The sequence below is a fragment of the Canis lupus genome, unplaced genomic scaffold, assembly GCF_011100685.1.
Source record: "Canis lupus familiaris isolate Mischka breed German Shepherd unplaced genomic scaffold, alternate assembly UU_Cfam_GSD_1.0 chrUn_S1662H1856, whole genome shotgun sequence".
Classification (NCBI taxonomy): Eukaryota; Metazoa; Chordata; class Mammalia; order Carnivora; family Canidae; genus Canis; species Canis lupus.
This window is the reverse complement of record NW_023330508.1, coordinates 1-68,632: the sequence shown is the minus strand read 5'-3', so window position 1 is coordinate 68,632 and position 68,632 is coordinate 1. Positions and strand designations below refer to the sequence as shown.

General features: G+C 50.6%; 4 protein-coding genes and 2 long non-coding RNA genes across 11 annotated transcripts; 3 read left to right on the top strand and 3 right to left on the bottom strand.

Moving 5' to 3' along the window:
* Nucleotides 1-10,105: 10,105 nt before the first annotated feature.
* On the top strand, nt 10,106-23,023 carry LOC119878488 (transcobalamin-1-like). 2 transcript variants are annotated; one of them, XM_038589123.1, is made up of 9 exons: nt 10,106-10,260; nt 12,818-12,997; nt 13,974-14,114; nt 15,203-15,355; nt 16,848-17,038; nt 19,309-19,498; nt 20,510-20,693; nt 22,296-22,414; nt 22,797-23,023. In XM_038589123.1, exons 1-9 carry the CDS (start codon nt 10,182-10,184, stop codon nt 22,856-22,858), a joined length of 1,299 nt encoding a protein of 432 aa, XP_038445051.1. In that variant the 5' UTR covers nt 10,106-10,181; the 3' UTR covers nt 22,859-23,023. The 2 variants fall into 2 exon arrangements, with proteins under 2 accessions (XP_038445051.1, XP_038445050.1); XM_038589122.1 differs by having other exon boundaries at nt 15,200-15,355.
* On the bottom strand, nt 11,994-17,150 carry LOC119878491. Its single transcript, XR_005386951.1, has 5 exons — nt 16,819-17,150; nt 13,581-13,629; nt 13,245-13,304; nt 12,661-12,808; nt 11,994-12,362 (listed from the first exon to the last, which is right to left on the bottom strand). It is a non-coding gene; the product is annotated as an uncharacterized LOC119878491 (long non-coding RNA).
* Nucleotides 23,024-28,081: 5,058 nt separating the features above from the next.
* On the bottom strand, nt 28,082-49,497 carry LOC119878490. Of its 2 annotated transcripts, XR_005386949.1 has the most exons (4): nt 48,013-49,497; nt 33,612-34,300; nt 30,644-30,766; nt 28,082-28,652 (listed from the first exon to the last, which is right to left on the bottom strand). It is a non-coding gene; the product is annotated as an uncharacterized LOC119878490 (long non-coding RNA). The 2 variants fall into 2 exon arrangements; XR_005386950.1 differs by lacking the exons at nt 33,612-34,300; nt 48,013-49,497 and adding an exon at nt 31,498-32,112.
* On the top strand, nt 28,304-44,771 carry LOC119878489 (cobalamin binding intrinsic factor). The gene is made up of 9 exons (XM_038589124.1): nt 28,304-28,926; nt 30,168-30,344; nt 31,027-31,140; nt 31,564-31,704; nt 34,416-34,597; nt 38,650-38,827; nt 40,197-40,398; nt 42,530-42,648; nt 44,548-44,771. Exons 1-9 carry the CDS (start codon nt 28,848-28,850, stop codon nt 44,607-44,609), a joined length of 1,254 nt encoding a protein of 417 aa, XP_038445052.1. The 5' UTR covers nt 28,304-28,847; the 3' UTR covers nt 44,610-44,771.
* A 3,033-nt stretch (nt 49,498-52,530) lies between the features above and the next one.
* Nucleotides 52,531-56,501, top strand: MRPL16 (mitochondrial ribosomal protein L16). Its single transcript, XM_038589118.1, is given in 5 exon segments — nt 52,531-52,610; nt 52,949-53,014; nt 54,526-54,674; nt 55,433-55,654; nt 55,656-56,501. Coding segments are annotated over 5 exon segments (756 nt in total). The 5' UTR covers nt 52,531-52,555; the 3' UTR covers nt 55,920-56,501.
* A 2,717-nt stretch (nt 56,502-59,218) lies between these two features.
* LOC119878487 (syntaxin-3-like) lies at nt 59,219-66,385 on the bottom strand. 4 transcript variants are annotated; one of them, XR_005386948.1, is made up of 8 exons: nt 66,298-66,385; nt 65,963-66,071; nt 65,567-65,640; nt 65,306-65,440; nt 64,460-64,570; nt 63,118-63,231; nt 62,258-62,943; nt 59,219-61,052 (listed from the first exon to the last, which is right to left on the bottom strand). XR_005386948.1 is itself a non-coding variant. In XM_038589120.1 (7 exons), the coding sequence occupies exons 1-6, from the start codon at nt 66,361-66,363 to the stop codon at nt 63,148-63,150; spliced, it is 579 nt and encodes a 192-aa protein (XP_038445048.1). In that variant the 5' UTR covers nt 66,364-66,385; the 3' UTR covers nt 59,219-61,159; nt 63,118-63,147. The 4 variants fall into 4 exon arrangements, 3 of the variants coding, with proteins under 3 accessions (XP_038445048.1, XP_038445047.1, XP_038445049.1); XM_038589120.1 differs by lacking the exon at nt 62,258-62,943 and having other exon boundaries at nt 59,219-61,159; XM_038589119.1 differs by lacking the exon at nt 62,258-62,943.
* Nucleotides 66,386-68,632: the final 2,247 nt, after the last annotated feature.

The window sequence follows — 68,632 nt, the reverse complement described above, 5'->3', positions numbered from 1 at the left end:
TTTCACCCTTGCCTGTCAGCTTTAGCTCCTTCTAGACGTCATAGTACAACAGGAGAAAAGAGACGAGATAAATTTGTTCGCCACCATGGCATTTTGAGTCCTCCCAGATCTGCCAAGAGAGACTTCTCTTCAGGGAACAGCCTCATTCCAGGTTTCTCCATTGTTGCCTCTCACTGGGGGCATAAGATGTGTGGGACCAAGGGGACAAGCCCCCAAGAACCCAAGCCCCCAGAATTATCTGCCCAAATGGCACCGAGCTCCCATCCAAGCCCTTCCGGAGTCTACACTCCCACGTGTATTTACCACTGGGCCCCGTGCGTGGTGGCCCGGTTGGGTACTGGGAATACGGATAGAGCTTGGACATGTCATCCGTAGCACCCACATGCATGCACTCCATGAGTGGGGGGCCCCTTATGATGCAGGTCAGAGTGGGGCTGGAAACAGAGGAGAAACAGGGCCACGGGCCTCAGGAAGGAGCATGGAGGAGTGTTGGCTGGCGGCCCATACCCTCGCTGGAGCTCTGAGGGCTGAGGGTGCTAATCAAATCCATCCTTCTATCTCGAATGAAAGCCGGCTTATCAAAAGAGGAGGGCAGGGCCTATCCTAATTAAGCTTCTTCAGTTGATTTATAACTTCTGCAGATATGGCCGATATGCCTCCACCTGTCCTCTTGCTCCAGTCCCAAACACACGAGGGAGAATCAGACCCGCAGCCCTTGGGGCTCAGCTCAGAGGGGCTCGTGCTGCACATCCTCTGATCCCCCTGGGAGCTCTCAGGACCTTGTCTTGTTCTGCAGCTAAGCCTTGAAGGAACTGGGTCTTACGAGCCATCGTGGTTCTTGGCTCACCCCTCAAGGTTCACCTTCACTAAGTCAAGCAAATAGCCAGACTTGTATAACTGTTGCTTGTCAGCTCAGAGAGCGGTGGAACAAAAGAAGTCGAGATCATCTCCAGGGGGTCTGCCTGGATAGAGCAAGAAAGGCTAAACAGACAACTCTAGCACAGTTCACCTCTGCGTGACCTTGACTCCAATCCCAGATGCTTAAATCCCAAATTCACTCTCAATCCTGATGGAAGCCACACCAACCGTTTACTTTTATTTTCCAGTTTTCTCCTGTGTAAACGTCTAATATTTATTCGGAGATTATCTATTAACACGTGTTACTAATTTATCATTTGCCTTAAGGATCTTGGGTGGCTCCTTTCAGCAAATATTTGACGACCTCGGGATACAGCAGGAAATACAACAGTGAACAAGAAAGGCTTATCTTTACCTTTGAGAAACTCACAGGCTGGCAGGGACAAGCACATCGAACAGGCACACGTAAGGAATTCCGCAAGTCATTGATTGCAATTCTCACAGGTGTTTCAGAAGAAAGTATGGGAGCCCAAAGGGGCGCTAAGAGGGGACAGATCGAGCGTCCCTGAGGCCATGGGACTTAAGCCGAGGGACATGAAGCAGCACCAGCCAAAGGCAAGCCTTCGAGAGGAAAACCCTGGGCCTCGAGGAGGGAAGGAACCCGGCACAGTGGAGGAACAGCAATGATCACAAGATAAGGAGGCAGCGGGGCACACACAGGCCGGGCCAGGAGGCGCAGGCTCCTCAGAGCGCAATGGAAGTCTTCACGGGTTTTGACCAGGAAGCAAATAATCAGAAGCATCTTTCCGAAGCTCACTGTAGGCATGAAACTGAGTACTCAGAGCCCAAAGGGTCACAGACACGCCTTCGATTCTATGAAGATTTCAATAATTTTCTAAAAACATTACGAGTGGGACAGCTGGGTGGCTCAGTGGTTGGGCGTCTGTCTGCCTTCGGCTCAGGGCTCATCCCCGGGCCCTGGGATTAAGTTCTGCATCGGGTCCCCCGTAGGGAGCCTGCTTCTCCCTCGGCCTGGGTCCCTGCCTCTCTCTCTCTCTCTGGGTCTCTCATGAATATAAATAAATAAATAAATAAATAAATAAATAAATAAATAAATAAATAAAATCTTTAAAAAATAAAAAACATTACCAGGATCACAGCAAAATATCTCTTCTGCAAGGAAAATACAAATACATTTTCATTGATTAAAAGTCCTAGGCCCGTCTTAGGGTAGTCAAACTCCGTTTCTTGAGAATTCCTTTCCTTTGAATACTGATTAGGTATTCATCAAGTTTGAGAAATGCTGCTGTAGGAGTTGCATGGAGAATGGCTTGGAGGACGTCCAAGCAGCTAAGAAAAAAATTTGGAAGTTATGGTGGGGGTGGGGGTGCAGAGCTCTTGGGAACCTAGACCAGTAGTAGCAGTGGGGGCTGGGGAGGGGACAGACTGATTCCAGAAGGTAGAAGGCTTGACCCCGGTCATTGATTAGATCAATGATGGAGGGAGACGGAGGTGCCACACTTGACCAGCGGACTCCAGGAGGATATAACTGGATTGATGATTGTTAGTGAGGTAATAAGAGTTAACAATTACGTCCTACCTACTATGGACTACGTACTGTTCTAAGCAATCTCATGGTGGCTCCTCAAACTCTCATGACTCCGGATAACGATTATTAACATCTACATTTTACTGATAAACTGAGATTTGGAGAAGTTAAGCGACTAACTTAAGGTCACACAGCTATTAAATAGCAAAGAATCACCAACGAAAAAGCACGTTAGGAATAGAAGAAAAAATTTTGAATTCCGGATATGCTAGTTTTGAGATTCCAATGAGACTTCCAAGTAGAAACATAGAGAAAGCCTTTTGCCATAATTTGGGACTTAGAAGGGAATCCAAGATAGAAATGAAAACATGGGAAATGTTAGTATAGTTGTAGGCTCCAGACTGGATGTGAAAGTGCCTGGAGTGTGTGGCATGAAAACAACAATTGATTGATTGATTGATTGATTTTAACAATGATTTAATACAGAGTCCTGAAGACATAGAACATTCAAAGTTTTATTAAAAAAACAATATTGGTAGTTAGTGCAAAGGAGCAGTCAAAAAAGCTGGGGACACAAGCAGGAGGTGGAGTTTGATGCTACTTTCACAGAAGGAAAAATGCGTCTCAAATTAGACCTGCTGTCGGTGCTCTTAAGAGTTCAGAGAGAAAAGACAACCCACAGAATAGAGGAGATATTCGCAAATCACATATCTGCTAAGTAAGGGATTTGTCCCCAGAATATAAAAGAACTCTTACAACTCAATAATAAAAGAGAAATGGCCCAGTTTAAAAACAGGCAAAAGAACTTTCTGGAGTGACGAAAATGTGCCGTAACTGATGATGGTTGCACGTGTCTGCGAATGCTCTGACCTGCGGACACGCAGAAGCCACTGAAACAAAGACCACGGAAACCGCCTTATGTGGCTGACTATATGGGATGTGAATTGTATCTCACAAAAGCTGTTTCTTCAAAAGTGAAGGTGAAAACTGGAAGCGCTCCATGGACCCAGCTGAAGGCTGAGCTCAGCACAACGGTGCAGGCAAAGAGCCAGAGGAGTTTGGAAGAGTCTTCCAGCCGTTTGACTCTTCCCTGCGCTTCCTCTGCTCGGCTCTGAAGCTGCTGCCCCAGACTCCTCTGCTAACTGGCTTCTTTTATGAGTAATTGAAGGGAGGTTGGGTGGTGGGGTTTTTTGTTTTGGTTTTTTTTTAAGATTTTATTTATTTATTTATTTATTTATTTATTTATTTATTTGAGACACATAGAGAGAGAAGCAGACACAGGCGGAGGGAGAAGCAGGCTCCCCGTGGGGATCCCGACGTGGGACTCGATCCCGGGACCCCAGGGTCACGCCCTGAGCCAAAGGCAGATGCTCAACCACTGAGCCACTCAGGTGCCCCTGGATAGTAGGGTTTTATAGCTGATTCCATGGCCTGTCATCTACCTTCCAGGAATGCCCAGGGATTTGACCCTCGGTTAACTCTCCTAACATCAACTCAGGGAATGGTTATGAACTTAACTAGGGCAGATGTGAAATGAACGACAACTTAGATGACTCTGTATTGTTTTGTCGCTGCCGTCCCAGGGGATGGAAGCTAGTCACGTGTACTTGAGGGGGGCTGCGTAACCAGGTAGGTATAAAAGGTGAAGCGACCCCAGCACTGGTGGTTTCCTTAAGCTAAGGTTGTCCCTATGCGCCCAGCCCCAACCCTCTTGGCCATGCCCATCTCAAGTGCGGGATGACTAGAGAAGCTGTGCCTGGGAGTCACAACATCTCCTCTGTGTTGATTCTGTGCGTGCTGAGGAGTTTCGTGCCATGGAGTCTTCTGTATGGCTAAGTAAACCCGATCCTGGGTGAAGCCTGTTGTGCTTCATGACTTTGATTGTCAACGTGCGTGCAACCTCACTGCCGCTGGAAGAGCAGAGGGGACATGGCAGAGGCATTGCCAGGAGACTGGAGGACAGGAAAAGAGAAAGAGGAGGGTCTAGGCTGTTTCTTCCCCTGAATCTCTTCTGAGACACCTCCAGTGGGCCTACATCCTGCCACACAGCCCTATTTTCCGTCACCTCCATCGGCCTCTCCAGGGCTGGGATGGTGTCCCTCTGCAATTGCTAAACTCTGATAGGAGTAAACTCCTATCTTCTATTTCTTCTCTCAGTTCCCACAAACCTCAGAAACTGAACCCTCATATTATTAAATCACTCGATTGAACTGCCTGGCTTGTTTTCCACTTTCCTAACTGGACCCTGACCAACGCAGTTCAAAGCAGGAGTGGTCTTACAAAATAGAGCCTTACGTTAGGATGTTGGCTTATTTACGCTGGTAGGAATGCAGTATCGTGTCACTGTCAGTAGAAAATGACTTATTAATTACATGTGGTTAGAAAAAAATAACACGGACACCTGGGTGGCTCAGTGGTTTAGAGCCGCCTTCAGCCCGGGGTGTGATCCTGAAGTCTCAGGATCGAGTCCCGCATCGGGCTCCCTGCATGGAGCCTGCTTCTCCCTCTGCCTGTGTCTCTGTCTCTGTCTCCGTCTCTCACTCTCTCTCTCTGTCTCTCATGAATAAATAATAAAATCTTAAAAAAAAACATGTGGTGTTACAAGTGTAACATATGAATATATATTAATCACATCATTAACATATTAATAGCATATGGTAGCATTGCACTGGCTTCTCTGTCATCTATTATTTCTTAGCATGTTGGGCCAGTTGAGGGCAAGATTTTTGGAGATCAGTCGGCTTCTGTGGTTGGCTGTGATTGCAGGAATAATTAAGGGGACCATGTGGTGAGATGCTGCTTCTGACATCACAGGTCAGCTTACAGGAATAAAATTGCAAATTCAAGATCTTAATCTGTTCAACTTACAGTCAGAAAGACAGACAGCTTCTACTCAAGCCTGACCAGATGCAATTATTTCTTACACCCACAGGCCAGGGGACTTGGAGAATTGAAGCTACAATCTGACTGTGCAGCTTTACAGAATGGAAGTTTATTTTTTTTATTTTTTATTTTTTTTGAAGTCAGAATGGAAGTTTAGTGTGTAGCCCACCAAAGCCTCCACAGCAAAGATTTGGTCATTGACTAGGAAGGACTCTGAGACCTAAGGTGAGTGCTTTGAAAATACTTTGAAGAATCTGGGATTCTTGAATCACCCAATCACTTTGAAACTTCCTTTTGCTTTTCCTATCCTGACTGAAAAGATTGGCTTTCCTTTGCTTGGAGACCCTATGATGATCTCATTTGATGCAGTTTTCTTGCAAGGACAGGCCTGTTCTCCTTTAAGCCTGTGCCTATGATCACGCGTTGTCTCGGGAACATCACTGTTACCCAAGAAGACAGCGGCAAACTTAGACCCAAGAGAAGATAGTTTAAACACAAAACTAAAATAAATAAATAAATAAATAAATAAATAAATAAATAAATAAATATTTAAAAAATTAAAAAAAAAAAAAAAGAACACAAAACTAATTACGAAATCTCCCTAATTAACATTTGCAGAAACCTAAGAAGCATGTCTGGATTTGGATTCTTGGTGTGTTAGACCAGAGAAGACACAGTATAATGTTGGATGATGCCAAACTTATCAATATAGATGCAACCACCAGAGACTATGAAATGTGTGACCTTGAGCAACAGCAAGTGGCTCCACCATTTTTCTTGGTTGATAGTATAGAAGCTGGACTCAGTCGTGACCTACATGAGTAAGAATGTGATGCTCAAAATACACCATCAGAGGCTTAAGGACCTGGCAATACTGAAGAGGACTTTATGAAGGGGCAACCCATCCACCTTGACTCTTTCCTCCCCAGGGGAGAGTCCAGAGAATATTCTCTTCATGATGGCATTAAGGAATGAATTAACAAGAGGAAATGGGAATAATAGTGAGAGAGCTGGCCAAAGATCCCAACTGGTATAATGTCATCCTAAATTAGCCAGATTAGATGACAGCACTTCATCATCCAAGACAAGGTTGGAGCAATTGCCCTATTAGGCAACGCAACCAGAATAACAATAGGAATACTTTAACCTGCGGAGATCTCTGACATCAATTAATGAATCATGGAGTACCTAGGAATGAAATAGGGGATTAGCTTGCTAAAGTATTGCTTAAACTATATAACTGGAAAAAAAAATTCTAAATATCGCATGTCAGTTATCTACTGCTGCAAAACTCCCCACTCTGAAACCTGGTGGCTTAACACAGGCTTTTCTTTTTGTTTTTTTTTTTCTTTCTTTTTTTTTTTCTCACAAATCGATGGGTCAACAATTTGGGCCAGGTCTAGCTAGGTACTCTATTAATCTTGGCCAGGGTTATTCGTGTTATTTTATTCATCTGGTGGTTCAACCAATGCTAGACAATCTAAAATCTCCTCACACAGCCTCAGGCAGTGGCAGGCTGACAACTGGAATGCGGGAGTTCTCTGTGTGGAATTTCCAGCAGGCCAGCTCCTGCGCAGACACATGCACGAGGGTCTCAGGATCCAAACCACAGAATTTGATGCAAAAGCAATTTTCAAACTTCCTCTTACATCGTATTTGCTAACTTCCTATTGACCCAAGTAAATCACATGAGCAAGGGCAAGATCAGGTCGAAAATTAAAGATATGCCCTGTATGGCGATTTAATTTTAAGAGCATTAGCATGTAGGTTTCATTTAAAGCTTTGAGATTTGATGAGATTACTGAAGGAGAAAGAAGGGTTTTAGACATTGAACCTTAGAATATTACAACTTTTAGAAAATGTAAGTGCCTTAGGAGGAACCAGCAAGAGAACAGCAAAAACAGGCAGTCAGGACTGATCATAAGGATCAGAAAAGGATCAGTAGAAAGAGAAAACACTCCATAAAGGATAGAGTTCTAGCCAAGAAAAGTAAGTACGGAGAAAAGAGTAATCAGTCTCAGATGAGATAAATGAGAACTTTAAATCTTCATTGAAAGCAGCAGTGTGGACACGACTTGTGATCCTGAGATCAGTTTTAGTGGAGTGCTCCAATTTCAGGCTTACAACTCCTACTTCCATTTTTATGTATTTTAAGCCTCTGCCCCATCAAGCCTAATCTCTCAGGAGACATAAATAAAACATGACTATGATGCTGTACATTAGATCCCCAGAATTTGTTCACCCTACAGCTGAGAGCTCATACCCTTTGACCAACATCTCCCCAGATCCCCCAGCCCGTGGCCCCAATTCCTCCACCATCCTACCATCTCCTTCTATGAGTTTGACTTTTTCAAGATGCCATATATAAGTGATATAATACGCTCTTTCTTTGTCTGATTTATTTCATTTAGCATAATATCCTCGGGTTCCATCCATGTTGTTGCAAATAACAGGATTTCTTTCTTTCTCATGGGCGACTAATATTGCACTGAATATACATACCACATTTTCTTTATCTGTTCCTCATCGGACACTTAGATTGATTCCATATCTTGGCTCTCGTGAATAATGCTGCAAAGAACGTAAGAGCGTAACTATCCCTGTGAATATATGTGTAGGATTCCTGGATCATATGGTAGTTCCAGTTTTAATTTTTGAGGAACCTCCATACTGTTTTCCATAATAACTATATCAATTTACATTCCCACCAACATTGCACAAGGGTTTCTCCACACCCAAGCCAACACTTGTTATCGCTTTAATACCAGCCATTCCAACAGGTGGGAGGTGATATCTCACTGCGGTTTTGATACGCATTTGCCTGATGATTAGTGGTGTTGAGCACCTTTCCATGTACCCATTGGCCTTGGTGTGTCTTCTATGGAAAAATGTCTATTCAGGTCCTTTGCCCATTTTCCAATGGATTTCCAAATGGATTTCCAAATCCAATGGATTTCCAAATGGATTTCCAATGGATTTCCAATGGATTTCCAAAGGATTATGGAGGGGATTGCTATCGAGTTGTAGAAGTTCCTTATATATTTTTGATATGAAAACCTTATTAGATACATGGGACCTAATATTTTTTTCTGTTCTATAGGTCTCCTCTTTATTCTGTTTATTGTTTCTTTGTTCTGCAAAAGCTTTCCAGTTTGAAGTAGTCCCACTTGCTAATTTTTGGTTTGTTGTTTGTGCTTTCATGTCAAATCAAAAAAAAAAAAAATTGCCAAGACCAATGTCAAGGAGTTTCTTTGCCTTGTTTTTTCCTATATGTCTGTTAAGTCTATTTATTAGTTTTCTTTAGTGGCGTCATGTTTGTCTGCTTTGTGCTCTGTCTGGACTTAACACTTGTGTCTATGTGTTTGGAGGAGCAAACACCTCTCCATCCTTACAGCCGGTTTTCAGCAGGTGAAGACCTTCTCCTGTCAGACTCCTGGGCTGCTGGGATTGCCTCTGGGATCACAGTCACTCAAGGTTGGAACTGGGTCACCTGGCTGCTGCTGGATCCTCAGCTGGGTCTGTAAACCGCAAGCCTATTATCAGGTGCATGATGGTCCTGGCTCCTGCTGGATCACTGGACAGGTCTTTGTATGAGCAGGACTGTCCCTGAACCATCTCTGAGTGGGGACGGAGGCAAGTCACAGGGTCACTTCAGGATCCATAGTTGGACCAAGCTCAGCCAGCCCGCCTCCTAGACACCGATGGGTGTGTCTGTCTCCCGCTAGATCCCTGGATGGGCAAGACTGCTTCCAGACCACGGCTGACGTTGGAGCCAGGCCACGTCTGCTTCAGAGTCCATAGCTCTAACCAAGATCAGCAGGCCTTTCATCCAAGGCTCAGGTGTGCATGATTCCTTCTGGGTCCCTTGGCTGATGGTGCTATTCTTAGGACCAGTGCCAAACAGGAATATAGCCAAGTCCACAAGGAGATGAAGCTGTTTTCTGGTCTGTATCCAGGACCATGGTCAGGAAGCCTGGCTCTTCAGGATGCAACAGGGAAAAAGGCAAGGAAGAAAACATAGAGTTGGCAAATTCTGTGCTTTAGCTTTTGTGAATACAAGTCTTTTTCTTTGGTGTGCCTTTTCCATACAGCTCTCGGCTGAGGTTTTGCAACCTCCTACCTGGAACGCAAAGCTCCTGCATAGAAACTGTTGTCAATGGATGGCTGCTAAGATGATTGGTGCTGGTGGGAGGGGATATGAGCAGGGGACCTCCTACTCTACCATTTTGCCAACCCATAGCGAACATCTCAAGGCCAGACTGTTAGTATTCTCTACAACACTTCTCACATAGAGCTTGTGACATCTTTCCTGGTGCAGCAAAAACCTGCATCCAGTGTACATGTCTGTGGTTTTCCTCCTGGGTAATGAAACTCTTAGGGCACCTATCTTAGAAAAAAAATCATGTAGAGCATCAAAAAACCACTATGCCCAAGACCCTCATGTGCCAGTCTCCTTCATCTTGCCTGGTTCAATTTCAGTCTCACAACTTCTACTTCCATGTCTATATGTTTTAAGCCTTTGCCCCATCAAATTTAATGTCTCAAGAGGCATAAATAAAAATACAGCCAAAGTGGAATAGAAAAGAGGGAAATATAATTTATTCTCATTGTGCTGAAGACAAGTAATGAATGTGAATCCTAAAGTTTGGGATACGAAACAAAGAAAATTATTTCCTCATCCTACTTGACCATATCTTTCAAGTCTTCTTCTTGGTTTATCACAATTCTTGGATAAATACATTTGACCACACCCCCTGACATTGCTCAATATTTGTTTAAGTGAAATAAGGTGAAGCAAGCTAAAGGAGGAGCTCTCATTACCTTCCGTCATCACCCAATAAATAGCCAGAACACTCAAATTCCCTCACCACTCCAGAACACTCTTGGAGAGATGATACCATCCCACCAGCTGCCCCTAGTGGGGCTCCTATTGTTTTCTCTTATTCCAAGGCAACAATGCGAGATCTGTGGTAAGTATGCATTGAGCTAAAATCGCTCCTAGTGTGATAGTCTTCTAAAGTCTACTGGCAGGGGATTTGTGTAGAGGGGCCTGAGAAAAGATCCTATTCCAGTTATATATGTGGTTGGACTCCATGAGTCATGTAAAATGTGGTAGGGCATGGTGAGGAGAGCCCCAAAAATATGTGAAGAGGGGTCATAGATTCAATGCTAACTTGCCTAATGGTTCTTTCTATATTCAGATTTTCTCCACCGTAGCAACCCTACCAAGCAACTGTCTATTCTTCTTCATTTTCAATGATAGAATATTCATGATCCCAGAAGTTCTTCAAAATCATAGAAAGTTATTTTTTGAATTTGGGATGCAATCTTTCCTTCCAAATAATGAAGCCTTCTTTCCTGTCATCATTGAGTTTAGATGTTCCAAGCTATACATCTCCTTCCTTCCAAGTTTTCCCCACAGGACATGGGTACAAGCCCATCATCTCTCCTCTGGGCATAGGATCCCAAGATTCTGTGATTCTATTAAAAATTAAGAGAAAGAAAAACTGGTTCAGGTGTAGTATGACTCCTTACTAGCTGAATGATTCAATGTTTAGGAATTTTTTTGGCTTCATCCATACATTGAGCATAATTGGGGAAAGGTGTTGAAGCAGGTGATCTCATGAAGTCTGGTATAGCTCTCAGGTGCATGATTCCTCTTTTGTATGTCTTCACCCTGGAACTGAGCTTAAACCCAGTCCAAGGATGACTACATGCTGCCATCTGTGGCCATCTTCCTGGTGCTCTGTAGCCTACAAGAAGAGGCGAACGGCCCAGCAGAAAGACCTGTGTTCACACAAGCTAAAGCACAAACTCTTCTGACTCTAATTTTCCTTCCTGGTCTGTCATTTCCTCTGTTGTATCTTAAGAACAGGGGGTCTCTGTGGAGTTTTCGAACTTGAATTCATTGTACAAAATAATTAACTTTTGTCTTTAGTGGTCAAGGAAACTGACGAGTTGCAGCCCAGGAACCAAAAAGTCTATTTCAGTGCCAGAAAATCTGCTGAACTGGATGCTTCCACAAAATCTCTGACATGACCCAACAATTGTCCGATTGTTCTGGTACCAAACCAGGACTTTCTACCACCACTGGTTCAGATCTCCCTGATTCTCTTTTAAAGAGAAGAAAGGTAGACTGGTGCCTGGCTGGTAGAGCATGTGACTCCTGATCTCAGAGTCATGATTCTGAACCCCATGCTGTGTGGAGAGAACACACACTTCCTTGATTCCCTAAGTAGAGTGATAGAGACTCCAGTTGAGCTAAAACTGATAATATGTGTTTATTTTACAGTATATTAAGTGACTTCTTGTCTAATATACATATAATTTTATTTTGTATAGTATATATGTATACACATATACATATATACATATATACTATATACATATATATTATATAATAGATGTTAATACACACAATTTTAAACTAAGGGAAGGTCAGGAAAATGACATAAATCACTCAGAGTCCTAAGTATGAAGAATTCCACCAAGGTCCAGCTGACATAGGGCTTATGCTCTTCTCAGTATCCCACTAACCCAAGAGATAATCTGGAGATGGGTAGGATTTTTCTCGGAAGTGTGAACAAAGTACATTTTTAAACTTTTATTTATTTATTTATTTTAGAGAGAGAGAGAGAGTGAGAGTGAGAGTGTGACCATGAGCAGGGGAAGGGGCAGACTCCACACTGACCGTAGAGCCCAACGTTGGGTTTGATCCCACAACCCTGAAGTCATAACCTGAGCTGAAATCAAGAGTCAACCATTTAACCAACTGAACCAACCAGGTGCTCCTGAACAAAGTATATTTAAGAATGTTTTAACTGGTAATGAACTCTCCTTATTTGCCTCCAGTTCTTGGGGTCTCTGGACCCTCTTTTCACTTCCACAGTAGAATGTGACTCTCCTCATCCTTTCCCTTGAGATGTGGGCTACGATTAGAGGGTTTTCTGAAAGGTCCATGCTGCTAAATAACGATCTTGATGCCAGGCCGGTTGGGCAAGCAGACAATTCAGCTCTGGGGTCAGTCACCACCGTAACTTAATGCTGCTGCCTTCTTTCTGTCGATATTAACCTGATGGAGTCAGAAGATGGAGAAGGGAAAGAACTGAATCTGGCAAGTAGAAAGGACTACAGACTGGGAGTCAGAAGACGTGTAGCCTAGTCACCGTTAAGCCTTCAGTTACGGAGGTCTTAAGGACACCCACCAGGCCTCACCCTCCAAGTCAGGGAAGGATACTAAATCTCCCGGGAGGACTGGTACTCTGCCCGTACACAAAGGTCAGGCTGGAACAGCTGTTAGAACATGGAGACGCTTCCACGCTAGTTAGGGAAGGAGTAATAACCGTGACATAGCAGAGATCCAGACCCACCTGTGGATTGTTCCAGCAACATAGCCCGTGGCCGCAGGATCGCTCCGTGGGCACCGTATCTGTTACTAAATGTATTAACGCCACCTCTGTTCCTAGCGTTCCTGTTCCTTAACGTGTTCTCAGTGTGCATTTCTTATTTCCTCCTCTCCTGCCGCAGAGATAAGCAGAGAAAACTACACCGCTCTAAATCCTCTGATAAACACAATGATCAATTCAAAATATAGCAAAGGAATCCAGGCCACCAATGTCCTACTGTCCCTCAGACTTGGTGGGATCCTGAACCAAAACCAAGAGCAAAAGCTGATGAGACAAATCGTTCTCACCGTGGAAAATAAAGGTGAGTGCCTACGTTCCCTCGAAGGTGTGGGGCAAGACTGACCTATGACCTCCCGCCAGCTGTATTAGGCAGAACCGCAGAAGCCCTGCTGCACCTACCCTAGCTGTAGGACCTGAGGGGACAGCGGTGCCCCAAGCACCAATCCCCTGCCCAGTACTCCGTAGCTGGGCCCTACTTCTTTGGGTCCTGTAAAGCATTTTCCTTCAAAAGGTCACAAGGAAAAGCAAAAGAAACCATAGACTCTTACCCATGGACAGTGTTATGTGAGCTGAGTTCACAACCAGACAGGGTAGGGCTCGTCAGGAAGCTGGCGGTAGCAAGAGAAGTGCGGAAAGACAGAGGAGGACTGGGTTGTCTCTGTTCCTGTTTGTGCTTAGGGAGGAGGGAGACGGAGACAGAGCCCCCTGCGCTCGGGACAGAGACCCCCACCACCCTGGGATCATGACCGGAGCCAAAATCAAGAGTCGGACACTTAACCAACTGAGCCAGGGGTTGAGGGCGGCTCCACCCTGAGTCCTTTGTGCCAATCCTGAGCCTTAGCTTCCTCACTGGGATAAGGGGGAGATGAAGCCCCCCTACCTACCTCACAGGATTATTGTCAGAGTTACAAGAGGTCTGAGAATGTTGATACCCTGTAAGGAAGAACATCCAAGTATTACTATCTTGGCAAGACAGCACCTATAAGAGAGTAAATCCCAAGGCATTATTATCTACTTTTTTTCTTTTAAAATTTTTATAAGGATCCCATGATTCCAAAAACCTCCTATGATTTCATGGGGAAGACTGTGAACTAGCTTGCATTTATACCACACTGCTAGAAGTCTCTGCTTTGGGAATAAGGAAGAGAACAATAAAATATTGGTAGAGAGTAGAAAAAAAGAAAGAACTGATAGGTAATGTCAGTCACAAGACAGACAGGAGGCCGAGAAAAATCACAAGCAGGTACCTCGTTAAACTTGAACATTTTTTTTTTCAGAGTCCTCTTTAACCTCGGGACAGCTTGCCTTGTCTATCCTGGCTTTGGGAGCATGTAAAAGGCCTGATGAAATGTTTAAAAATTACTCAGACCTGGTCAAACAACTAGAAAATAAATTCCAAGAAGAAATAAAAAATATGGGTGAGAATCAAATGTTCAGAGACCCTGGACGACCTAGTGTTTTCCTCCACTGGTTCAGAACTGAACAAAGTTTCCCCTCGGCCTTTCCTTCTCCTCTTCCTTCTATGCACCCCACGCATCTTTGCGGATCACTTGCCCTTCTTCCCTCTTTCAACATGCATCTTGAGTTTTCAAACACATTCAAATGAGCACCGACTCTACATCCACCTTGCTTATGACGATGCACACGCACACACACAAGCTTATAGGAGACCGTTGTCTCGTTCTGCAGAAGCGTGGCTTTTAGACAAATAGTGAAATGCACCAGAAATAGCTGAGAACACAGACACTATGTCGTCAGTATGAAAGCACTCGATCCACACTCACAGGAGAGCTACCGAGGCCAGGAGCACTTCCCCGCCAGGAAAAACACGCTGACTGTGGTGGCTGCTCGCGACGTGCGTTGTTTTAATCCGAACGCCCACCCAGTATTTACCCTATTGATCATTAAGCCTCTACGAGCTCATCTCCTTTTGAGCTGGCCTCTACTTCTGCTTCTACTTCTAGGTTGGACACGTTACCCTCGAAAGTGCAAGACGCTTAGCGGCAGGAAATCTGGGTTCTAGTCCTAGCTCTGTAACCACCTGAGTCTCAGGATGGTATTTTAATCTCTTTAGAGCCCAGTTTCCTCAGTTATAAAGTAAAAAGAGTTAAGTTGAATTTGAAGATCCTTAGCAGCCTTTACATTTCTCAGGTTTGCTGATTCTACAAATGACCTTCCTCCCTCTCTCACTCACCTCTCCTTAAGTGTAAAGAAATTCTAATACAGAACATAAAGGCTCCTAATTCTGGGAAACGAACTAGGGGTGGTGGAACGGGAGGAGGGCGGGGGTGGGGGTGAATGGGTGACGGGCACTGAGGGGGGCACTTGACGGGATGAGCACTGGGTGTTATTCTGTATGTTGGTAAATTGAACACGAATAAAAAATAAATTTATTATAAAAAAAAGAAAAAAAGAAATTCTAATAAAGCAAGTAGGAATAGACTGAAATTTTATTATTCAAATATTGTTTCCATGAGTAAGGTATGTCTTTCCTCCCTGACAGAAGAACATGATGATAATCCACTGACTAACTACTACCAGCTCAGCCTGGACGTTTTGGCCTTGTGTCTGTTCAGTGGGAATTACTCAATCTCTATAGTTGCTACAAAATTCAATCCTGAAAATAAAAACTACTATTTTCATGGACAGTTCTCAGTAGGTGAGTCATTACACCCAATTCCCTCAGTGGAGAGGACATGGTCACCGGTAAGTCTTTTCCTTCAAGTTTTTCTACCAGTAAATACTTGGACGCTTTTTTACCCTCTTAACGCTAGTGATCAGGGAGGAGAATTCTCTTCTTGAAAGGAATGGATGTGGGGGGTGGGGGGAGGAGGCTTTAAGCATCTTTCTAGATGTGTAATACAGTAGAAAGATCCAGTTCCTAAGCTACCTCTTCTTTGAATTATATAACCAAGAGATGTTAACTTTTTTAAAAGATATATTTTTTACTTATTTATTTTTGAGAGAGAGAGAGTGTGTGTGCATGAGTTGGGGAAGGGGCAAAGGGAAAGGGAGAAGCAGACTCCCCACTGATGACAGAGCCAGACATGGGGCTCAATCCCAGGACCCTGAGATCATGACCTGAGCCAACCATCAAACATTATCTGCCTGAGCCCCCCAGGTGCCCTATGGATGTTAACTCTTGGCCTTAATTTTCCCATCTGTAAAATAAGGATAGATGGTGAGAATCTTCGTATAAGACATTTTAGCAAGTGTAAGTATTAGAAAAAGGAAAACAGCGGAATTCACTAATCTTAACTTTGCCTCTTTCTCTAATTTACTGGGACCATTTATATGTGTGGGCTTACTTGGACAACACAACCTCTTCAGGGACAAGGCCCAATATATTGATCAATAACGTCTGTATCCCCAATAGAGAAGGACTGGAAATTTTCTCCTGGGTCAGCTCACACATCCAAAAAGAGGCTCCCTCTAGAGAGCTAGTTCTGTTGCTCAGCCTCTCTGGACCCAGATACACAAGCTCATCTTTCTCCAAGAAGCCCAAAGAAAATGGCCACTCGACGTCTCTGGATAATAGGGAGAATGTGAGATTTCTTTCTATGGGAGAGGGAAGGTACCACAGCTAAAGAATGCAGGGGGAACTAATTAACAAACCAGAAAAAAGGCCTTATCCTCCCTTCTTCCAATCTCTTGCCTCATCCTCCCTCTTAAGAAGCTTTATTGGAAAACAGTTCTCTTAAGTGCTGTTGATCAGCCTAAGGGAAACATTGGAACGTTGCAAAGACATATTTTGATTTATCCTCCTGAGTTCTCTCGACTCTTTTGCCAATATGGCTGAGAGATGAAAACAATGGGAAGCCAAGATGTTGAAGGGAAAGACTATTCACGTGTATGCCCCTGCAAATCCATATGTGTCTCTATGACCAGAAGGTGAGTTATTGAGTACGAGGCCCAGGGTTACACAACATAAGGAAGGGATCTTGAAATATTTGAGTGGTTAATGCCGGAAGAACTGCTCTACTTCAAGTCCTTTTCTCCCATTATCAACTAGCATGGCCAGTCTTCTCAGTTTGCCCAGATCTGCCTCTTTTTCGGCAATGATAATCCTACACACCAGGAGATCCCTCGGTCCAAGGCAAACCGGAATGGTTGGTCACTCACCTTATCACTGATGTTTTATTTCCTGGCAGATACTGGTGCGATGGCTGTCCTGGCTCTGACCTGTGTGAAGAGGGATAAAACAAATAGTCAGAACATAATGTATAGACAGGATTTAGAGATCATTGGTGGTCATATAGAGTCACTGATAAGGAAGATTCTGTCTCAGAAAAAGGAAGATGGCCTCATTGGAAACATATATAGTACAGGAGAAGCCATGCAGGTAAGTCAGAGACAGAGAAGGGAGTCACGAAGGAAAGAAATACTGAATCCTCTCTTCTTGTCCCCCTAAGACATTACTCATTCTGCTTCCTATACTAACTGATTTCATGTGATTCCTCTCCCCTGATGGAAATGTATTCTCCTCACCCCTGAACCTTATCTTTCCATGTCCAGTGCTTCCGTGAAGCTCTTCTAGACTACAGCTTTTTAAAGAAATTCTAGAGTCTGCTACAACCTACTATATTGTTTCATTAAATGCACTTAACACTTTGCTGTCCACCAGTGTTGGGTGCTTGCCTCCTACTTCCTAAATTAGATTATTGCTGTCCCAGTGACGAGAGGCAGTGCCAGCAGTAGCATCTAGTATTTATTGCCGTGCCCATTGATGCACACAACCCAATGAGGAAAAAATTACTGCCTCCATTTCCCAGAATAAGAGCATGAGTCATGGAGTGTCGGTAACTTGCCTGACGTTACGAAGCCAAAAAGTGATTCAGACCTAAGCGGCTGGTTTCAGTACTCATACTCAGCACCTCCTCTGTCCTGCGTATGCCCCTTGAAGTGTGGGGCTTTATTCCTGCGTTCACTCACCGGTTTGCTCAACTCTAAGGGATAGGTACAAGAGGGGAAGGGAGATTTACAGAAAAAATATTTTGCTGAGTAGAAGTAGGGGCCCGGAGGTCAGGTCACCCCAGGAGGAGAGGGCTTCCCAAGGGAGAGAGGACAGCAGGAAAAAGGCCAGAGGCACAAAAGAACATCATGTATTTTAGGGAGATCAAGGTGTTCAATGTGGCCATTGCGGGGTCCCTGGGAAAAACTACAAGAAGGAGCTGGGGTGTCACAGGGGTCCAATCACAAAGGTGGTTTTCATTGTTGGTGCTGTTGAGGCTGCTGTCTGCCTTGCTGAGTTTGAACTTCACAAAACAGGGCTTGCCCGTTCTGACTGTACATTTGAATCCACTGGAGAAGGTTTTGGAAAACACTAATGTTCCAGCACCACACCAGCCAGCAAACATAGAAACTTAGAGGTAGAGCAAGAGCCTTGCTCTGGTTTTAAGACCCTACAAGAGATGTTAATTCACAGCCAGCTTGAGAGCTGCTTGCCTACAAAACAGTTTTTAAGATTTTGTTTATTTGTTTATTCATGAGAGACACACAGAGAGAGGCAGAGACACAGGCAGAGGGAGGAGAAGCAGGCTCTTTAATCCGGGATCAGGCCCTGAGACAAAGGCAGCTGCTCAACTGCTGAGCCACCCAGGCTGCCCTACAAAATAGTTAAGAGGAAATGAAATAGGATCCTTTTCTTTAAATATCCCACAAATGCTTGTTTGACTTCTTGGTTAACCTAAAGGGTCTTCAGGAGAAAATGAAAAGGGGAATTGTCCTTCCCTGAGAAACTACAGAGCGATGTCTACGGGTCCAGCCCATTTTAGGCCTTGTGTTACTCACTCTGACACCCTCCTAACTTTTCCTGCCCCATCATGCTGCCCCCCTCAATCCAGTTTACAACCGCTGCTTGGACAGTTTCTATTCAAGAGCCCATTGGACTCCCCATTGTTAAGCAAATAACGTCGCACACTTCACCCTGCAGCTGTAGGGTGCACCAACGCAGCCCCAACCTCGTCCTCCAGCCTGTTCTTCCACAGTCGCCCCAAGGCTCCCTGTACACCAGTCTTCCCAGGCCAGGAGGACTCCCTTAGGGATTTTGCTGAAACGGAGAGAATGTCATCATCACAGGCAGGCCATGCCCTGGCCTCACCTCCTATAGCACCCTTGACCCTGCCGTTCCCTCTGGGTACACACAGCAGTGCTCTCCTGTCCCCTACTGAAAGGCTGTCCTACCTCACATGCCGCCTTCTCCACCGAGCCTTCTTCAATGTCACGAAGTGTTATGGGCTCGTCTTATGGCCCTAGATGCGTCTCTTAAGCCATCCACCTTTAGGATTGTCTTTAGGATTGGACTTGAAAAGCATTTATCAGGCGTCTCCTATGCAACAGGTGTTGTTCCAGTGTCAAGGCTACAAGAGTGAACATGGTAGAGAAAGTCTGTTCTCCTTTTGCCATTATCAGTTGTGTTGTTGAGCAACTCCCCATCCCCTCCCCCAAAACTAGTTTATAAATTTCTTGGTGGCAGGAAAGGTATCCTAGCTATATCCAAGGTGCTGCCCCGTGGTCAACGGCCAGTAAATACTGACCGAACTAGTTAGATGTAGGCTCTCCCCTTGTTTGGTGTTTCTCTCACGCCTTCCCATTCTCTCTCTCTCACATTAGGCTCTCTTTGTCTCATCACACTATTACAAGAAAAGTCAATGGGATTGTCAAAAAACACGGAATAAAGTGCTTGAGGAAATCCCTAAAGGAGTATTCCGTATGCCAACTGCTGCAGCTCAGATCTTACCTGCCCTGCTGGGAAAGACCTACTTGGATGTTAACAAAGACTCTCCTTGTGTCTACAAATCAGGTTGAGCCCTAAAGAGCACGATCCCCGAAGCATGTGAGACTAAGGTGTCCTTAGGGACCACAAGTGACCAGATAAACCGCTAAAGCATAACCGTTCCCAGATAGAACTCAGTCCTCCATGTCTCAGCAGCGATCGTAATCACCTGAGGATTTGTTCTGAAGAGGGGAGTAGGTGTTTTTCTCGGGTCAGACCTTACTAAATGAGGCAGACTTAATTCGGTGATGTCTGTCTCCAAAGGGATGCTTTGTGATGGCCGGTTAGAGAGATGTTTGAGCATCATTCCCATTCTGAACAAAGTGAGGTGTCTCTGACTCTCCATTAAGCACAGTGAGTGAGCCCTCAGGGAGCTCAGAGGAAGATGGGAGGAATATGGCAGCAGGAGAAGAAAATGAGAGCGTGAGTCATTTATTCAAACAACTGATTTTTCAACAAACGATGAAAGAAGACTTGACTTTCATCTCTGTTCATTCTGGTTCGGCTATTTATAGGCTTAGGGACCTCACACAAAATGTTTCATCATATAAACGATATAAAAAAATGCAAGTGATAATAGTATCCAACGTGGGTTTTTGTAAGGACGGCGTAAGATAAGCCATGTAAAATCATTAGGGCAGCCCCTGGCACTTAATAGCTTTTCAATAAATGTTAAGAAATAGAAAGGCAACCAAAAAAACAGGACGGCATGATCGTATGCTGCACCAAAGCAAAAACAAAACAACAACAAAACCCCCCAAACTCAGGAGCCTCTGTGAGAAACAGGACACAGGGCAACTGCACTGCTTGAACGGCTGGACGTGGAGCCAAACGCGTGCATTCATGAGCTGGTGCGTTTCTGGTTCAGTCGCACAAGAGCTCGGCCCCTTGGTTGATGATTCTTGCTCCTTGTAGCAAATCCTCCTCCTCTGCGTGAAGGAAAGGGGGCCGGGGGAGGGGTTGGATGGGCTGTAAACTCAAGCATCAGTTTTTCTTATTCTGAATAGTAATTCTTCTCTGCCTCTCTGCCTCTGCCAGGTGCCTTCAACCTCTCCACCCAGGAGCCTACCTCAGGGCCACCTGCTGTGTCACACCCACAGATCCAAGTCAATTACTCCGTGGTAATCAATACAACATACAACATCGTGGTCTCTGTGGCAAACGGCTCTGTCTTCCTAGATGTGATGGAGAAAGCTCAGAAAGAAAATGCAACTCTATTTAGGTATGTCGGCAGGTAACCTACGCTGAAGGTGCTTGGCGATTCTGAAAGACTCGGTAAGAATACGGAAGCACCTGAATGCAAAGTGCATTTGAAACACTCCTTTATGGCAGGGATTTCAAAAAAAAAAAAAAAAAAAGAGAGAGAGAGAGAGAGAGAGAGAGAGAGAGAGAGAGACTTTTCATCTTCTAGCACACAGTAGGTATTAAATTAATGTTCACTTAATGGGTGAATAAGTCCCAGGGATCTCTCTTCCGTTGGTTAAATTCTTTCGACAAATAGAAACTCTTAGGTCAGTTATTTGGTGTTTAGAACACGGGGTCATTGGTTTTGAATCATTGACCTCTTTGAAAATCAGATGCCCGTGCGTTGGATGCTGAGCCCAGACAGGTGAACGCTCACACGAAACTTGTCCTTTCGGTCAGAGGTTTCACAAATGCCCTGAAGTCTCCCTGCGCCTCCCCTTTTAGATTCATGGAACCCTAGATTAAGGTTGCCCGGCCCAAAGAGGTCAAATATCAAAATTTAGGTATTGACTTTGCCTCTGAAAGGTATGGTTCATTTGAAGCCATTACTTCGTCTAGTAACGTATGATACCACAGAGAAAATTATATATGTGGTATGTGATGTAGATATTATAAAGATTGCTTTCAAGGGCTTCCAGGAAGGCAGAGAAATGTGACCGAGGAATGTGAAACAGACATTGGCCATGTCACTTTTTAATCAAGACAACATGAAATTTTAAAATTTAAAATTTTTTAATTTTTAAAATTTTAAATTTTAAATTTTTTAATTTTTAATTTAATTTTTAAATTTAATTTTTTTAATTTTTTAAAGTTTCATATTTTTAATTTTTAATTTTTTTAATTTTAAATTTTTTTAATTTTTATTTTTTAAAAGGTTTATTTATTTATTTATTTATTTATTTATTTATTATTTATTCAGAGAGAGCGAAAGAGAGGCAGAGACACAGGCAGAGAGAGAAGCAGGCTCTATGCAGGGAGCCCGACATGGGACTCGATCCCAGGTCTCCAGGATCAAACCCTGGGCTGCAGGCGGCACTAAACCTCTGCGCCACCGGGGCTGCCCAATTTTTTTAATTTTTAATTTTAAATTGTTCTTTCCTGTTGTTCTTTCCTAAGAGAAAACATACTAAGTTATGATGCCTCTAGGACACGAGGCTAACATTTTCTTCTGCTGCTGTAGTATCTTCAACAGGTACTATCTTGGGGTAGAAGATTAGTAGTTACTGACTACAGAGTGTTTCCTATGAAGGGAAGTGGGTGCAGAAGTAGGCATCATTCCTCTAATTTAGAATAGATTGTGGAGTGTCTACATCAGAATCATGCAGATTCCTAGTCCCTGCTCAGACCCACAGAATCAAAGTACCTGAGGATTGGGCTGAGAAATCTGTTTGTTTGTTTTTTTTTTTTTAATGACTTCAAATGATTCTTAGGTACACTGAAGCTTGAGAAGTGCCCACATAAGGTTGTCTTTGAAAATAATAAGTTCCTAAAAAAAATCATATATATATATATATATATATATATATATATATATATACACATATATATGAGTTCCGATAACCTATTTATTTCCCCCCAGTTTTACTGCAGAGGAAAGCTCTTGGGGCCCCTACATCACCACTGTTCAGGGCATAAAGGCCAACAGTAATGAAAGAACCTACTGGGCGCTCCTGAGCAATGGCAAACCACTGAGCCAAGGTAAGGGGGTGCCAAAAAGCCCCACAGACTAACAATGCCCCAAACATGCAGAGGTGAGGGTGTGAGCTTTGGTGGGGAACGTGCCAAGGCGTTGAGAAAGTGAGACCCATTATTTGGTGATTTCGTGGCTAAATAATTTGACCCATTGGGCGCCTGGGTGGCTCCGTTGGTTAAGCGTCAGACTCTTGGTTTCAGCTCAGGTCATGATCTCAGGGTTGTGCGATCAAGCCCCGTGTAAGACTCCAGGCTCAGCAGGGAATGTGCCTGAGAGTCTCTCCCTCTCCATCTGCCCCTCACCCTGTTCATGCTCTGTTTCTCTCTAAAATAAATCTTAAAATAAAAAAAAAAATCATTCGACCCACTTCTCATTCTTCCTTTTCAGGAGCCGGTAGTTACGTTGTCCATGCGGGCGAGAATTTGGAGGTTCGCTGGAGCAAGTATTAAAATTCAAATCTCCCTCAGCTGCATGGAATCCTTTTGCAGTGGACTTGCAGGTGGACACTGGCTCCATGACTTCCTTTTCACTCATCTCAATTTCAAGAGTGGGGTCACTAGCCTCCCCTTCTCTCCGAGTGTGTTCAATAAAAGATCAACGACAATACAAAAAGAGCATGTTCTAATCGCTTCATTTTAAAGGGGATCAATGATGGAGGGAAGACCCCTGTGGGAAGAGGGAAGGGGAAAGGGATCAGACCACGTGTCTAAGCTGGGTTCTACTCAAGGTCCCACTGCTGACTGTGTGGGCGACCTCGGGCGGCGGGTGGGGATGCAGATAAGGTTCTAGATCTAGGGTTGAGGCAGCAGCCAATGAGATCAAGCAGGAAACCTGTAGGGAGACAGCTGTCCGAGGCCCAGGAGTGAGGGACAAACTGAGTGGGCATACGGACCCCAGAGAGGCAGTGGGCAGAGAGGAAAATGCTGCTCTGGAGACACAGGAACAGGGAGGCTTCGACATTAAAGGCCGGTCCATAAAGTCTCAGGAATAATATCGTCCCCTCCTCCAGCTATCTCCCTTGGAGCCCATTTGTTCTCCTCCAGCATGTATTTTCCTTTCACTTCCCCATAAAAATCACTCATATTCATATAATCATGTGCATAAAATGCACATGCAGAAAAAAAAATCAGCTTCAATGTTCGTTTCAGTAGAACTCATGTTTAAAAAAATATATTAAATCAGGGGCACCTGGGGGTGCCTCGGTGGCTCAGCCAGTTACCAGCTGACTCTTGGTTTTGGCTCAGGTCATTGATCTTCGGGTCCTGGGATCAATAGGGTTGGGCTCCTTGCTCAGAGGAGAGTCTGAAGATTCTCTCCATCACTCCCCGTCCCTCCCCCAGCTCACACTCTCTTTCCCTTTCTCTCTCAAATAAATACATAAATCTAAAAATGAAAAGTAAAAGTAAATTAGATGTGCCTGGGTGGCTCAGTTAAATGTTAAATATGAGATTGAGCCTCATGGAGGGCTCCCCACCGAGCACAGGGTCTGGATCTTTCCCCTTCTCCCTCTCCAGTCCCCTCCTTGCTCCTTACAACCTTTGCACACTCTCTCTCTCTAAAATCAATCAATCAATCAATCAATCAAATCCTTAAATAAAGCAACCTCTAAAAGGAAGATGCCTTCAGGCAGAATTAGTTAAATTATTTTATCAATGTCTGCCTCGTTGCTCCCGTGTTTCCTTGGTGGTCGTCTTAGCTTCCGCCCCTCCACAGACAACCCTGGTCCTGATCCTCAACCCTCAGGGTCGACTCCTCCCTATTCTTTATGAATCGGGTGTGACAGATGCCCTCACAGCTGGACAGCAATGGATCCTATCCCCTCGGGTGCGTCGTCTCTCATCCTGAAAGCTAAGTTAGAGGTGGGGGGATCTCCGGGGTGCGGTGCACATTGCGCAGCAGCCGGCAGACCTGGACAGACTCTACAAGTTACTCAAGGTCCCACTTGGGGGGAAACTGGGGGACAACGGCTTACGGTAATAAACATGCAAAATGTCATAACCGCCACTCCTGACTCTCACACAGTGCGACCCTAGAGCTCATCATCCAACAACCACTGCGCTGTGAAGAGTGAAAGCGAACTGTTGAAAATTACACTCAAAAAGATCAAATACTGGCAATATCCTGGAAAACAAACAAACAAACAAACAAAAAAAAAAAAAAACAGTGCATATGGTTGGTTTTGTCCATCAGGAAAAATAGGGAAGCTCAAGCAAAAAAATGACAGAAAGGATTGAGCCCATTTTTGCAATGGACCAATGAGGTTGAATCTCAGAATAACCAAGTTGGAATAGTTCCCTTTGAGATTCCTGACTCCCTCGATGATTCCAGCTATTATTCTCTCAATAATAAGCAGTCGGCACCAGTGAAGCGCACAATTTGCGCTCGACCTGTTCTCCCAGACGTGGCGTAAGGCTGTTCTAACGGGCACACCGCCGTGGAACCAAAGGACGCGCAATCACAGCGTTGAGGAAGTCCTTTCCTCTGCCGTTCTCGTTCAGTCCCTCTCATTGGATCAGACGTAACAACTCCCCTTACGCCGTGTTTCTAACACGTCCCCGTAGCCCCTGGAGCCTCCGTCCTTAATAGACAGAGCCACGTTTCTCCCAACAGTGGCCCCACGGTAGAAAACAGTGACACTGCTCCCTGGTAGGGATGCATTTAATCTCAGAGACAGACCCGAGGGAAATGGAGCGACATTCCCTTAGGGTGCCACCGACACTGCCCAGGGGACCCTCGCTCCGGCCACCCCTGCCTTACGGGTCCTAAGGCCTAGCACTATGACAGAGCCAGGACTGAGTCCGGGGGAGAACGTCCCTCTGCTGCCATAGCAGAGCACAGTCAACACTGATAAACCTCTGAGAGGTTTATGCACTGAGAGTCTGGGTGCTTGGACATCGGAAAACCAGGCACGTGATAAAACAGGCAAATAAATTAATAAGTTTCAGGCAAGGGGCACCTCGGTGGCTCACTCGGTTCAACATCAGACTCTTGATTTTGGTCCAGATTGTGATCTCAGGGTCGTGAGATCAAGCCCGGCGTCCAGCTCTGCACTGAGCTTGGGGCCTGCTTAAGATTCTCGCTCTCTCCCACCCTCTCCCTTCCACTGCCCCCCACCACCACCCTCTTCTTTTGAAAAAAGGACAAGAAGAGGGCAGCCCGGGTGGCTCAGCGGTTTAGCGCCGCCTTCAGCCCGGGGCGTGACCCTGGAGTCCCAGGATCGAGTCCCACGTCGAGCTCCCTGCATGGAGCCTGCTTCTCCCTCTGCCTGTGTCTCTGCCTCTCTCTCTCTCTGTGTGTGTCTCTCATGAATGAATAAATATTAAAAAAAAAAAAAAAAGGAGAAGAAGAAGTTCAGTCGATAGTTAGCCAAGGACTGTCAAAATATAGGAGTTAAGAAATGTGTGTCCTGTTCGGGAAGTTATTTGCTAAGCGGGACAATTGTATTATCTTGAGTCTTGCACCAACCATGGCTGTGAGCGGCATCTGCACGGAGGCGTGCGCTTGAAGAGCATCTTAGGCTGGTCACAGGCAGCTCCGGAACCCAAGGCCAGGACCACGCTGGGATCCTAATCCTGCGTTAGAGCCTCACGGCTGCTGTAACCGGTCACCACCGATTTCCTGGCTTTAGGCAAACGTATCCTTGTACAGCCCTGGAGGCTGGAGGCCGGAGACGGATCTCACGGGGATAAAATCAAGGGGTCCTTCAACACACCTTGATTTTGTCCCCGTGAGACCCTAGAAGGCGGAGTTCCTTCCGGGGGCTCTAGAGGGGAATCTGCTTCCTCGCCTTCTCCAGCTTCTAGGGGAGGGCGACGTGCCTCTACCTTCAGAGCCAGCGCTTGTGCCACCCCCACCTCCACTGCCATCCCCACATCTCCTCCTCGGACTTACTCTCCTTTCTCCCTCTTCCGCTTAAAGGGACCTCTGACTACGGTGGGTCCACCCCAATAATCCCCCAAATTGTCTATGTCAAAGTCAGCTCATTAGCGACCTTATTTCCGCCACGTGGGTTCCAGGGATTAGGGAGTGGACGTGGGGTGGGGAGGGAGTTATTGTGCCCTCGCTCCCTCATGGGGCGGCCGGAGCCCTCAACCATCTTTCTGGCCTCATCTCCTGCCAAACTCCACATGTAGTCAACAATGCAAGTCACCCCAAAACGTAAGGACTTAGAGCAGCAAGACACATGGTGTCTCAGCTTCTGTGGATCAAGGTCTCCCAGTGAGGCCACAATGGGGACGTCAGCTGAGGCTTCAGGCCAAAGCTCCCCGTGGGGCCATCCACGGGGGACATCCATGCCCAGGTCGTTGGCAGGCCCCTCGCTGCTGGGCTGTCGCCTGGAGCTGCTCCCAGGCCTTCGCCTCGTCAGCTGCCCGTGGGCACCTCACCTCGGAGCAAGGACATTAGCCAGCGGCAACAAGAGCCAACAAGACGGAGGGTGGCCGTCTCCTACCCTATCTCGTGACTTTTGCCGTATTATATTCACGAGAGGAGAGGCCAGCCACAGCCCGGAGCAGGGGACTCCAGGAGGCGACGACCGGACTGGGGGCCAGGGAGTACCCGCACAGTCACCCCACAGGGCCACCAACGCTCCCCCACGGAAGAAAGAAAAATGCTTTATAACCCAGGTCTTACACATGCTCGTTAATTTGTTCATCCAAAAAAGTATTTATTCTGTTCCTGCTGTGAACCAGGTGGTGGCCCAGGAGCTGGAGGTTAAACAGCGAAGGGGAGACAAAGGCCCTTCCCCCTGCGAGTGGGGGCGGAGCAGCTGGGGACACGGCCTGTCTCCCACGACAGAGATGGCCTGAGATGACCTCTCTGGAAGTGGCCTTCGAGCGGACACGAAGGAAGGGGGGGCCTCCCCGGGGGTCTGGGGGAGCAGCGGGGCGGCAAATGCAAGGGCAGGCGATGGGATCAGGGAGCAAGAGGCCAGGGCAGCTGGAAGAAGCAGGGGGAGCAAGGGAGCAAGGGAGGAAGCCCTCAGAGGCAGGTCTGGGGCCCAACCAGGAGCCACATCCTACGGGGCTTTGTCATTAAAAAGAAGCTGTGGTCTCTGTATACAGTGGGATATTCCTCAGCCATTGGAAATGACAAATACCCACCATTTGCTTTGAGGTGGAGGGACCTGGAGGGGATGATACTGAGTGAAGTAAGTCAGTTGGAGAAGGACAAACATTATATGTTCTCATTCATTTGGGGAATATAAAAAATAGTGACAGGGAATAAAGGGGAAAGGAGAGAAAATGAGTGGGAAATATCAGAAAGGGAGACAGAACATGAAGACTCCTGACTCTGGGAAAGGAACTAGGGGTGGTGGAAGGGGAGGAGAGCGGGGGGTGGGGGTGACTGGGTGACAGGCACTGAGGGGGGCCCTTGACGGGATGAGCACTGGGGGTTATTCTGTATGTTGGCAAATTGAACACCAATAAAAAATAAATTTAAATTTAAAAAAAAGGACTTGGAATTCTATTAAGGTGGGAGCCACTGAAAAACATCCCCCTAAAAGAATCCAGTGGTTTACAAAAAATATTACCCCGTCCCTTCATCACCTCATGACATTATTTCCAGCTGCACGTCATAAGGAGGCACACTTTGCTGCAATAGAGCTGCATTTCTGAAATCTATAAACACTTAAAAATAAAAATAATTTTTATTATTAAAAAAAATAATAATAATAATAATTTTTATTTTATTTTTTATTTTTTCAACACTTAATATTTAATAGAGTTCATTGATCCCACATTTTCTAATTATTTACTTTAAAAGATAATGCCTGAGAGCCCTGGGTGTTTGAAACGGCTTTGTCCCCAGATAAGGAGAGAGAAATCAAATAAAATAATCTCTGGGCGGGGTGGCTCCGGTCGGTTTAGCGTCGGACTCGATGGCGGCTCGGGTCTTGCTCTCAGGGTGGGGAGTTCCAGCCCTGCACTGGGCTCCCTGCTGGGCTTGGAGCCTAGTTTAAAAAAAAATTTACAATTTCTGGGAACCTCGGGTCCATTGCTTGCCTGAAGTCAAACCACCTTAAAGACCCGGGTCACAGTAAGTGAATTCATTGCCTAGAGGCCAACTTCACCTGGCGGATCCTCACCGGAGAGCGTGAGGTAGAGCGTAAGCTTCGGTGAAGTGGCTGCTCATAGAGACCAGGAGGTTATCTGTCACCGCGGCCCTCCCCGCATGCTCACCCCAAGTGAGACACCCCAGAGACTGTGCCACTAGAAGTCACCTTCACACACCTTGGAGGATCTATAGGAGGGAATCCAGATAAGCACATGGAAATTAGAGACGGAGAGAGAGGTCGGCGTAAGGGGCTGGGAGTGGCTGGAAGGGAAAGAGGGCAGACTGTTCTGCAAAAAGCGTATATAAGAGAGGAGAGGAAACACCCCACTTTCAAGCACAGGGATCAGCGCACGGGACCCTTGGACAGGACGAGAGAGGCAGATGGCCTGGTTCAGCCTCCACCTGCTGCACCTCCTGTGGGCGGCGGCGGGGACCAGCACCTGGGCCCGAAGCTCCTGCTGTGAGTACTGCGTTGCCTCCAGAGAGGTCACAGGAGCAGCTCCCGGGGGTCTGTTGCGGGGAAAGTGATGGGGAACAGCCATCCCTGTAGGGGTTCCAACGGCGTGAGTCGGGGTGAGCGTGTGCTTCATCCTTCCTGGCCAAACGGCAGGAGATTTTGGAGGCGGGTCTGCGTGTTTTCCCTTAAGAGGGATCGAAATACTGGTGCAGGGACGATGGCTGGTGGCACCGAGACGCTCAGAGCTGCCCCGACCACGGGCCGCTGCGAGGGGGGATGGTGGTATCCACCGAGGACAGGTCAGACCCCGTTTTCTGTGTTTTTCAGGTAAGACGGAGGGGGGTGCCTGGCTGGCTCAGTTGGAAGAACATGCAACTCTTGATCTCAGGATTACGAGTTCCAGCCCCATGTAGGGTGTAGAGATTAATTAAAAATGAAATCTTTAAAAAAGAAAAAAAGGTGTGGGAAGGCACCTGGGGGGCTCAGTCCACTGAGTGTCTGACTCTTGATTTTGGCTCAGGTCACGATCTCAGGGTCGTGGGATCAAGCCCCATGTCGGGCTCTGTGTTCAGCAGGGACTCTGCTTGTCCCTCTCCTGCTCGTGCATGCACATGCATGCTCTCTCTCATAAATAAATAAATAAATAAATAAATAAATAAATAAATAAATAAATAAATAAAATCCTAAAAAAGCAAAAAAAGAAATAACTTTATATGTTTTAAGATTAATTTATCTTCTAAGATATGGGGGCGGGGGGCGGGGGACAGAGGGAGAGAGAAAACCCCAAGTAGACTCCGAGCTGAGCACAGAGCTGGACTCAAGGCTCCATCCCAGGGCCCCGAGATCAAGACCTGAGCCGAAACCAAGAGTCAGAGGCTTCACGGGCGACAGCAACCAGGCGCCCCAAAAAGAAATAACTTAAAAAAAAAAAGAGTGAGAAAAAAATGCAAAGAAATCAGTGATTTCTAGGAATGTGCTAGGAGGAATATGCAATGTCCGTGAGCCGCAGGGCTTGAACTTACTAAGTGAGAAATCATCCGTTGAAGATGAGGGTCATTTGCGAAGATGTGGAGTCTAACTGGCCTCAAAAGACCATCCCCACGTTTCCTGCACGTGTCCCTGATAGTCTCCCCGGCAGAGGGTGCCCCTGGGAACACCGTCCTCCGGCAGAGAGAAGCCCGAGAAGCGCGCTTCTGCGATGAGGGAGAGGACCCCGGTTTAGCTCGCGGCTTTTCTCTTCCCAGCCGTTCCCCAGGCGGCGCAGCACCTGGTGGATGGCTTGCAGGTGCTCCTGGAGGACTCCGTGAGCAGCGCGGCGCCCCCGAACCCCAGCGTCCTGATCGCCATGAACCTGGCCGGGGCCCTCAGCGCGGAGGCCCGCGAGCTGCTGGCCGACAGGCTCGGGGCCAGCGACTCGGCGGGTGAGAAGCCAGGGCCCCCCAGTGCGCCCCCCCAGGCCCCCGCGAGCGGAGCCGAAGCACCCAAACCCCCTCCCTGTGCACCTGAAGGGAAGCGCGGGAGCCAGAGCACCTGCAGAGCCGGGCCGCGCAGGAGGCCGTGGGCCAGGTGCCCGGTGAACAGGTGCGCGGCCCCCTCGCTTCCTCCCCTAACCGGGTGACTCTAACAAGGACACAGCCGTAATAATAACAAAGATAATAATAATAAAACCTCTATTCTGCGTGCCTCCCAGGATCCAGTTAGGTAGTAAAGTGAAAATTACTTTCAGGAATGAACCTGCACAGGCATCCCTGCCGCTCTTCCAAGTAGACACCAGGGATCCCCGGAGAAGCTGTCGGGTCACACGGTGCTCAGCAGCGGTCGAGCGTTTTCCCATACTCCTTTCCTTAAGAAAAACAAAATAATGATAATAAAAAAACCATCTAGGGGCATCTGGCCGGCTCAGTGGGGCACCATGGGGTTCTTGATCTCCGGATTGTGAGTTCAAGTCCCATGTTGGGTGGAGCAATGACTTACAAATATTTTTTTTAAAAAATTATCTAATCACATTATTAAAAAAATCAGAATGATCTGGACAAGAAGCAGAGAGCTCTGCCCTGGCGCCCGGCGCAGCGTCCTCGTGACCATTTCATCTCCCCTCCGCAGGGCTGAGCGTCGGCCAGCTGGCCCTCACCATCATGGCCCTCAACTCCTCCTGCCGAGACCCTGGGAATAAAGTGTCGGTTCTATATGGACAGATGGAAGCCTGGCCACCCTCGAGTAAGACCTCATCGGAAGAGAGGGGAGACTGAGGCAGAGGCCTTCCTGAGCATGTTAAGCCTAGAAAGAAACAGCAGGGCGACCGGAGAGTCACCTGCACGCGGGACCCTCAGATAATCCCACGTGGGGTTACTCACTTTGATTCCAAATGAACCAGAGAAAACCACACCCCAGGGACATAGACTTATCGCCCCCACCCGAGGACCCCCACCACGGCCTCCCCCGGCACCGCCGGGGGACATTCTTATTCTGGGGAACTTGACATTACTTTTGCCAACGTGGAGCCTTTCTTTTTTTTTTTTTTTTTTTTTTTGATGGGTTTTTCTAGAAATTTCTATTTAAAGGTTTGACCTTTACCTTTCTCATGAAGGTCCTCATGATGGTGAATGTTCACCTTACAGAGACCCTCTGTCCCCTTCCCAGGCCCCAGTGCTCCGGCTTGGACCTTCTACGGGCCCAGCCTGGCGGTGCTCGCCCTGTGCCAGGAGCACCCGGGGAGGGCCCTGCCCGTGGCAGCCCGCCTGGCCAAGATCCTGGCAGCCGGCCTCTCCCCCTTCAACACGGGTGAGTTGGCGGCCACCTGCAGGCGTGCCCTGAGCTGGGAACCCAAGGGCCGGAGGGGGCTGCGGGGGGAGCGGGGAGGCTCCCGTGGAGGGGGAGCCAAGGGCCTGGAAACATCTGCGGGTGGGAGGCCTTCGGCAAATACTGTCGGAGACGTGATTAGGGAATAAGTGAAAGGGACACAGAGGAACCGATGGAATGACAGGTCTGACGACGACGGAGCCTCCACTGGGGGCGCTGAGGCTCCCAAGTCAGCAGTTACTCCCGGGCAAATTCGTAAAGAATTGAATCCATGTCTAGGCTCAGCCCCTCCCTGAGTGCTCTCTCTTCTCTCTTTATTTTTATTTATTTTTAAAGATTTTATTTATTTATTCATGAGAGACACAGGGAGAGAGAGAGGCAGAGACACAGGCCGAGGCAGAAGCAGGCTCCATGCAGGGAGCCCTACGTGGGACTCGATCCCGGGTCCCCAGGATCAGCCCTGGGCTGAAGGCGGCGCTAAACCTCTGAGCCACCTGGGCTGCCCTCTCTTCTCTTTTTAAAGATTTGTTTATTTATTCAAGAGAGACAGAGAGACAGAGGCAGAGACACAGAGACAGAGAGACAGGCAGAGAGACAGAGGCAGAGAGAGGCAGAGAGACAGAGACAGAGACACAGAGGCAGAGAGACAGAGGCAGAGACACAGAGACAGAGGCAGAGAGACAGACAGAGACACAGAGGCAGAGACACAGAGGCAGAGAGACAGAGGCAGAGACACAGAGTTAGAGAGGCAGAGACACAGAGGCAGAGACACAGAGACAGAGGCAGAGAGACAGAGACACAGAGAAAGAGACAGAGACACAGAGACAGAGACACAGAGGCAGAGAGACAGAGGCAGAGACACAGAGACACAGAGACAGAGAGACAGGCAGAGAGATAGAGGCAGAGAGAGGCAGAGAGACAGAAGCAGAGACACAGAGGCAGAGAGACAGAGACACAGAGGCAGAGAGACAGACAGAGACACAGAGGCAGAGACACAGAGGCAGAGAGACAGAGACAGAGACACAGAGGCAGAGAGACAGAGGCAGAGACACAGAGATAGAGAGGCAGAGACACAGAGGCAGAGACACAGAGACAGAGGCAGAGACACAGAGGCAGAGACACAGAGACAGAGGCAGAGACACAGAGGCAGAGAGACAGAGGCAGAGAGAGCACGCGTGCGCAGGGAGAGGGAATCTCGGCTGACTTCACGCTGGGTGTGCAGCCCACTCAGGGCTCCGTCTCAGCCCCGAGGTCATGACCCGGGTCGAAGCCAAGAGTCAGCCGCCCAACCGCCTGAGCCACCCGGCGCCCCGAACCTTCCCCTTTATCACTACTACCGCTCTTATTCTCTATTCTTCTCGGTTTCTCCTTAGAAAGCCCGACAGTCTCTCTAGTAAACAGACCCTCCGGGCCCCAACGGCGCGATGCTCCCCCTCCAAGGAGATGCCAGACCATGGTGTTTCCTCATCCTACGGTGCTGGGCTGCTGTGAGCGGAGCCCCTCCGGGGCCCACGGCGCGCTCTGCGCACCCGGTGCAGACAAGGCTGCCTGCTCTGAAGGACGCCCTCTCGGAGGACGCTATCCCGGGCCCCCCTCCTGGCCGCCTTTTCCCCTCTCTCGCTCTCTGTATCTCGGGTCATCCCCCCGCTACCACGCAGCCTCAGCAACCGCTGTCATCTCAGGAAACTGTCCTTCCAGGCTTTCTCAGACCAGGAGGCAAGGACTCCTGCAGGCTCCCTCGGGGTCAGGAGCTCACGGGCCTTGGTTTCCGTCGGGGACCTCACGCATTCCTAGGCTGTCAGTTCAGGAGACCTGGCTCCTTGGCCGGCGACGGTCGCAACACCACTGTCATCCTTGATGGGGTTGCACAAACTTCGGGAGGAGGTTACCGTAAGGAGGGGAAGCTCAGCGAAAGGAGCCATCTGGCAAGTCTTCCATTTCTTCTGTCTTGTCCAGAGCTTGCTCGTTCAGTCCACATACACTTTCCTGTGCAAATAATGAAAACGGCCCCGTGCTGGGTGCTGGGGGAGGGGGGTGCAAAGTTCCCCCCACCCAGGAGCTCACGGAGCACAGTAACAACAAAACAGAGCAGCAAGTGCTGAGATTGCAAAACAGGTCCAAGCAACACCTGCTAAAGTTGAGAAACGAGGGGCTCCTGGGTGGCTCAGTCCGTTAAGCGTCCGACTCTTGATCTCAGCTTGGGTCTTGGTCTCGGGGTCATGAGTTCAAGCCCAGCATGGAGCCGAGTTAAAAAAATTAAAAAGTTGAAAAAAAGAGACTGCACCGTGGCGCTGGGCAGACCAGCGAAGGCGTCACCACTGAGAGGTAGTGACGGCTGGGCTTTCAAGAACCGGCGACACTTTGAAAAGACAAACACTGGGACGAAAGCAATGAGATCGAATACAGTGCCGGTCGACATTAATTAAAAGGATGGGCCGTGGAGCCATCTAGACCTGGGTTCAGGCCCTGGCACGGCTACTTACCAGCTGGCTGGCCGTGGGCCATCACTTGGCTTCCCTGAGCCTCCATTTCCTCATCCCTTCAGCGGAGGTAATAGTAGGTCCCACTTAAGGTTCTCCTGAAGAGTAAAGGAGGTAGCGTAGCCGGAAGGCTGTGAGCACACGGTAAATGTTAGTGGTTCATGTCGTGCGGTTGCCCCTGTCTTACCCACCCACCCCGCCCCTGCTTCACAGACACAGGAGCCATGGTGACTTTGGCTCTGACTTGTATGTACAACAAGATCCCGGAAGGTTCAGAGGAAGGTTACAGAACTCTGTTCAGTCAGGTACTAAAGGATGTCGTGGAGAACATCAGCATGAGGATCAAAGACAACGGCATCATCGGAGACGTCTACAGCACCGGCCTCGCCATGCAGGTAAACACGTCGCCCCTGCTCTTGGTTGGGTCCCCACCCGCGCCGTGAGACTGGATCGTAGGGTCAGGAGCCCACGCTTCTCCTAATGTCTCCAGGAAAGACCAGCTAGTGTGACTTGAGATAGATTCCTTGTATTTGTCTCGGTTTCTCGACTGGTAAAAAGCAGGTGTTCATTCCTCCCTACTCCTAGGTAAAGTATGAAAATAAAACTACATGAATTCTTTTCTCTTTCTCGGAAAAAAATAAGTAAATCCTAGAAACATATTGTTTTTTATTTTTGGTCATGATAATGATCAAAATTTTTTTGATAATGATCAGTTTGTTCATAATAATTATAAATTGACGAAAATTTGATGTATAAAAAATAAGGATATTAAAATATATCTTTTACTAGAGATTTTTAAAAAGGGATATTAAAATTTTGATCATGATAATGATCGAAATTTTTTTGATAATGATCAGTTTGTCCATAATAATTATAAATTGATGAAAATTTGATGTATAAATAATAAGGAAATTAAAAGATATTAATCTGATGTATAAAAAATAAGGATACTAAAACTGATAATGATCAGTTTGTTCATAATAATTATAAATTGATGAAAATTTGATGTATCAAAAATAAGGATATTAAAAACTATCTTTTAATAAAGACATTAAAAAGGATATTAAAATTTTGATCATGATAATGATCGAAATTTTTTTGATAATGATCAGTTTGTTCATAATTATAAATTGATGAAAATTTGATGTATAAAAAATAAGGAAATTAAAAGATATTAATCTGATGTATAAAAAATAAGGATATTAAAACTGATAATGATCAGTTTGTTCATAATAATTATAAATTGATGAAAATTTGATGTATCAAAAATAAGGATATTAAAAATAAGGATATTAGAATTTGATGTATAAAAAAAGATATTATATTTATTCCTCAAAAAATGGAATTTTCTGGTTCCATCTTGCCAGCCCTTTATCTTGATCAAGAAAATGTGGGCTTGTATTCAGGCTGATTAGTGAAAATAACCTAAAGCTGACTTGTCAAGCTCATGTACAATCTCTATCTCATTTCAACCTCACGCAGTGCTCTAAATGGCAGAGCCAGGTGTGTCTGTACCCACATCCTATACTCAATGTGTTCCTTGTACAGATTCTCAGACTCGGATTCCGTAAGAGGCTGCTTGTTATATCTCCCAATCCCCACCCCATTGATTGGGGTTGATTAGGGCAGCACCTTTCAATAAAGATAGGCTAATGATAGTGGGGAGAGACGACCAACTAGAATCAGGAATTAAAGGGTCATCTGTGGCCAAATCCTCTAGTCCAAACTGAGAAGTTTATGCTCCAAAGTCTCAAAATGCCTAATGCAATTAATAGAAAAGCTACATCATGACCCTCTTAACTCAGAAAGCCCAGGAAACAGAGAACCATGGAATTATGATGCCAGCTCTAAATCCAGTATAACTCTGGGCAAGTGGTAGAAAGAAATCTTGTTGGGGGAAGGAGCAGACATTGGCCCTGATGCTCCACACGGTAGAAATTAGCAAAGGACAAAAACAGACTAGAAATCAATTTATGTTAAACATAAAAGTAAATTAAAAAAAAAAAAATTCCAAAGTAGGAAGCAGCTAATGGGAACAAAGCTGCCTCTGTGTCACGTCATGGTGAATGGAGTCTTGCCGTGGGGCAATGGACTGTCACCGTCGCTGATTCACCCAAGAGCAACCCCGGGGCCCAGGTCTAGGGAGCCCTGTGGAGTATCAGAGGCAGTCAGGAAGGGATAGGAGATGGGCTTTATCTCTGACTCGCTTAAACCTGCTTCCCCTTAGTGCCAGACAGAGAAATGTTTGCTTTTGTTTGGTTTGTGAAATCCGTTTGGGATTTTATCAGCCACCGGGTACATTCTGATAAGCTGTACCTAAGAAATAAAGCTTTACTTATGCAAAGGCAAGATCTCATCCTTATGCAGATATCACAGGTCACGTGGCTCACTAATCAGTTAGGACACGTAACCTCTCCCCACCGGAGTCACGGCACACGGCTAGAGTAGACCCACGCAGCCTGACGTCTGAAATCACCAGATACCTAACGTGTAACTTGTTTCTAATTTTTTTTAAATTTTTATAAATTTTTTATTGGTGTTCAATTTGCCAACATATATAACAATACCCAGTGCTCATCCCCTCAACTTGTTTCTAATTTAAAACATCCTGCTGTCGAGAAGTAAAGGGCTCTGGAGACGTCACCACTTGAGTTTGAATCCCAGATCTGCCACCCTGTGGGCAAATATTGAATTTCTCTGAATTTCACTTTCCCCCATAAAAGCATGGTTGCAAAGTTTTTTTTGTTTTTATTTTTGTTTTGTTTCTGTTTTTGTTTTTATCACAAGCACAAATGTGATGCTCAGTAGCTCTCATGGTCTCTCCCAGCTGAAGAGTGGTGATATGAAGCTTGCTCTTCAGCCTTCATTCACTCATCCTCCTCCAAGAGGTCAGTGCCCTTCAAGTGCTCTGGCCGCGCACTCATGAGGCACTTCCCCTGTCCCAGAATTTCTTCTCTTCCTTCCGTCAATATTCCAGAGCTTTCGATGTTCCTAGGAAAGGAATCTGATAAACAGCTTCATGCAAAGTTATTAGTGCAATGTGTTATTCTTCTCTAGAGTGTTGGCCTTGGTGATGCTTCATTACCAAGGGGATACATCTTGTTGGGGATCCAAGAGGTGACTATGGCAAGTGAACAAGATCTGGCTCCGGAGGAGTACCTACCTGAAGTCCCTTAAATCAAACTGCCCTATAAAGCGACCTCTGGCAAGGGCCAGGGTCCACGGTTGCCAAAGCCAACAGTCATAGGCTTGCTTGTCAAGACTGCCTGGTTGTTGGTCACCTGCCTCTGGCTCACGGAGCCATTTCTGACTCTACTCTCACTTCTCTCCTTTCCTATTCCAAGCTTCAGGCGAGTCAGTCACCAGCCACCTCAAACCATTGACATACACTGAGGGTCGTGGTCAGCACAACCCCAAAGGGAGGGAGGTGGTGACGAGATTGCATGTACCACACGTTACAAGATGCTCTTGCTTATCGTCCCACATCTGGACCTCAGATGAACCCCCAAAGGCAAGCGGGAATGCTGAATTCTATCTTACCCTTGCGACACAAAACTCAGCAAAGTAGAACGAATTACTTGGTGCATTAATCAAGAATCATTTTGCAAATCACAGAAACCCAGATAATCTTTGCTTGAGATTAAAAAAAAAATGGGGACTTACTATTTCACATCAACTAGAGGGTCCAGGGCTAGATTAAGTTTCAGGATGAACCTGATAAAGGACTCGAATTATGTGTTTCAAGCACTACTCTTTTTTCGTTGCCCAGCCCTGGTTTTCCTCACTGTCTCCTACCGCAGGGCTCCTTCAGAGTGACTGAGGAAGATGGCCATTATGGCCCAGTGCTTACTTACATGGTCCCCAGCAGGAGAGAAAGAAATCCTTCCCTCCCTGAATGGCCGTATATCAGGGAAGGGCGCTGGCTAGTCGTGTGCCCACCAAAAGGATGGCACTCTATGATTAGCCCAGCCCCGGCCATGAGTCCACCCTGTGGCCAGACTGACGCTCCTGACGTGATCACAAAGTATGGAAGGAGTCCACCCAAGGGTGTACCGGACAACCCGAAGCAGGAGAGCTCTCCTAGGCTCAGATGGCCAGGCCGTCCCAGACCCACACAGGCCCCGGAGCGTGTGAGCCGTGCTGGCTCTTACCTTCGCTCTACCTGCACGTGCCATAAATACAGCAGCCCTGATAGCGATCCAACAGGTATCTGTGCGGCAATCAGACTTGGGGAACACCATCGCGGATAGTTGTGTGACTGCTGTGTGACAGGCCCTGAGCTAGGAGGAGGGGATGCAGCAGTGAGCACGACAGACATCCCAAACCCTGGGCAGCTCAGGTTTGGACCCTGGGTGGTCCCCGAGACCGGTGATCAAGTACGTCTCTTGGAAAGCTTCTAAAGGCCAACTCTTAGCGGTGCCTAATCTCTCTGTCTCTCCGGTCCCAGGCTCTCTCTGTGACACCTGAGCCACCTAACAAGGAGTGGGACTGCAAGAAGACCATGGACACGATACTTAAGGAGATTGAGCAGGGGAAGTTCCACAATCCCATGTCCATTGCCCAAATCCTTCCTTCCCTGAAAGGCAAGACATACCTGGATGTGCCCTATGTGTCCTGCAGCCCTGGTAAGGACTCTTCATCTCTGCCTTTCCTTACGTCCTAAGTGGCAACTTATGCCAGTGATAATATATGCATCGACTTTAAGTGGTATGTGGGCTCGTTACGTAGGCAGAGCCACAGCCGATATCCAATCCCCGGGCGGCGCGTGCTCACACACCCACCCTCAGAATTCAGCCGCACTCAGCACGTCACTCAGTACGTATTAAGTGAGCACCTACGATAGGTAGAGCATCATGTGAGGTGCTGGTGAAGAGGGAGTGTCCGTGGTCCTAACAATCAGATGATACATAACTTTATTCATTTACCTGGCCGATGCACCAAACATTATTCTGTGCTTATATCTGCTCTTTACAAGGTCGAGAGACAAATAGGTAGCAAACAAAACAAAACAAAACAAAACCAACAACATTTGGAAGAATGGAATAAGTATTAAATATAAATGGAAGCCACACAAAGCAAAGAAAGCCGGGTCTGAGAGACCAGAGAAGAACAGGGCTGGCATTTAAGCCTAGACTTGGCGATCTGGATATAAAGCCTCGGTGCTCCTGGCACACCGAAGGAATGGGGTGGAAACCTGGCACAGTAGCTTTTTATTTTAAATATCTCTATTTTATCCAATTAAAAGTAGAATACAGGGACACGTAACTTTGCAGAAACGCGTACAAAGAAAGTGGGAGTCCTGCATATGCATATCCTTGCTCCAGAGGTCACGAGTCTTTGGTAAAGACACCTCACACCCTTCTTCCTAGTATAAAGTACGGTTCACCTTAGGGTCCGTGGTCTTCTCAAGGCGAGCAGAGGGCTGGGCTCCTCGTCTATCTCAGCCCACGATCTACAGAGGCCGCGATCAAGCACCCCGATCCCAACCACATCAGACACGGCCACGTCCACCTGCCTCCTCGGGCTGCCGCCCGGTGATTTCCCAACCTTGACGAGGTGGCCCTGGAGTCTCTCCTAGGATCCTACACCATAGAGGCCCCCAGTGTTCTGCTAAATGGTCTAAAATCTACTACCTTTTGCTTCCAGGTTCACAGTGTTGCTGAAAAAGCCCCCAACTCAACAGAACTCAATCATGCAAAATACACAACGTGTGGTTAACAGTCCTCCCTTCTGGTTATAAATTCTTTTGACGAAAACTAATGTTCACTATAAGACTAGCTGTCGGCTCTTCAGCTACGAACGGTTCTGTAGAACGGAAGTGGGAGCTTCAGAGACCACACCAGTGCCTCAGAACAACCCAGAAAGGACACAAAATCATTGCCATTTCTTGAATTTTTTAAAAAAAATTTTTTAGGATGAGTTGCCAATAACAGAGGTTTTGCACCCATAATTCAAGCTCCATGATCTTTAATCTGGCCTCTCGGCTGTCCACAGGTCATCAAGTGCAACCCACTCTCCCCAGTCAACCCAGCCCCATTCCCACCTCGGCATCCAACATCACCGTCGCGTACACCATAAATAACCAGCTGAAGGGGGTGGAGCTGGTCTTCAATGAAACCATCGATGTTAGCGTGAAGGATGGATCCGTGCTCCTCGTTGTCCTAGAGGAAGCACAACGCAGAAATCCCATGTTCAAGTGAGTGCTGCAAGCCGCGTTCACCATTCCCCCGGGACCCCACGTGAATTCTCATCCTCTTCCCCCTTCCTTCATTTTCTTACTTCTTTTCCCCACTTCTGGTGACTTAGATCTTCATGTCATGGTCCCTTGAGAGGCCTGCAGTCTAGTAACTGGCAAGGCCGTCAGGAAAAATACAATCACACAAGTCAACCTAGGATGGAGTCTTACAAACAGGGATTCCAAGGGGGGGCCACTGTGGATTAGGGCAGTCCAGGAAGGCTCGCAGCCCTGGAAAGCTCTCGAAGAAGAAGTCCCGCGGGACGATAGTGGAAGATGACGCTCTAGGAAGAGGGATTGGCTGGAATGAAGCATTCAGGACAGGAATAAGCAAGGACTCCGGGGCCCGTGAGTGGCCCGTGTGACGAGGGAAGAGACTACGGACTGCATCAAGCGGGGCACGTCTGGAAGGACAGGCTGGGTGCTATCGGAAAAGCCTGAAAAACCAGGCCAAGGAATCTGCCCTCCTCACTATAGAAACGTGTTACAAGTTTTTAAGCAAGAAAAGTCGTGTTGTAAAACGCTCATTGGTTCAAGGGTGGGAGACAAGGAGGAGAGCTGGGGCTTCCCTGTGGTGACAAATCTGTGGGGTGATGGAGACTCCATCTGTGGTAAATGGACTCACGCCCAGGAAGACGCCACAGGCTCTAGGAGCACTGGATTCGGGGCCCACTTTACAGATAGCACCACATAGGCCCCCGAGGCTAAGGGACGTTCCTAAGACCACAAGGCTTGAAACTGGTAAGAGCTGAGATCTGAACCCAGACTTGACCGCGAAGCTCATGTTCCTTCCACTGCCCTGTCGGAAAAGGGTAGAAAACAGAAATAACTCCCAGGAGATAAAAATCAACCCTTCGGATGTGTTTCTAGTTTGCAAAAAAGGAGGAAGCAGTAGAGAAATATGGAGACGACGGAGGTCACAGGAGGAGCGGAAGGCAGCTGCCAGGTCCTGGAAGGAGGAGGAGGGCCTTCGCCTTGCAAAGGAAAGACGGCAGGAGCCAAACCTGCAGGGAGATGCCAGGAGAGAGACCGGCCCAGCCCAAGGACGGGGCTACTGGGGGCGCGTGGAATCCATCCCACAGGCCTAGGTTCAGGACGTCGTGTCCACCGTCCACGGCCCCTATAACGCAGGTCAGGGTAAGAGCTGCATTGCAAGAATCCTTTTTTTTTTTTTTTGAATTTCAAGAATCCTTTTTTTTTTTTTGCATTTCAAGAATCCTTTTTTTTTTGCATTTCAAGAATACTTTTTTTTTGCATTTCAAGAATCCTTTTTTTTTTGCATTTCAAGAATCCTTTTTTTTCATTTCAATAATACTTTTTTTTGCATTTCAAGAATCCTTTTTTTTGCATTTCAAGAATACTTAGTTTTCAAATACCCTCTGGCCATTACCTTACTTCTCTGAGCTGAGCTCTAATTGTGCCTCGTTTTTCTTTTCCTGACTGTGAATGTCATAAATTCATACAGCAGACGCTGGAGGGGTGATGCATAAAGAACAAAACAAAGCACCTCTGAAACTCATAATACGCTACATGTTAATTAATTGAATTTAAATGAGTTTTTTTTTTTAAAAAAGAACAAAACAAAGCATCTACAGCACATCCACAATGTAATCACTGCTGACATCTCTTTATAGTTTCGTAGGTGTCTTTTCTGTGCATATTATAGACGTGATCCCTCACACGGACGGGATGGTTGCTTCGCGTAAAATTTGTGTCCCACATTTTCACGTAACAATTATTGCACATGTATTTTTAATGTCACTTAAAATTAATGAAAAGTACAATTTTGTAACTTGCAAAAAAAAAACTTCAATCTCGGATATTCATTCCGTCGTCACTCATGTAAGTATTCACTCATTGTTGGGCATTTATGTTTTAAAAAATTTGCATATTGATAGGTTTTTTTTAAACTCCATTTTAATTTCATTTAATTTCAAGTGAAGTAATTTGATATTCATTAATCATTTGCAATTTCTCCTTTGAGCATGGTGTTATTCGTTCTCTAAAACATTTAGAATATCGCTGTCCCTTCACCTTAACCCCTATTGCCTGACCTAATTGAGATTAATCACACATAATTTTATTCTTGCAGATTTGTAACCACGATGACATCCTGGGGCCTTGTCGTGTCCTCTATCAACAATATTGCTGAAAGTGTCCATGACAGGACATACTGGCAATTCCTGAGTGGCAAAACACCTTTGAATGAAGGTGAGTAAAGGAAAGGGATCTGGGACTTTCTTCCAAAGTCTGAAGGCTACTTTCCTTCATTTCCATATTTAATTCATTCATTCATTTAATCAGCAAATAATTGTGCGGTTGTAGGTATATATATATGATACGTGTGTATACAGTGACAACACGTGTGTACGCTCGCATATATATCATCATGATATATACAGAGATTCGGTTGAACGATAGATCTTGGGCAGATAGATAGATAAGAGATAGGACAGGTGGCTGGCTCTCTAAAATAACTTTTTCAAAAATCAGGAATCCTAAAAAAAAAAAAATCAGGAATCCTGACTCCACTCTGAGCCGATGGGGACACATGCAGCGACCAAGAAGCGTGGATTGACCTACTTAGAGCAATAAGAGCTGAAAAAGGAAAAAGCAGATAATGTCAGAGACAAAAAATAAAAAGGTAGAAAAAGCAGTATGTGATCCAAGAAGATGGGCCCGTTGGGATCCAACCAAAGCGCAGGGCCGTCGTGCCAGTGGCCCCGAGCGCCAGGGGCGGGAGCAGGGCTCCTGTGGGGTGGTGCGGTCCTACTTCACACGTCAGCTCCGTAGGTGTTGGTGACTCTGTCTTTACGGGGAAAGAAACCAAGTCTTGGAGTGTCAGGGGGGCTCGTGCAAGCGCTGCATCTAGCGTGGGACGGAGCGAGCCGCGATCGCACGCCGTCGGCCCAACTGCAGCACGCGTGGGCTTCGCTCGGCCTTCACTCTTCTTCCTGCTCTGCCGTGGCTGTAAAATCTCCCAAGAGGAGGAAGTCGATGCATGTCCGGGTGCGGAAAGGGGCAGGGATAGAATTCAGACCTCGGCAAGACCTGAACATACTTTGACATTTTGCACAAACACGAAAATCTCCGGGTTAAAGAGGCCTGCATGTGGCTTTGTCCAAGGATGGTGTCACCTAGCCTAGGGCGTAGCTGTCCCCGTGCAGGGAGACGTAAAGCCAGGGGAGGTGGCAGCAGAACTGAGGCTGTGGCTCCGCAGAGGCGCGTCGTTACCCGAGACGACCACGGAGACGTGTCTTCTCATCCGTCGGGCATTTCGGAGCCCATTTCGGACACCGGGCCGGGCGGGGCTCGTGGAGCGGCAGCGCGGCCTAAAATAAGTCTTGAGGGACAGAGGCTTGGTTAGAAGCCTCGGCTCTCGCTTGCTGGCTGCTTCCGGCGAGGGCTGAGTCTTCTCGGAACCGGTTTCTAGAACTGTAAACGGAGACAGGAGTGGCCATTCCTTGGGTTGGTAAGAAAAATTTAGAAATAACATGTTTAAAATGAGTAAGTGCAGTGTCTTCAAAACCTGCTGAATGTTAGTAGGTTCTCAGGAGCTGCCTTGGGACCCGAGATCGGGATTGTTCTCCCGTCGGCCAACTGTCGCTCTTCTCCAGGAGAGGATGGTCAACAGAAAGGCCTCGGAGATCCCAGGAGATCGGGCCTGGGGTCATGCCTTCCAATGCCTGGCGACCCGAGAGCGAGTGGCCGGGGCTGCCACCAGCTGGCTTTCCTGCCCTGGAACACGAGGTTCTCCACCCACTGCCCTTCCTCGATTCAGGCAATGCTTTTGCGCCCGAGCTCCAACCTCAGCGTCCTAAGGTTGGCTCAGGTCAGTGGCCGGGGCGCACACTCACCTGCGGCCAGGTGCGTGCTGGGCATCCGCCAGTCATCACCCCTAAGCCTGAAAGGTTTCTTCCAAGGAGATGGTCCTGGGGAACTTCGGGGGAGACGCCTCGCCGCCCAAGGGCTCGTGCAAGGCCGCGCTCCCCGTGGCAGCTCCCAGGCTGCAAACCCGGCCCAGCCGCGGACTTGACGCCTCCAGCAAGGGGCTAAGCCCGGGCCTGGGAGCCACCCTGCTCACCCCTGCTCCTCTCTGCTTGTTTCCAGGAGTTGCCGACTACACCCCCCGCGACCATGAGCACATCACGGCCAACTTCACGCAGTACTGAGGCCGAGGTGGGTCCCGTGCTCTCAGACGTCCCCAAAGGATGGTGGAGCCTTGGTTCACTTTATGCCAAATCTATGCCAAAAAGTGGGTTATCTACGATGCGACCATATTCCTAATAAAAACATGGAAATCACTGTGTAGAATAAACGATTCAAACTGCCTGCCCTGGAGCCTCTATATCCGTAACCCGTGAAAAAGTCCGGCTTCTCAAGGCAATGACTGCCGGTCATCACTGAAGCCTGGAGAGGGCCCAGCTGGTATTTTTGGGGTTCATTCTGATCTTCTTGATTAATTAACAAACACATTCCTTTACTTCTACAAATGAAAGATTTTAAAGACTCCAATTTTCTTTCCTGAACAAAGTACTGCTTCTCAGATCGGTAAAATGGCCAACATTATTGCAAATGAGACTCCCAGATGGTTTAGAACTAGGTGAACGGTGTTATGACTCTCCCCTTCCATTTCTAATATTTATTCTGGGTAGAATTAAGTTTTTGAGATGCATATTTTATATAATTTATATATATATTTATAACTTGGTAATATAGAATTTAATATATACATTATATATTAAATATAAATACATATCTAAAATCCCACTCCACGTATATTTTTTTACATATTAAATGGAAATTTGTATCTATAACCATACTATGTATGTATATTTGAAAGAAAAGTTAAGCTTCCAAAGATAATCATTACTCTCATCTCTGCTGCTAGGAATCAACACTGGTACCAACATTTTAGCGAAGAATATGGAAATTGTATCAAAAGACCTAAAATATACTAACGTCAACCGCCAAATCCCAATTCTGTAAGTTAGACAAAGAGACAAAGGAGAGAATCATAATAGGGCACAGATATACAAGAATTAAAATGTGCGCCGAGGCGGTTGGAGAGCAAACCTTAGAGATGCAGCCTCAGTACCTTCCTAATACTGACCCCAAGGCAGACGGTCACCTGCCCCGTCACAGGTCTCCCCTCCCAGCCACTGGGGTAAGAGCCTGCCCTCTGGCAACAGGGGCTCCGGGGAGAAGGAGGCATGAACCACCAGCCCCAGCCCCCATCCCAAACATACCTACTAGGTACATCATCACCCCAGAAAAAGGCCAGCACTGGTACCGCGGTGGAAGGCACCTTCCAGAAGGGGAAGTGATTTCTCCTACATGCCATAGTATTCATAATATGGAAAACACGGAACAGTCTACTTGTCCAACCATAGGGCAATGGGCAGGTAAACAGTGGTGGATCCACGTGAGGGGACACTGAAAAGTCACTGAAGTTCTTAAATTCCACATATGAGTGAGATCATACTCTTTAAATTCCACGTAAGAGTAAAATCATCAAAGAGCTCATTCTGTTACGGCTGAGCAATGCTCCACTGCACGTCTCCACCACGTCGTCATCTTTATCCACTCGTCCATGGACGGACGCCCGGGCTGCTTCCATAATGTGGCCATTGTGAGTGATGCTGCCACACACGTAGGGGTGCACGTATCTCTTTGAATTAATGGTCTTTTTTTCTTTGGGTAAATAACCAATAAAGGAATCACTGGCTCATATGTGGAACAAAACAGGGCATCCCGGGGGCTCAGTGGTTTAGTGCCACCTTTGGCCCAGGGTGTGACCCCGGGGTCTCGGGATCGAGTCCCACGTCATGGTCCCTGCATGGAGCCTGCTTCTCCCTCTGCCTGTGTCTCTGCCTCTCTCTCTATGTCTCTCATCAATAAATATATAAAATCTTAAAAAAAAATGTCAGCAAGATCCGTGTTGAAGATAAACACCTGCTGACACGAAGTCACCCATGGTGCGCTGTGTGCCCTCCACGCCCGAGCATCAGGGTGGGTCACCGGGTGGTGGGGTTGCTGGTGACTGATTTCGTCTGCTTGCTTCTCTGTTGTCTACCTTTTCTCCATTTGAGACATAAGTGGGCAACCGGAAGATGGGGGGAAAATACTTTTAACAAAGCTGGTCTTTTTTATGTAACAATAAATTGGGCAACAAAAAAAGGAAGGGGTGTCGGTGTGAGAGAGAGAATACTGCCCCCCAATTTTTGCCATTAGTTATGTGGGTTCCTTTGCATGCGTCGGGGAGGGGGGGGCCGGCAGGCCAACAGGCCAACAAGGGACCTGTGACCTGTGGCAATTGCAGTGCAGGATGCAGCCTGGGTGCTCCTCCCCATGAGGCCGGAGCCCAGGCGCCTCCATTAGGGTTTCTGCGACCTCCGCGGCCTCAGCTCCCTGCAGGGAAGCGGTCAGGTGGCGTAGCTGTCTGCAGGGGGAGGAGGGAAGCCGGCTTCCCATCCCGCTGTGCTTGCCTTTATCTGGATACATGAATGACCTCTAGCAAGTTCAGGACCGGAGATCACTCCCTGAGACGTGGAACTAGGGGGGCCTCCTCCAGGCTCTTCCCGCCCCCGACCCCGACCCCGAGATCCCGTCATTCTTCAAAATGACAAAGAATCCTGCTGGGAAGCGCCAATGGCTCTGAGATTTCTAAGAACGACGACAAGAAGGAAGGAGGAGGAGGAGGGGAATAATTCTGGCCAAGAAAATAAAATCTGAAAGGGAGAGAGAATAGAGCAAAGCAGTTCCAGCTTTCATCCTGAGGACCAAACCCGCAAAACAGCCATGATGTTTTTACAGAAAGTACAGTGAATTTGACCAAACATAAAAATATGGAATAGAGTGACAATAATTAAAAGGGTGTAGCACTGGTTTCGGATCAAGGAGACCATAGGAATGGGATAAAATGTCAAAAAATATTATGGGGAAATTAGTATATTATAAAATCACATTCTTTTAAAAGATTTTGTTTATTGAGAGAGACAGAGAAAGTAACTGGCTGATTTACTGCATGAAAATTAGGGATGGTCCTACCTCAAAAAAATTAAAGGACATAATGAAAACAATAAAAAAAATCCATATATAAACGAAGTCAATGTACTTAATATTATAACGAGTATTTTGAATTGACAAACACACGGTACAATAGGAACACAAAGCACACAGGCAAGCAAATGACACACACAGGAAAACCGACAGAAATATAAGAGCAAAGAGAGGAGAAAAAGCTCAACAGCACTAAGTCATTGAAAACTTGCCAGCTGCCTTACTGTGGAGCGGGCCTCAGCGCACCCCGGCGGAAACCCACCCAAGAGCCGCCTCGCCTTGACCGCAGGGTTGGGAGTTCCAGCCCCACGTTGGGGGTAGAGCTTATTTAAAAAGAAAATCTTAAGGAAAAACAACAACAACAACAACAACAACTTGAATTTACCCTGCTCCTGCTTACCCAGACTCCAAAACCAACTTTGTCATTTTCTCATTTCTCTGATTTAAAAAGAAAAAAATAAAAATTCTAAAAAAAAATAAATAAATAAAAAATAAAAATTCTGATTTCAGTACCCGAAGCGCCCGATACTGTGTTAAGAGTCGCCACCGTGGATCCACCTGCAGGTGAAGGTGCTGGTCTCCGGGCTCCGGCCTGCTGGGGCCGCGGTGCCTCAGTGGAAGCCAAGGGCGAAGGGCGGCAGAGGGGCTGCACGGCCCCACTTGGTGCTTCCAGCAGCTCCTGGCTCTTCCCTGGCCTCCCCGGCCCCTGCCTCTGACCCCTGCCAGGGCTGACCCGCATGGCACCTGGTAGGGGCTGAAGTATGTCCTCCTCTGCCCCAACCAAAAATACGTCCTGGGGCCCCAAGTCTTCCCTCAGGCCCTGGACACCCCCATCTCTGCGGCTCCTCCAGCTCCTGGCTCCCGCTTCTCGGTGGGGCCCTGGTGAGCAGGATGTAAGAGGACCCTAAATCCACACCCTGCATGGGGTCCTCAGCCAGTTCCTACCGCCTCCTTTATGAATCCTGCCCGGGGGGCACCTGAGTGGCCCAGTCAGTTAAGCTCCGACTCTTGGTTTCGGCTCAGGGTCCTGAGATCGAGTCCACGCTCACCTCGCAGAGCCTGCTTGAGGCTCTTCCCCCCTGCTTCGCCCCCTGCTCGTGCTCTCTCTCTAAAATAAATAAAATCAAAAATCAATCAATCAATCATCAATCCATCCTGCCCAGAAGGCCCAACGGCTCACTCGGGAATGTGGGGGTCACCACAAAGCTGAGTCAGGTACAATCTTGTTTTAACAGCCTGTTATGCACATGACATTGGGTGTCCTTTGTCCGTGTTCACGCCGGCAGAGCTCTGAGAGAAAGGTGTGACGACTACGGGGTATTTGCCCCCAGGATGCACGTGTGGGATTGATGCGAAGGGGCACCTGCGCCCCGGTGTCCACAGCAGCCACACGGTGGGAGGCGCCTCGGTGCCCCCGACAGACGATGGATGAAGAGGAGGTGTCTATGGATACAGCGGGCATCACTCAGCCGCCAGGAAGGACGGCACCCGCCGCGGGCTTCCCCGAGGACGGCCCTGGAGGGCGTGATGCTGAGGGGAGGAAGCCCGTCAGACAAAGACCATTATCATACGGTCTCACTCACGTGTGCAATTTAAGAACAAAACAGAGGAGCACAGGCGAAGGGAGGGGAAAATAAAACAGGATGAAATCAGAGATGGAGACAAACCAGCTGAGGGTCGCTGCATGGGAGGGCCGCCGGGTCACTGGGTGATGGGCATGAAGGAGGCGGCCCTGGGTGTTCTATGCGACTGACGACTCCCTAAACTCTACCTCTGAAACCAAGAATACGCCATATGTTCATTAATCGAATTTAAGTAAAATAAATAAATAAATAAATTTCAAAAAATAAAAAAGGTGTGCAAGAGAGCTCAGCACGTATGTGCATCAACAGGCACTCTGATGTTGCTGGTGGGTCAATCCCTTTGGAAACGTCCTTTATCTCTACACCCCCCCCCCCCCATACATGTGAGCAGTCATCCTCCAAGGCTATGGCCCACTGACCCGGAGGGTCTCACGACGGAGGCTTTATTAGACGGTAGGAAGTGACACCTCAAGGTCCTGAAAACCTCAGACTTCCGCTACCCCCACCCCCTCCAAGAATATACTCAGTCACTCCTCACAACCTCAGCGCAGCTTTCTGCCCACGGGTCCTGTCTCTGAGCTTTAATAAAAACCACTTTTTTGCACCAGAAACGTCTCTGGAAATCTCTCCCGCCCATTCACTCCAGGACCCCAAAACACAGCAGTGCAGCTGCTCTCTCAGGAAGGCCCTACACCATATGGAAGCGAGGTGACGAAGAAGACGTACCACTAGCCCTTTGACGAGGTTCCATGGACTTCCTGAGATGAGGAGCTTCCACGGTGATTTATCACATCACGATATTGTGATTAGACTCTGATAAGCCCAAGCCCAACCTTTTTGTTAGAATGAGACCGTGCGCACGCCTGCGCATACACACAGACAACATGCGTGCGGGTGCCGTGTATGTCAACCACTGGCCCTGGAGTTAGGCTTCAGGCTTCCGTTATCTCTTGATTTTAGAATAAGGAAGATTAAACATGGAGATTGTGATTTTTTATACAGATGGGAAAATCACAAATCCCAGCGAATAGAGACCCGGATGATCCAAAAATAATGCCTTGTAGCTATACATTGTAGCATCTTAAAATTTCACAGCGCTCACCGAGGACTGGTAATCCCCTTGCTTAGGCTTTAGGATCACCCACAGGGCTTAGTTCACAAGAGGAATTCCTGGACCCCACCTGCACTGTCTGGCTCAGTAAGGAGGGACCAGATATTCACATTTACACCAAGGTCTCAGAAACATCTGATGCAGGTGGTCTGAAGCCAATTTTGGGGAGGTTTTAGCAAACCCATGCCAGTAAAAGTAGGAACATCAAGGTTTTTTATCTCTACTTTGCATCATACTTGCCGGGTAGCAAATCATTTCATCCCAGAACATCCGTTTCCTACAGATACATACCATGGAACCACCAGAGAGAAGCATAAAGAAAGGGCTGTGAGACCTGGAAGGAGGGAAAATCGTGTTTAGGGACGAGGGGAGCCCTTACGTGCCTCCTACCGTTTTCACGATGCTCTACTCTTACTTCTCTTCTGGTGTTTCGGCAGTAGCTGGCCTGTGCTCATCACGTCGTGTCTATGTAAACATGAATTCCTACAGAAAGGCGTCGCTGGCTTTTCCTCTCTGTACCCTATTGTACCGGGCACAACTGTTGCAAAGAAAAATAGGCGTCATTTGTCATGGTAACTGTTTAAATGTAAAACTTTGAGTTTACTTTTTAGTTCTTTTAAAATAAACAAAAGGGGGCACCTGGGTGGCTCGGTGGTTGAGTGCCTGCCTTTGGCTCAGGGCGTGACCCCGGGGTCCCGGGTTCGAGTCCTGCATCAGGGTCCCTGCGTGGAGCCTGCTTCTCCCTCTGCCTGGGTCTCTGCCTCTCTCTCTCTCTCTCTCTGTCTCTCTCGTGAATAAATAAATGCAATCTTTTTAAAAAATAAGTTAAATAAGTAAAAATAAAAAAAGTAGAAATTGAGGGGACGGCATCAAAAGACTTCGAGACCTGTCAAAGACAGGTTGTACTGACATTTTATTTTTCCACCCAAAACAAAATTACACAATATTCACCCTGAGATGTTCTAATGCCTGAGCACGTTGTCATCTACCACCTTGGGTGGGAGGGAGCAGGGAAGGGCTGCCTAGAATCCGGCTCTGGCTCGGGATTGGGGGCGTTGACCCTCAGAGGCCTGCTCTAGAAGCTCAGAGGCCTGGCTGCAGTCAAGCCCATTCACTCTGGAGACAGCTTCGGGGTGCAGGGGTGTGCAGGTGGCCTGGGGCCGGAGAAAGCTCTCCAGGAGCCCGGCAAGCCTCACGGGCTTTATTTCTCGCCATTTATGAAATTAATCCTTGACCACACGGAGATTTAGTCTAATTTAAATACAACACACAGCTGTCTCAATGCGTCAATCCGATTTGTGTCCTATAGGCTTGGGGAAAGATTCTCTGTCCTTCCAAATATTAAAAAGCCTGTCATATTAAGACATGATTGGCCCAGCCTCCGCCAGAATACTCATTATTTTACGTTAATCATCAAGTTTTGGTAACTGTCCAGGCCCTGGGGTCCCTGGAGCAGCAAGGCCTCCAGGCGGGATGGTGCTGTTCCCTCCAGGTGACAGACCTCCACCTCTGGGGGGGGCTGGGGGGGACACAACACCTAACAGGTCAGCAGCACCAGCTCCCAGCTCAGGCCAGGGTGCAACCCGGGGAGCGCCCAAGGTCAGGGCCCCGGGCTGGGGAAGCTGCAGCAGAGGCCGCAGCCCCGCCCCCCGGCACAGGCCCCGCCCCCCGGGAGCACAGCAGAGGCCGCAGCCCCGCCCCCCGGCACAGGCCCCGCCCCCCGGGAAGCACAGCAGAGGCCGCAGCCCCGCCCCCCGGCACAGGCCCCGCCCCCCGGGAAGCACAGCAGAGGCCCCAGCCCCGCCCCCCGGGAGCACAGCAGAGGCCCCAGCCCCGTCCCCCGGCACAGGCCCCGCCCCCGAGAGCACAGCAGAGGCCGCAGCCCCGCCCCCCGGCACAGGCCCCGCCCCCCGGCACAGGCCCCGCCCCCCGGGAAGCACAGCAGAGGCCGCAGCCCCGCCCCCCGGCACAGGCCCCGCCCCCCGGGAAGCACAGCAGAGGCCGCAGCCCCGCCCCCCGGCACAGGCCCCGCCCCCCGGGAAGCGCAGCAGAGGCCGCAGCCCCCCCCTCGCACAGGCCCCGCCCCCCGGAAAGCAGAGCAGAGGCTCCAGCCCCGCCCCCCCGGCACAGGCTCCGCGACCCTCGCGTCCCGGGGTCCCGAGGTCCCGACTGCGCAGACGCCGACAGCGGCGGGGGCGGGGCTAGCACTGACATCGCCGGAACCCCAGCGCCGCGGCCCGGGTTCCCCCACTTCCGCCGGGACTCTCCGGGGGCGGACCCGCGCCAACGTCACTTCCGGCCCGGTGGGTGCAGCGCGGCGCCGAGGTCGCGGTGGAGCCTGGGCGGCCGGTCGCGCGCGGCCATGTGGCGGCTGCTGGCTCGGGCCGGGGCGCCGCTCCTGCGGGCGCGGACGTCAGGTCAGGAGCCCGCGGCGCCAGCAGCCCTCCCGTCCTCCCCGCCCGCCCCGCGGAGGCTCCGCTGGCGCTTGGCCTCCCCGCTCCCGCCACCGCGGGGACTGGTGCCGGAGGGGCGCTGCCGGGCGGTGGGGGAGGGGCGGGGGTCGGTGGGGAGGGGCGCGGGGGTCGGTGGAAGGGGTGCGGGGCGCAGGGGTCGTGGGGGGAGGGGTCGGGCGTCCACGGGGATGTGCCCCCCTCCCCTCCCCCGTCTGCCCCGGTCTGCCCCGGCCTGCCCCGGCTGCGCTGCGGTCTCTCGTGCCCCGCCCGTGGCCGCCGAGTCTCACTGCCTTTCCCTCTAGGTCCCCGGGCCGCCCCGCCCGCCCGCGCTGGGCTGAAGACGCTGCTCCCGGTGCCGACCTTCGAGGGTGAGAGCTGGGGCCCGGGTGTGTCCCCGTGTCTGGGCGGGACCCGCAGGCGGGCGCCCTGGCGCGGTGCCCCCGGCAGCCCAGGGCAGAGCCGCCCAGCCCAGGCAGGCCGTGCGGGCCGCGGTGAGCCAGGAGGCGCTGTCGGGCCGGGAAGCGCGAGGAGCCGGAGCCCCACGACCCCGCGCCTGCACGGAGCCGAGGCCCCTTGCGGGCTGCAGCCCTGATGTCCTCCCCCCAGGCCGGCGAGCCCCGCAGGCGCCCTGGAACCAGAAGCGGAGGCGCTGACCCGCGGGAGGGATGGCGGGAGGGATGGCGACGTTCAGATAAGCCACATTTGGACGTGTCTTTGATGGATTGGAAATCTTAAAGAAAGAAACCAACCCCGGCAGTGTGGGCCTCTGAGGGGTTTTATCTTAGACACCAGGTGAAGGTGCGGGTCCTGCAAGTGCCAGTGGGCGGGGGTGGAGAAGCGTCACTGCAGGCCTCGGGCTGCCTGGGGAAGCCGCAGGGGCGCAGGGGGCAGTTGCTGTGCCCCCGAGCGCGGTCCTAATGGGGTGTTGGACTCGGTGGTGCAGCCCTGCCTGCCTTACCTGAGACACACCTTAGGTGACCTAGGAGGTAACAGGTGTTTTCCCCAAGCGGTCAGAGGCCTGTGTGGCCTGCGCCTCAGCCCCACCCCCCACCCCGCCCGCCCTCAGGTGTCGCGCACGGCGAAGTGCACAGGTGTGGGCATGAAGGGCCCCGTGCAGACCCAGCAGGCGTCCTCCCGAGAACGCGGGGAGCAGAGAACTTAGGGATTCAGGTCCCCTGCAGGGTGCTCCACGCGCCGCTGACGTCCACAGGGCCTGCGTGGCTGTGCCGTTGTCCCTGGGCGGCCTGGACCACCTGAGCAAAGGTCTCTAGGCCTCAGGTTCCTCTTTTATAAAACGGAGATTTCAAGTAGTACCTGCCTGAGGGCGGCGACGGGGGTATGTTTGTGCGTTCACTTTGCGGTAACTGAGCTGCACGGTTATCCGGCCGTGTGGTCACGGGTGTTACACTTAAGAAGTTCAGCATTCTAGACCAGGGAAGCGCTAAAAAATGACCAGGGCTGTGAAGTTATCTTAAAGATAAAACAAGATGCTGCACATAAAGCGTTCAGCCCAACGTCTAGCACTTGCTAAACATAAAAATAATTTAGCAGGTGTTCTCTGGGACAGTCTCAGTCTCTGCCTTCCAGACGGTCTCGTCTAGCGTTAGAGGGAGGTTCCTTTGAGGGCCAAGACTCTGCACGGGGGTCACTGTGGGTCTCACCTGTTGTTCGCTGTATCCCATTAACACTTGTTATAACCAGATTCCACTGTCCATAAAAAAACATCCACGGGAAAAACCTTTTAAGCATTTGAGTTTTTTGTTTTTTTCCAGTGGGAACTTCAAGACTTTGATTTGACTGATGAGAGTCTTGTAGGAAGAAAATGGGTCCTTTGAGATGTGTGGTTGTCCTGACTCTTGGTTGTCTGTGCTCCTTTTAGATGTTTCCATTCCGGAGAAGCCCAAGCTTAGATTTGTGGAAAGGGTACCACTCGTGCCAAAAGTGAGGCGAGAACCTAAGAACTTGAGCGACATCCGGGGACCTTCTACGGAAGCCACTGAGTTCACGGAGGGCAACTTTGCAATCTTGGTAAGTGACGTCAGAGTCCTGCTGCTCCGGGAGGGAGGCCGGCGGGTTGCCAAGTGTCCTGCTCGCGAGTTAATTCCCTCCCTCCACGGGTTGTCTCAGAAGTGCCACCGTTTGCTTTTCAAGCTGGTGTGCACTTCCCAGTCAGCGTCTGAGTCCTAGGTCTCGCTTTTACATGTTGCGTGAAAATAACGTAAAGATGGAAGCTACCTCGCTGGTGGTCCCTATGAGATCCTCTCAGACTTCTGGTAAAAATAAAACTACCCATGGCTCAGGAGGCGGCCAGCGGTCTTCCTTCCTCGGAGTAGCTTCCTGAGGACTTGATGTCAGTCGCTGCACAGGTGGGTGTGGACCCAGCGGCTTTCCCATCAGGCAGCCCGAGGGACAATGTACAGTCCTTCCACGGCCTGATCAGCCCGACAGGTCCACACCCAGCCCCCCCACCCAGCTGCTCCAGCCTCTCCGGCTTCTCCCAGGCTCAGGTCCTCCCCCCCCCCCCCCCCCCCCCAAGCCATTCCTCTGTAACTGTTGTCCGTTTCCCTTGGCTAATTCCTACCATTCTGGTCTGTTTTAAATATCACCTGCGCCATTGAAATGGGTCCACCTTGTTTTCATTTACTAGCACACCCTAGGTTTTTACTCCAGGGTACTTATTAGGACTTTTATTTTTATGTATGTAATTAAAGCCACAGTTACTATAAAAGAGCCCATAAAAGATAACTAAGTTCCCATATGTTTCTAATTCTTTCATCCACTTTTAGGCGCTGGGTGGTGGTTACCTCCATTGGGGCCATTTTGAAATGATGCGCCTGACAATCAACCGCTCCATGGACCCCAAGAACATGTTTGCTTTATGGAGAGTACCGGCCCCTTTCAAGCCCATTACCCGCAAGGGTGTGGGACAGCGCATGGGGGGTGGCAAAGGTGCCATTGATCACTACGTGACCCCCGTGAAGGCTGGCCGTCTCATAGTAGAGTTGGGCGGGGCGTTGTGAATTCAAGGAGGTACAAGGTTTCCTCGACCAGGTTGCCCACAAGTTGCCGTTCACAGCGAAGGCCGTGAGCCGAGAGACTCTAGAGAAGATGCGGAGAGATCAGGAGGAGCGAGAACAGAACAACCAAAACCCCTGGACCTTTGAGCGCATAGTCACCGCCAACATGCTGGGGATTCGGAAATACCTGAGCCCGTACGACTTGACCCAGAAGGGGCGGTACTGGGGCAAGTTCTACATGCCTGAGCGAGTGTAGGGAGGATGGGAGACGGAGGTGGACAAAGGCCACGGAGAGAAAGGACCTACCCTTTCAGTCTCGGGGGCTCCGACAGCTAACTGAGGAGCAGTGGATGAGTAAGTGGCTTCTGGAAAATGGTACCATATCTCTTGTTTTAAAGGCATCCTATTTACATTAAATAACGTTTGAATGTCCCCTCAGAGTATAACTTCTCGTTGGTCCCTCCTGGCCCTTACATGGTCACAAAGCTGGCTTCACCGACCGTCAGGGGTCCAGTTCTCCCCAGCTGTCAGGTCAAGGTCTTCAGGGTCTCCCGCCTTGGGGTAAAATGGATTTAGTATCTGCACGGGGTTTCCTGCTGTCAGTCGGCCTCACATGGCTTCACTTGTACCAGACCTCTACGTTAGTACCTGTTCTCCAGCTGAAGGAAACTGAAGGTTCCCGCTTTACTGTGTCTCATTTCAGCCTGGGAACACTACTTTTGGACAGTGGGGGAATTCTGTGCTGCCTTTATATGTACACTTCAGGAGCTATTTGCTGTATTTACTAGTTAACAGGTTTTTGGAAAAGCAAAAAAAAAAGAAAAAAAAAAAACTGGTACATACGTGGATTGATTGAACAGATATTTATTTATGCCCAGCTAGCCATCTCTCACCCTTGGAAGGCGGGGGGGGGGGGGGGGGGGGGTTGTTGAACAGTATGATAAGGAATACGCTCTTGCTTTTTAATACAGGAACTGGTAAGCAAACGTTGACGTTGCCTGGCCTTTCCTAGGTCTGAAGTTCTCTGAGGAGGGCGAGTGTTTGGCCCTCCCTCTGTCCCTGCACGTTGCAGTACAGTGCGGTGTGCCACACGACGCCCAGCCACCTGCTGGATGGATGAGGGCCCCGGCCCCGTGGCCCCACCCTCCTGTCTGCCTTCAACAGTTTCTCTCTTCCAGAGCTCCCCAGCAGTTTTCTAGCCCCTATTCAAACTAAAAGAAATACAAATGGATAGAAGTAGTGAACCATTTGCTTTTGAAAGTGGGTAGAAAACAGCACAGACTGGAAAGGTCAGCTTTTTTTAATCCCATTTTCTTAAAAAGATGTCTAGCAAAGAATTCACTTTCCAAAGTACACGTATAACAGTTACGCGGTCCTCAAAAGTTGTACATGGTGGTTTTTAATATATTTTTAGTGAACCCCTAGTAACATAATTACTAGATTGCATTAGAAGACATCTGAACCTTCCCCTGGGGCCAGTGTTGGGGACAGTTTTACACACACGTCGCCGGCCAGCAACATCCGTTCCCGCTGACCGCGTGACTCAGAAGAGACCATGCGAGCGGCAGCCTCCTGCCATCTTTGTGACCTGACCTCGCTGTTACGGTTCACGGAGCGTGGTGCTGATGATCTCTGGGGGTTCAGCCGTGGGGTCAACCTGGTTCTTTTGTTTGGAGTCCACGTTGTTACTGAGCCACAGTCCCGAGCCAGCCAGTCTGCAGAGTGAGACCCTATCAGCTCCACTACCCATAAAAAAGGACCTCGTGTGTCACGGTAACGGGAGGCCTGTGGTGTCTTTGCCGGTCAGTGAGCCCTCTCCCAGGTATTTGCACACAGCCTCTGAGACCAGCAACCCATTTACCACTGATGCCTTATGGGGTTTAAACCCATGGACTCTTCCATGAGCAGAAATAGGAGCTGAATTACAGGTAATTAAGTCAACATAACATGAACACCTGTAAGTGGCAGGCGCTGTGCTAAGCACTGGGGATGCTGCCGTGAGCAAGACCTGCATGGTGCCTATGGTTAGAGCAGCTTCACTTTGGACTATTAGGCCCTGAACAAGGAAGTGGATGGAAGGCTGGCGGGAGGTGAGTGAGTCCTAAGGAACCTGAAGAGCAGATGTAACAAGTGCCTGGTGTTGACCAAGGAGGAAACAGGCTGCTGCTGAGGAGCTGGCTGTGCTCCAGGACCGGCCTGGCTGCTGTTTGCCCAACAGGCGCCTATCCTCTACCCGCAGCCCCTCCCTGACCCCGCCTTCTGAAGCAGCCACAGTGGCTCCCTGTGCCCACCCCCACCCTGTCCTGTCCTGTCTGCCTTTGCATGACTTTTCCTAGGTGGTTGATGGACGCCCTGTGTCGTGGATTTCTTAATGGGAAGAGGAGTAGCTGTTGAGGAATCTGCAGTAGAGAAGTGACGGCACCACGGAAGTGCAAGGAGGATTAAAGATGCCGGCCGAGGCTCCATCGCTGAGGACTACAGGAGACAGCGGAGAAGGAGAAAACCACAGATTACATAACCGGATGTTGGAAGCCAGGATCGCGTCCTTCCTCTGCAGGGGCGAGGGGACCGCGGTGAGCCTGCACTCCTTGTCCTAGCTCCTAGCCCTCCCAGGGGGAAGCTCATTCACTCCGGGTTTACTGGCTGGCGCTCTCCTACGGGTTCATCGTGCTTCTAATGCCAGAACTAATTCTCTCTTGGCCTTTCCCAGACGCCACAGCCCAAATTTTGCTGCAGGAAATCAGCGACAAATCGACGTCCTTCTACGAAGCATTCTAAATAGCCTTGTGCTCCCAGCACTGCCACCTCCTGCCTCCCGTCCACTGCCAACTCATTATTCGCCCATTTCTATGAAACCCTGTAGTTTTCTCCAGCCTTTATTCTTGCACCTAATACCACCCAAATCCGGGGCACCCAGCGACAAACAGCGAGTGCCCTACGGACATCAGAGTTTCAAGTAGGTGAAAGGGGATCTGAGCCTCCCCACAGCCGGCTCACCTTTTTTAGGCAAATATGCCCCCAATGGTAGAAGCTAAGATGATCGCAAGGATAATGCAGCAGATCATGATCATGATCTTCTTCTGTTCGTCCAGACAAGGAAAGAAAAAGCACGTGAGAAGCAGCATCACTGTGCAGAGTTGCAAGGGAAGGAAGACAAAAGGGGGATCTAGACACGGAGGAGGATGTGAAGGGAACGGGACATGGATCTGGCTTCTAGAACCCAGGATGTTCAGGCGAGAGGTTCAAAATTCGATCAACAGCAATCTCGGAGGATGTGTAGTCTGCTCCGCCTTCTAGATCCCATCACATGGGCTTTCCCCTCTCCTGGAATCCATGCTCCCAACAAGTGAACCAAATTCTTGGGAGGAACACCGTAAGTCTGAAACTCAAATACACGCTATTCTTTGAGAATTGAACCGTTTTCAAAAATTAGAACTTTGGTCCATCGGGTCTGGCACATGGTTAAAAAGGATTTTAACCCTTTTCCAAAACCTAAACAAAAACCACCACATGGTGGCACCCAACCACTGTTTTGCAGAGAAACGGAGCCAGAACTGTTTTGCGATCAATATAAAGTCATTTATTTTTTAAATTATCAATAAAATAATCAAGTTTACATTTAAAAAAATACAAATGACCAAAAAGCCTTCACTTGTATTCCAGACTAAGCCCCAGGCCTCCACAAAGGCCTGTGACTAGAGCTTGGCTGCCCTTGTTGCTGGAGCCAGTCCACTGTCTGACTTCATAGCCATGGGCAAGAGGACATCCCCTTGGCTCTGTCTGAGTGCTGAGCAACGGTGGAGTGTGTGGCCTTTGCAAAGGAAGCCACGCGGTAGGATTAGGTGCTCACCCCATCCCAGGGAGTCGGGCAGGGAGTCTGAGGGGCTCGCCCTGGGTCAGCAGAGCCACTCACCTGAACTCGTTTCCTGGCTGTTGCTTCCTCCGTGACAAGAACGGGGGAGACCAAACCTGTGAGGCTCATTAACCGGGTAACAGGATGAGCTACTCGGTAGTCGCCTGTCTCCCCAACTGACTCCGCCCGGGAGACAGGACCATCCTGAAGGCACAGGATCAACCTCAAGTCGCTGTGGATGTTCTCAGGACAAGCCTCACCTACGCAGCAGCGGGGAGAGGTGCCAAGCCTATCGCACCTGTCTGCTACGCAGAAAAACTTAACGGGATCAACGTAGTCCTCCCCCCAAAGATCTAGGACTGTTCCAGTCCCCATCTAGAAAACGAGGCTTCTCGATGACACGGGAAGATCCATTTCTACTAGGATCCATTTGCAGGTAAGCAAATGTCTCCTAACTAGTTTTTAGCCCTGCTCAAGGTGTTTTTTTTTTTTTTTTTTTTTTTTTTTTTGAGGTTCTAACAGTCTTCATTTCTAGTTCCTACTTCCTGAGAGACACGGGCAAACATGAACATACATCTGACACACCTGATTATAACAATACATCTGGAATATACGAAATGAGTGACTGAACACTCGCACCAATCTGAGCGTTTCCAGAGCCTGAGGCTCCAGCACCTCGTCCCTGGCCCAATTTTAAGCGCCTGGGTTCTTCCGGCCTCAAGGCAGTGGCTTCACAAAGCATCACTCTGATGAGAAGAGCCAGTTTCCAAGAGTCCGAGGGAAACAAGGCCCCTACCCTCAGCTTTTACAGATGGAAACCCCAGGCCGCCACGTCCCCTGGAGCCTCCCTGAGTAGACATGAGCGACCACAGCGTAAAGGCTGAAGTTGGCCGCCAAGCCACACATCTTCAAAGGGTAATTTAAGACCGAATTTCCCAAAAGTCAGCTTCTAAGACCAACGTGACATCTGCAGTCCCTCATATTTGCAAGACCCAGGGACAACAAGCTGGGGGCCGAGACCTGCCAAGTAGAAGGCTCGCGTCCAGCCTTACTGTTGCCCCGCTCGGGAGAACCCCTTTGTGTTGTTTTGCACACCCCTGAAGAGATTCATTGCAGTGTCTGAGAGAACAGTCCGTGAGGTAGAAAACAGCCCCTCGGGAAGGTTGTGAGCGAGCTCTCCCGGTGCAAGGGGTAACGTGACACGTTCAGAGGGAAGACGGGGAGCCGGGCGGTTCGCACTGTCCGGGAGAGAAGGTGCTCGAGAGCTGGCGGGGCAGGAGGAGGTGTGAGGAGAACTCGGGGTTGCATCAGGGAGGTTAGCTTCCTCCGGGGCCAGAGTGTTTGCTGGGTCAGGTCCAAGGACGGTTACAAGGAAGCAAAGGAACAGGTCCCACTCAGGAAGGCCCCTCGGACTCCGTTCCCATCTGAAGACGAGGGTGGCCACAGCAGGCTGGAGTGCATCAGGCTCTAAGGGAGGCGGGGGAGGGAGGAGCTCATCAGTGCGCAGGATGGCGGCGGAGGGCAACGTTAGCAGGCCTAGGAGGTGGACAGGGAACGTCACGTCACTGCAGGGAAAGGAGGGCAACGGAGAGGTCCACCCTACACCTGACAGCCCGCAGACGCGACCGGAGCTACACATCCTACTGCGAAAGAAACAAAAAGCCATGTTACGAGGGGGTAAATCCCGGGGCCTCTGCTGGCCCTTCGCGGGCGCGGTGACATTTCCTGGGAGGACACGCCGGGGAGGCACAGTCACCGCATGAGAACACCTGTTCTCTCTACGGGGCCCTCGGCAGCACCTTGCACATCGAGCTCCAGAGCTCGGGTCTTCTCCATCCCTCCCCTCCTCCCCGCTTCTCTAACACAGTGAAAAGAATAAGGAAAAGTTCAGGGGTCACCACGGCTGCTCGTCTTAGGAGCTGGGCCAGCTTGGGCAGGTTTCTTAGCCTCACTGAGCTCCAGAGTTTCCCATCCAAAAATAGGGACAGCATTACCGCCCTAGAACAGCACCTGGCACACCACTGGGGAAGTCCAGGGTGGGCTGTCTCCTCCCTCTCGCCCTCAGGCCATGTGGAGGGAGGGTCCAGACCGTCCCCTACAGAGCCCAACGTCCCCTACAGAGCCCAGCGCTGCTCAGCGACGCAGCCTCCTGAGGAGCACATAAGTCCGCAAAGACATTAATTAGTCTCCTTATTTAAAGAAGGGATTCATCTACATTCTCGAGAAGAAGGTGATGTTTAGCGCTATAACTGTCTGACTTGGAGACTCTGGTCACATGGGAGGAGGTGGGAGGAAGAGACACGCAGGAGCAAAACTAGAGAAGGCTCGGGTCTGGGCACCGCCGTGGCGGGAGGAATGTGTCCAGCACCTATTCCCTCAGCCACCTACCCTCTCTGAATTCCTAATATAAAGACAACACTGAAATGAGAAAAATACAGATTAGTCATCCTGTTAAGTATAGGAACACAGTAATCCCCAAACTCCAACCGTGGGGAAGTATTAAATAATCGAGAGTATATTCACAATCTTGTGCTGAAAATCAGATTCACAAGGAGGCTGCGGTGCATAGGATTTCTGAACGGAGCCTCAAACCACCGAGGATCTATCTGAACTCTGAAACAGGTCTGAGTGTGTGAACATGCCACGACGTTATCAGCAATAACATCAAAAATTCTGTTCACCTTTTCTGTGTTTGATAGGTTTTTGTTAATTATACATCCTACATCTTAGGAAAGCAATACCTGAGACGTCACGGAGGTGCGGACCGTGCCAGTAGTTAGATCATCCTGTCCTGCTGCTCCTCTGCACATGAAGCCCCGACTCAGCTCAGCTCTATTCTTTTCACCAGATTTTAAAGAAATTAATAGCCTAAATTTTAGACTCCCTCTCCTTCAAGGTCCTCGGGACTGCGCAGACGATAAACGGCTACGTGGTTTTACAGAGAGAGGCTACGATGCGGAGAACTCTCCTAGGCCTACCATTGCTGTGTGTTCACACCTGGCCCTGTGACTTGTCCATAAGATATGGGTCACAGCAGTACGTCCTCCTTCAGGGCACTGTCCTGCGACTCAAGGACGTGTGTATGAGCGTTCAGGGCAGGCCGTGGCACGACGCACACTCCAGTGTTGGCTGCTCTAGCATTCAGGCCCCAACCCGTCAGCCACAAGCAAGACCCTACTGCCCCCCAAGCCCCGCTCCAAAGCTTTGTCTATACTGGAAAGGATATGGAAAGCGAGGCCCGAAATCTGCGAGAGTCAGCAAGAATCCAGAAGACAGACCCCAGTCCAGGTCTAGACTGTACCCACGAGGAACCTGAGTGCCCAGCAGAGGGAGTGAAGACGCGGCGCTCGGATGTGCCCGGCCGGGCAGCAGCGCGGCGTAAGACAAAGAGCCGGGGCCGAGTCCCCAGGAGAGGAGCCAACGGGAGCTGAGCCAGAAGAGGGTTTGAAGGACCAGAGACCGAGTCCGAGCAACGGAAAGTGAGAGCGTTCAGCGCGTCCAAGGGTGACCCCGAACGGGGACAGAAGGGCCGGGGGGATCTCAGGCCAAGTTCTCAAGGAGTTGCCAATCCAGAGTCCCCACGAACCTCCCATTTACTTACATTTCAGTGCAGCAGCCGCTCGGGCCACCATTACTTCAGCCCAACGGAAAGTCCAATAATCAACGCTAAAATGCCCAGCAACACCACTACTACCACAATGATAATTATCAATTTCTGGGGAGGATAAGAGAAAACAAACCATTGTTACAAACAACCAAAAAGCAGTTCGTCCAAGACCCGACCGCTCTCACCTCTATGCCGAAAGCCTCTTAGCGACCCAAATAGGACTATAGCTCTATATAAAGATGTTCTATTATGATGTTTTATATTTCTTAAGGACTTCCTGGCTAGCAAGGGCAGCAGACGGAAATAAGGAGCTTCTGCTGGCTCTTGCGTCACGTTAAGTGTTGCACACGTGGACAGATAAGAAAGCAACGGTCTCGGGGTCTCCCAAGTAGCAACAGGCCAAGGTGTCAAGTGCCCGATTTTTCCTTTTTCAGGAAGTGGTCTATGTTTTCGAATAGTCCTAATTTCAGACTTCTGTCGTCTCTCCCGTGAAGCACATGCCCGCCCGTCAGACCCAGTCCGATGACTGGGGATCAGAAAGCATGACTGTGGTCCTGTCGTGAGTCGTGAGCCAGCCTAGGTTCGCCAGGTAGCAACTCCCCGGCTCCCCGGCTCCCTGCACAAGCAATAGGTAAAGTGGGAAGAAAGGAACTGAAGAACCAAAGTATCGGAACCCAGGAGAAGTGCTCAGAGAAGAACAAGCACAAGCCACCAGAGCCAGCTTCCACGCGGGCAGAGAAACGCAGAGGTGCTCAAGCAACAGGGTCGCTGCAGGGGGGTGTCCGGTGTGGGGGAAGGAGCCCGATGCGAATCCCACCGCCTCGCTTACTGGGGGGCCCGGAGCCCACTAGCCTCCGCGCCCCACGGCCTGCCGCAGGTGGGAAGGACAGGTGTGGGGCAGAGGGGCGGGGTCCGCAGGGGAAGAGGAGGAATGGGCCTCTGAAGAACGGCAGTGGGGACCGGGAGGGGCCACCGGGACGGGGCCTGAGCTCTGTCCGCACGGCCCGCTGCACAGGGGGCTGCGAGGTGGGTTGAGCCAGATCCATGCGGGCTGCGGGGAGCCGGGGAGGCGGGCTCGGGCGCGGGCGCGGGCGCGGGCGGGAGGGACCAGGCGGGAGCGCAGCCCCGGCTCCAGGGCGCGGAGGCCTCACCCTCCGGGCTTCGCTCTGGTACTTGACGGCCTTCTTGGTGTCCGCCACGGCGCGCTCCACGAAGCCCACCGACTGGTCCATGTTGCTCTCGATGCGGTCGATCATGGCCCCCTTCCCCCCGCGCCGGCGACAGGCGGAGAGAGCAGAGGCGGTGAGCGCGGCGGGGCGGGGCGGGGCGGGCTCACCTTGCGGGCCTGGCCGCGGTACTTGACCGCCCGCTTGGTCTCCTCGCGCGCCTTCTCCACGTGCTCCGCCGTGTGCAGCACGTTCAGCTCTATGTTGTCCAGCATCTCCCCCTGCGGCGGGCGGGCGGGCGGCGGGGTGGGCCGGGGCCGGGCCGGGGCGCTGTGCCCGGCGGAGCTCCCCCCCCGCCCCCGCCCCCCGCCCCCCGCCCCCCACCCCGGGCCCTTGGCCTGGCGGACCCCGCGGCGCCCCGGCCCTCCCCTCCCGGCGGCCTCCGCGCACCGGCACTTACCGCCTCTCGACCCGACCCGCAAGCCCATTCCTCGGCGCGGCCGCGAGGGCAGGAGAGAGAAGAGGGGGAGGGGCGGCCGCTTAAGGGGCCCGGGGCGGGCAGGGGGAGCCCGGGGCGGGGGCCGCTCGGGGGCAGGGCAGGGACCCACGCGGGCGCAGCCCTTCCGCAGGGAAGCGGTTCCGCTGGGCGGGGGCGGGGGCGGGGGCGGGCCAGGGCACCCGGCCGTGTGCAGCCGCCACCCCGCAGCCCGGGGACAAGCTCGGCGGGGCCGGGGCCTCCTACGGGCGCTGGGCCCGTTCCTGCAGGGCCGGCCAAGGCCCAGAATGGGCGGGCTGCGGCCGCAGGGAGCACGGGGGACCCCAACCTCCGGGAGGGAGCTGTCGGCCGCGCGGCCCGAGCTCGGCGTGCAGGGTCAGCGTGGGGCGCCCCGGCAGCCCTGCGCCCGCCGGGTCAAGAGCCCCGCGTCGGCGGGGGGGGGGCGGGGATGGGGGCAGCGGGTCCGGGCCCAGGGCGCCCCTCGAGGCCCCGCCCGGCCCCCGCCCGGCCCCCCGCCTACCTGGTTTTCCACCAGCATGGCGATGTCCACGAACATGTCGTGCAGCTCCTTGATGCTGCTCTCCAGCCGCACGATGTCCTTGTGCCGCCCCTCGATCTCGCTCAGCGCTTGCTTGGAGATCTGGGAGTCGATGATCTAGGCGGGCGCGGGGCGCGGGGCGGGCGCCGTCAGCGCGGCCCGCGGAGTCCCCGCGGCCCCCGCCCCTCCCCACTCCCCCCCGCGGCCTCCCCGCCCCCCGCGGCCCCCGCCCCGCACGCTCACCCCGGAGGTGAAGATGGCGGGGTTCCCGCTCTCCAGCATCTCCTCCAGCTCCTCGTCCGTGGTCTTCTTGCCGGCTTTGCGGAAAGAGGTAGCGCTTCGGACACGCGGCCGAGGCGCAGCGACCAGGGGCTCCCTGCGCGCCCCCGAAGGTCGAGGGCCCAGCGCTTGGCCGCGCCCCGGGCCCGCCCGCACCCCCGCGGCTCCGCGCCGCGCCCCCCCCGCAGGCAGGTCACGGGGGCCTCGGCCGCCCAGGACCCGGAGGTCGCGAGGCCCCGCCCCGGGCAGCAGCCGCGGGGAGGCGGCGCGTCCTGGAGCCCCGGGCCTGTCCCGTCACGCGCCGCTGCCCTGCGGGGTCCGCGAGGGGCGCACGGCCCGGGGGCGGGGCGCGGCACGTACTGATCTCGAGCTGCCGCTGGATCCTCCCCTTGCTGCGCTCGCGGAAGTCCACCTGGGCCTCGTTGTACCGGGTCATCACCTCCACGAACTTCCGGGACAGGACCGAGTGCTGCGGGGACGAGCGGGGTGTGCGGGGGCGCTGGGCGCGCTGCACCGGGACCCGGGCCCGCCGGACCCCCCCGGACCCCCCCGGACCCCCCGCGGGCCCCGAGCAACCCCGCGTCCCCAGGGCCGCTCGGCCACCGCGCCCAGGGCCGGCTCGCCCCGCCCCGTCCCCCGCCCCGTCCCTCCCGCACAGCCGGGACCTCGGGGGCGGGCGGCCGGGGACCCCTCACCTGCGACTTCCGGATGCGGAGGTCCGCGGACGACCGCACCTCGTCCTCCTCGATGTGCCTCTCCATACCTGCGGGCAACAGCGGCTCACCTGCGCGGGCCCCGGCGCGGCACACGGCGCCTGCGGGGGCGACCCTCCCCCCCACCAGCCCCAGCCCCGCCCCCGGGGCCTGCGCGGGTCCCCCCCCCACCCCCGCCCCCCCCCCCGTGACCCCGCCGGGTCCCCCCCCACCCGCCCCCCCACCTCCCCAGGGCGGCAGGCAGCGACCCGCGGCGCACACCCGGCCCGGAGGGGCGCACTGGCCCCGCGTCCCCGCGCCCAAGGACCCGGAGGGCTGCTATCCAGGGCGGCTCAGAGGGAAGCCCAGGGCCAGGCTCCAGCCGAGTCGTCCCCGCAGGGGAGGGCAGGGGCAGGGGCAGGGCAGGCCCGGATCCCACCCTCTCCCCACGGACCCCGGGGGCGGATCAGGGGTCTGGGGCCCCCCGGCCTCTGCCACCTTAAGCTTCAGCTTGTCCGGACGTTGTTGGCTCTCTTCTTGATCTCGGCCGTGAGCTGCTCAGGTCGTCCTTGGTTTCTTGCCGCGACGGAGGCAGCGGGTCAGCGGGAGGCTCCGGGTCCCCAGTCCACGGAGGCCACAGGGCACCGCCGGCCGCCCGACCCACGCCGGGTCCACCTCTGGCGCCCCACACAGCCTGGGAGTCACAGGCGTCGGCGGCACTGACCAGGCTCCAGGGCCCAGGCCTCGGCCTACAGGACCTGCGGGCCCTGCACATCCGTCTCCATCAGGCTCGCCTGGGAGGCAGCAAGGTCCCCGGGGCCACGCCGTGGGCGCAGCCTGGACGTCTCTCAGCAGAGGAGGGGGTAAGGGGTCTACTCTGCGGGACAGGCCCCACCATCAGCACATCTACACCGTGGGACGGGGCCCACCATCAGCACATCTACACTACAGGACAGGACCCACCATCAGCAGGGTCTACACCACGGGATGGGGCCCACCATCAGCACATCTACACCGTGGGACGGGGCCCACCATCAGCACATCTACACTGCAGGACAGGACCCACCATCAGCAGGGTCTACACCACGGGATGGGGCCCACCATCAGCACGTCTACACCGTGGGATAGGGCCCCACCATCAGCACATCTACACAGCAGGACAGGACCCACCATCAGCAGGGTCTACACCATGGAATGGGGCCCACCATCAGCACGTCCACACCATGGGATGGGGCCCCACCATCAGCACATCTACACCATGGGATGGGGCCCCCCATCAGCAGGGTCTACACTGCAGGATGGGGCCCGCCATCAGCATGTCTACACCACAGGACAGGCCCCACCATCAGCACATCTACACCACAGGAAGAGCCCCACCATCAGCAGGGTCTACACGGGATGGGCCCCACCATCAGTAGGGTCTACACCATGGGACAGCGCCCCACCATCAGTACATCTATACACTGCAGGATGGGCCCTGCCATCAGTAGGGTCTACACCATGGGACAGGCCCCACCATCAGCATGTCTATACCACGGGATGGAGACTGCCATCATCAGGGTCTACACCGCAGGATGGGCCCCACCATCAGCACCTCTACGCCGCAGGACGGGCCCCTACCATAAGCATGTCTACACCGTGGGACTGGCCCTGCCATCAGCAGGACGGGATCCTGTCACTTGCAACAAGGGGTGGACCCGCAGGACGCAGTGCAGGGGGAGCCAAGTCCGTCAGAGAAAGCCCAGAGCCTCTGACCTCACCCCTGCGTGGACTCCAGGAAACTGAGGCTCGGAGGGAGGATGGGAACACACAAGGAGATAAAGCAGAGCGGGCGCCGGGCCGGGAGAGACTGAATCACGGGACATGAGCCGAGGGGCCTGCAGGGGAGGAGGTGGGGGCGGGGGCCGGGGGAGCGGCGTTAGGGGGCGCGTGAGGGCGCAGGGCCGCGGGCGAGGTGCGCCCCGACACTCACTGGGCTCGGGGATGGGGGCGGACAGGATGACGCTGTACAGCTTCTTGGCCTCGTCCACGTGCTCCGAGATCTTGTCGATGTTCAGCCGCGTGTCCTCGATCTGCAGGCACAGGGATGGGGCCCGGGGTCACGGGAGACACGGCCCAGCCCACGGGCCGCCCCCGTCCTGGAGAGTGGGTGCTCCTAGGAGTCCTGGGTGCAGGGGGGCCTCCGCGGGCACACACACCCCAGCCCCGGCCCACACCCACCCCAGCCCGGCCCAGCCAGGAGCCGACACCTGCCCTGGGACGGCAGACGGGGCCAGGGAGGACCCCAGGGAAGAGGGAGATCAGGAGCTTCCTCCCTCATTCTGCCCGTCCTCTCTCA

What these genes read in the sequence shown, in the direction of transcription:
- LOC119878488 (XM_038589122.1), top strand. Translation starts at nt 10,182, where the DNA reads ATGATACCATCCCACCAGCTGCCCCTAGTGGGGCTCCTATTGTTTTCT. An exon ending in GCAACAATGCGAGATCTGTG is followed by an intron (nt 10,261 to 12,817) that starts GTAAGTATGCAT and finishes CTCCTGCCGCAG; the next exon opens with AGATAAGCAGAGAAAACTAC. An exon ending in TCATGGACAGTTCTCAGTAG is followed by an intron (nt 15,356 to 16,847) that starts GTGAGTCATTAC and finishes ATTTCCTGGCAG; the next exon opens with ATACTGGTGCGATGGCTGTC.
- LOC119878489 (XM_038589124.1), top strand. Translation starts at nt 28,848, where the DNA reads ATGGCCTGGTTCAGCCTCCACCTGCTGCACCTCCTGTGGGCGGCGGCG. An exon ending in GGAAGCCTGGCCACCCTCGA is followed by an intron (nt 31,141 to 31,563) that starts GTAAGACCTCAT and finishes TCCCCTTCCCAG; the next exon opens with GCCCCAGTGCTCCGGCTTGG. An exon ending in GCACCGGCCTCGCCATGCAG is followed by an intron (nt 34,598 to 38,649) that starts GTAAACACGTCG and finishes CTCCGGTCCCAG; the next exon opens with GCTCTCTCTGTGACACCTGA.
- LOC119878487 (XM_038589120.1), bottom strand. Translation starts at nt 66,363, where the DNA reads ATGGAGAGGCACATCGAGGAGGACGAGGTGCGGTCGTCCGCGGACCTC. An exon ending in CCGCCATCTTCACCTCCGGG is followed by an intron (nt 65,441 to 65,566) that starts GTGAGCGTGCGG and finishes GCGCCCGCCTAG; the next exon opens with ATCATCGACTCCCAGATCTC. An exon ending in ACCGCGGCCAGGCCCGCAAG is followed by an intron (nt 63,232 to 64,459) that starts GTGAGCCCGCCC and finishes TATCCTCCCCAG; the next exon opens with AAATTGATAATTATCATTGT.